The following is a 71,265-nucleotide window of genomic DNA, read 5'->3' as shown; positions in this document are numbered from 1 at the left end:
GTTCATAGTTCCAATGTCGTAATGGAGGTTAAATGCTTGTCCCCGACGGTGGATCTGTTCAAAATACGTCCACCTAATTGATGGTGATGGCCCACTTGGCACTTGGTACCTGGGACGATCGGTTTCAAGTTCCTGGATTGCTGTGGGGGGTGCTTCACAATCACAAACATTTTCCCGAACTTCTCCCACGGGTCCGGTTTGGCTGGCCATCGCTTCGCACAGTAATGAATTGCACAATTTCCCTAATGAGTCCTCCACCTCGCTCTCCGAGATGACATCGATCGTCATCGATTTGTCATCCCGGAAGCCGCCCGGTGGCCCGTAAATGAGTGCGGTCCCAGCGGGGAAGCGGTTTGAAACGAGACCGATTGGTCAACCCGAAATGGGGACACGAGCGCGCACACAGTCCAATTCCAAATTGATCTCCCCTCGGAACGACACGGTGTTGAAGAGCTAAAATCAACAACGAAGATTTAATTAATCGTCGAGACCGGTGTTTGACAGGATCGGTTTGTGGTGCCACGGAACGAGGTCAGATCGGGCGGTTCTTTTTCACCCCCAAGCACCCAAGTCAAAGTCCTAACGGAGCGCAATCCGCGTGTGTGAATTTTATGTTCTACTTCCCGAAACTACTTGAAACCGAGTTTTATTGCGAAAAGCAGTTGAATTGAAAACTCATCCTCCCATCGCATTCGGCTTGATCTTCCCTCCTTGTGCCCTGCCCCTAATGAGTCCTGCAACATTTGCGCGAAACCGGAAGTGCTGACACAAGAAATCACGTGCGAGACCCGCTGGTGGCGGTGACAGAGAAGAATCGCTTGAATCGCACAAGGTGCACTCCGTTCTCAGACCGCTCTGTGACGCAAGGAACACACCCGACCCGACGGCAAACGGGCGATTCTGGCAGCGAATCTAATTCCTTGTTTTTTTTGCTTCTTTTGCTCAATCCAACATTCCACCATACCGTACCACAAGAAAGGGCGCCCTCAGCTTCGGTGCACTCGGTGACGGGGCTGCTGCACGGTTTGTGGGGTTCACAGTGTGAGCACAAATGCACCGCGCGAGTGAGCTTATTGGGACACTGCGCCCGGACGACGCGGATGAGTTAGCGTCTGAAGTGGATGGTTCAGCGCCGAATGAAGTTGTTGTGTGTGCAATTGTACCGAGTTGCTGCGAGAGGCCAAATCGAGGTTAAGATGCTGAATGAATGGGCAGAATGGGGCGCCGTTAGAAAGCGGCACAAACGCTCTCCGGAGGTGAAGTGGGCCCGACGCGGAAAGCAGAGCACTCTAAGGACCCAAACGGGCTGGGCGGGCTAAGGCCATTTCCGCTCGTCAGTAGTAAAGCTTTGTCACCAGTTTGTGTTTTCTGGTTTAGTAACTAAAATTTGCTTACGTTTTTTGTATCCATTCCGGCGTTCCGTTTGTCCGTGACGGTGAACGGATCACGGAAGGATTCGCGGGTTCCACACCGGATTGTCATCGTCCATTTCGGCGGTGTCACACAAATGTTACCGGCCGGATACGCGTCAACTGGCCAGGTACAACTGACACATGATTTATTACCGACCCGGCTCGGTGTCCCGGGCCGGGAGAGCCAATTCGCGTTGTGGTGTTCCCGTTTCGCTAGGCAAAGTAATAACGTCGTGATGGACGAAAAGAATGAAACTTTGCACTGGATGAATGGAGAACTAGAACGGAATTTATAACTGAGAATATAAATCCATGCATCTGGTTTAGGTTCAGGATTCGGATTACAGATTTTGTAGCTCGTGATAGACCGTTCTTTGGGCATCGGATGTGGCGTGTTCTTTGCTTTCGACTGGGTTCTTCTGCACAATTAATGCACCGGGTTGGCTTATCATCAAATTTTGGCCACAAACAAAAGTCTGTGAATCATTTGTCGTATGCGCCAAATTAAAGCGGATGTGACTCGTCGGAAGCCCTCCAATCGACGGGTACTCGAAACTCACCGTGATCGAATCAAACTAAATGTAATGGAATGTGATGAAGTGAATTTGATGTCCGAACGAATTATAACATTCTATACTATGAAATCTATCTCCTTTCTCCATTAAGTCCATAGCGCGTCCGTCTGTCCACCGAACATCGGCTCAAAATACTAATCAAATATGCGGATAGTTGTTTTGGGTTTAAAGCTCTCAAAAGAGTTCAATTTCTCAAAAATTAAACAAAAGTGCACGTTAGAATGAGAAGAAATAGGTAACGTTCTTGCACTTGTTAATGGACATGTCGAGGTTTAGTAATGACGACGAGTAACGACATCGTGATTATTTGCTCTGGCAATATTGCATAGTGGGTCCAGACTGGGACATCATTAATTATAGTAGACTCAGGCATAAGATGCTTTCTTATGACCCGCTCAGGATCCGGGATACTAAGCGCTAATGTGACAGCCAGTTAATGCAAAGTACATTCTAATATGACAGTTATGTTGGAACCAGCCAATCCTCAAGGATCCCATCTAAGTTCTACGTGCTTGTAATCAGCCTTAAATGTCTCGAGAAAGAATCTAACCTAACCGTCACGAACGGCATCAACATAATTGAACCTTGAAACCTGAAGGTCCCCACAGTCAAACCGATTGGTAAAAACAGTTTCAGGTCAGATGACAGTCAGGGAGAGAGGAAGGACTCGGACCACATTACAAAAGTCGGACAAACGCCAAAAGTTTTGTTTTTGACAAGACCACATGCGGTCAAAAGCGGCACTAAAGTCATTTTAAACTGTTGGCGTTAACCGACCGCATCGTGTTCTTAGATCCCGAGAGGGATGTTACCTGAAACCAGTCCGTTTATGGTTCGTTAAAAAAGTTTAACCGGTCCAATCGTTCTTACAATACTGTCGTTCAACGGTATGCATAATGAATACTGTAGAGGCTAGCGATTGCGCTTCCCTGACACACGATGGACTTGGAAGCCATCGCACTCCCAGCTCCCGGAACGGCGCACTGAATGCTGAACCAAAGGTGATGCTCTCTGTCGGAGCACAAACGACGCTTTCCGCCATGCCGATGCTGCTGCCTGCGGTATTTGTGGCCAAAGCTCTATGTGAGTCGCTCTGCCCGGGGCAGCAAATTCCCCACAGGAAACGGGGCCCGACAGCGGCCGGAAGTAAACCGGAAGCTGTCCCACACAAACGGCAGACAAATCGTAACAATCGGCGGCAGTAGCTGGCTGGCCGGTCATGGTGGGATGATCCAGGTCGTACACGAAGCCGGGAGCTCGCGTTCGGTCCCGGGCGATGGATGAGCACATGAGTCTCTCCCGTCCCGTCACTCATTCGTCACGCGGCGTGTGAACCTCAAAAAATCAATTTCTGTCACAAATGCCGGGCCTGCGCCCGGGCCCCGGGTCCGGGCCCGGGCATTGCATCGATTGCGCTCCGGTCGCCACCGAAACCACCGAAACGGGGCGTTCGCCGAGCGTTCGGATTATTGGCCACCGTGAATGCGATTGCAAATCCCACTGAAAACAGGAATTTGGTTATGCTTTATTGGTTCCGTAAATTGTCGCCGCCTGGATCGTGGCCACGCGGGGACCTTAATCCTGGCCCAGGGTCCGGGGTTCTTTTTTACCGACCGAACCGGTCCGGGGGAATGCACGCTAATGGAAGCATAATTGTTTAGGCTATTTGCAGCGATTATATCAAATATTCAACCAGACACGAAATGGGTTTCCGTAATCCGCCGATCCGCCGATCCGGTTCGGTACGGTGTCCATTTGTTTTCGGCGGAACCACTTTGCATTTAGGATGGGCATAAATTAACGAAACAACTGCACTTCTCTGGGTACAAGAAGAGGCCAATCGATAGGAAATCGCTGACGTAACGGAGGCTCCACTATTAGTTGGTCCAAAAACAGCGCAAAGCAGGATTGCCATTGCAATGCACACGAATCCTGTTCCGCTGGGTTGCATCCCAGAGGGTAGAAGAAAAAGCTTTGACCACCGTTTAATGAATTTATTGATTCAATGGAAGCCAAAAACAGCTGCGCACGGAACTTTTACGGATCTTTAGACACACAAAAAAAAACCAAGCCTTTCGATCTTTCTTATCGAACCCCGTTGCTTGATTCCGGTTCCGGACTTCCACATCCGGAAACCATCTGGACTGCGTTTTTTTTTCTTGTTCCCCCCCGTACGGCCATTGTGTAAGGCTACGGTGAGGGAATTCAATTAGTTTTCAAATTAAAAATCACCGGATCTTTCCTAAAAGTCCGCATCGAAGCGCCAAGGAAGGAAGAAACAAAATCGCTGCCACTGGCCAGCAGTCCGGGGTCCGGTGCTCCGGTGGTCGGAATGGATTTTCTCGAAGCGGTTCGGTTCGGTGACCGGTTGGCCACCGGCCAAAACTGATTAAATGCCACATGTCCGTGTGTTCGGTGTGGCAATTCCTGTCACTCGCCCAGTCCCACGCGCTGACCGATGACGGGGGCCCTGTGGAAAAGACCCTGCTGCCGGAATCGATGGCTCGATTCCAAAAATGTGATCGGTAATGAAAGTCTAAATAATTGAGCGCTTTTAAATCCGAGGCCCGACCCGACGACCGCAACCAGTTGCGGAAAGGATCCGGGGTGCCCGGTCACAAAAAGCCCGGAAAAGCCTCCGATCGAAGCCGGTGTCATGATGGGCCCCGGGATGACCCGAAAGGCTGCGGCTGCTCGGCCAGGAGTACCCGGCACACGGAATGAGGGCGCTTGTTGGACGTCAATTTGCAGATGGAAATATGATACACAATACGGCACTGTGGCTCGCGCACGGCGACACCTATCCCCTCCGGTGGGTTCCGGTGGTCCATCGGAAATATTGATGAGCCGCGTCGTCCGGGGGCCATCTCAACACTCAGTCGGACGGACGGACGGACGAAACCAACCTGTCACCGGCACCGTCGGGCAACATCATTATGGAAATGGGCGCTGGGGCTTGGTGATGATACTGATCGAATTCGAAAAGTGTTTCTTCCTCCTAATGCTGGCAACTAGTGTGTGGACGTGAGTGGGCCACAGATCCGCGTTTTGCTGGGGAAGCAAAACAAAGGTTCTCGTTGCAGAGCATCATAGAAATTCATGAACTTCCCACGTCACACGTTCTCAAACGACAACCCGGTTCCTTTACGTGGTTCCCTTGAATATTCCATTTCCAGAGCACAGAGTAAGGATGGGCGCCGATGCGAAATGCAATTAATTGCACTAATCGTGCTCACGGCCGCAAAACTAATAGCCTACGGCAATTAACCAAACGCTGGGTGCGATGCATCATTTCGGTCGATCATCATCAATCATCAACTCTCGGCCGACTGGGCCATGCTTTTGGGTAGCAAATTTATCGCCCAAATAACGTTGTGGCCATCCATCGGTTCGGTTCGATGTCGATTGGACCAAATCGGATACTTCACTCCCTGGGTCACTGCTCCGACCAGATCGCCGGGGCTGGCAGGACTCGCACCTCACCAGCACACACGCGTGTGTGCAACAAGCGAAGCAATGCATCATGGTTTTGTAATAATAATCCATTGTTTCACTGGCTGATCGGTTTTGTTGCACCTTGGTTGTTGCGCCGGTCAGGATCAACCCGAGGTCCCGTACGGGTCCGTTGGTCCGTTTTATTGCCTACCAGCCAGCCAGCCGGCCCGGTTTGCCTTCCTGGTTTCTAGTGCTCGCGGCACCGATGGAGGAAATGCAATCTAATTTCCTATCATTGGAAGTTGAATTATTGCATCGAAATTCAATAAAGGGGGTCCTTTGTGGCCGGCGAAAGGATCCGACGGAGTCACCACGTGTGCTCGTTGGCCAAAATCTCATGCCTGTTGGTAGCTTAATCTTGGTCGTTGGCCACCCGTGTACCGTACGGACCGTAACGGACGGTCCCTCCTCTCTCTCTCTCTCTCTCTCTCTCTCCGCACGTATCAATAACGGCCTCGAACGGCCAAACTCAATTATAAATTTCCCCGAGCCAGCGAGGCCGCCCCGAGGTGGGTAAAATTGCGAAAATCTTCGATGCACAACTTTCCCGTGCACACGTGGCCGGCGGTGGTGACCGTTGCCAGGAGCCAATCAGCAGACAAGGACTCTAATCCTTTCTGGAAGGCCTCCAATGGAACGGCAGAGCAGCGGGCCGATAGTTTTTGGGACGCATGTCACCTGCCTCGGTGGCGCTCCGGTGTTGGGGCCACCTCGCGTATTAGTTTCGTGTCCGGTGGAATTAGTGTCCATTTTCGTTAACACACTCTTGCGGATCCTCCTGCGTATCAAAATGATTGCAAAAAATCTGAAATCTTTAAAATAATCTTCAAAAAGAAGAAATTAGACATTTGTCAACGCAACGAGGGTTTTTCCCTTCGATTTGCAACCCGAAACGGGGTTGATTGACGTGATACGAGTGGCGTCGAGATGCGCGGCCAAATATCTCGAGCGAATGAAAGGACGGATATTGGAAAATCCGTCCCATCCCATTCATGGACTGACGACGCGGAGCAAACCTGTGGCAACCTTAATCGCGCAAACCCTTCTTTAATCAACCACGCCTCAGCGAGCCAGTATCGGTATCGATTTCTTATCGTACGCGAGGGCTCCATAAAAAGGATACGATATTATTTACATATTATTAGATTCGATCAATTTCTTCGCGGTGGCCGCGGTTCATTCACGCACTCAATCTTCGCCTAACCATTGGCCATAAACGTACACCGTGGCTCGTACACCGTTGTCCATTCATTCATCAAGTTCTGTTTTGTTGGCTTCTTTTAATGGGAAAAACTCGCCCGGAAGGGCCCAGAGGGGCCCTAACGTGGGGAGGGTACGGCTGAGGTTTACGCAAATATTGACGGCTCAAGGTTTCGTGAGGCTTGAGCATCGCTTCGGCGTCGTTGCCAGCAGTTTCAGGGAAATGTAACGTTATTATTAACCTTAAGTCTTCTATTTTGTGTTCGGGCCAGGGAAAGGTAGCGATGAATCTTTTGGGCGTCCCTTTGCCGAGGTCTTTGGTGGCATGTGCCGTCGGGGACAATAAATAGGCTTTGTGCGGTTCGCACTAAATGCCGAAGGAAGCCCTTAGACCGTAGTGCTTAATATTAAAAGTAATAGCTTTTTTTCTTCGTTTTCTGAAAAAAGTCTTTTAAATTAGAAAGCAATGAGTATTTATCCAAAAAGGCAGATATTGATACAGACCATAGCGTAGCTATAGACCAAACTACGCACAGCTTTGATAGCTGCAATGAGCCTTAACTGGGAAGTTATGCCTTTGCTTATTGGCTTAAGTTCGGACAAGTCACCAAAAATAGTAAATACTTTTTGCGAGGTGTACAAAACTTGACTAGGCCACGTTACGGCCATTGTAGCGTTGTGAAGCCTTGATGACAATGGAATTAGAAAACAAATATTTATTTCTTTACCCTCGCATCATTGTTTATCAGTTAACCCGGCAAGTGACGCAGCATACTGAATTATTCACCATTAGTTCTCTAAATTGCCTATTAGTGACCTAAGCGACCTTGTGTTAATATTTATTAATATGATTTAATTGAAAATAAAATATGATTGACCAAGCATTATAATCCTTACTGCTTCCAGATCTCTTCGCTGTCGGTCCAATCTCCACACGGTAAGTGGTTTCCTCTATCAGCTTTCTATCTTTAAGCGCCCAATATTTGTGCAAGTTTCTTTAAAAGGTCCCCAAAGCTGAAAATAAATACACCTTTGTGTATCGATCGTTCGATCGGATGAGCCAAACTAATGCTAATCTTCCGAACAACGTGATATTCTCTATTCAGAAAGTTATTTACGAATTACGGAACTTTTCGCTCGAGGCACGCTTCCGGTCCGAGAACGGCGAAGCTTTTCACTCGCTACCGGTGTCGTAACGTAATTTTAGAGAATTACACCCTTTCATCCCGGTGCGCCCGGGGGCTGCTGTGCTGCAAAAATTCGGCCAACTTTCGCCGCGTGCGGAATAAATTGTAGTTCGTGGAGCGAGTGAGCCCCCGAGTGACGGCAGCAGCATTCCCAGGGAGACCCACCATTTTAAACAATACTGTGGTAATTTCCATCACTATCATCACACTCTTTTTTTTTTGCGTACATTCCAAAGGCTTTGGGACCCCGGCTCGAGATCGGACAACAGAAGCGAGTTGTTAGAGCAGAATGCTACTGTACTTGTAATGTGGTGGACCGTGTGGTCCTGGCCGGAGAAGGTCCCTAAAAGGGTTAGAGAACGAAGCGCAGAAGCAGAGCGAGCGAGAGAGAGAGAGAGAGAGCGGTAGTCAGAGTGAGGGAAACTTTTTGCGCCATCGTTCGCAGCGTCGGAGTCTGCCTGCCATATAGCTTGGTGTGGCTTCGAGCGACCCGCAGCAACCTTTTCCCATTATCCGACCGGGAAGCCGGGAGTGCCGGGACGGGGTGTGTTGAGTTGAAAGTTTGCCAGAGTAAATTGCACAACTTTTCCCCGGAGAGCCGGTGCCGCGAAGCCAAGCCGCTAGTCGGGTCCCGGCCCGAGAAAAGGCGTGGCACAGTTCCGAGCCCGGTCCGAGAGTCGATGAAAATCGATGCCAACAGCAGCAGCATTTGCAGCTGGCTCGTTAGCTCGCTTTGGTTGTTGCTTGGCTCCTGCTGCTGCTGCAATTGCATTTTATTTCTTTACGTTCGTCTCGGTGCAATCAGTACGGCACCAGCGTCCAGCGTTTTTCATCATGCCCCAAGACCTTTCGCTGGGGGCCTACTCTTAGAGGGCACGGCCGTGTGCACCGAGCAGTGTGCTGGCAGCGTGCCAGGACCTTTCTGGGCTCTTCCAGGACGCCGGCGTATGTGGACGCGTTCTTTGCGATCCCCCCTATCCCCTACGCCTTCGGCAGGAGATGACATTCTGTCGGACATTGTCGTCGACAAAAGGCTCTGGCGGCCTTCGACAAATCGGGGTAAACTCAGGGAACGGAACGTGACCCCGGGGTCCGGGGGACCTTTACTAGGGCGGTCGGTTGGCCAGCCTTCATCGGTGGAACTGTCGGAGTCTGTTCACGACGATTATATTCGCATTCGACAGGACCCCACCTTCGGCTTGCAGTAGCGGGGGATAGCAGAAGGTCCCCGAGGCGAATCCGGTTATTTCCGGCAACATTACTACTCCGCCGCTGGATGGTTCGATTGCCGTTCAACGTCGATCGCCGTGTTGCACCCAAAAGACGTGGTTGGGGCCTTCGACTTTTTTTTCCTATTCCAAATGCCATTAAGTTGACGAAAAACGGTTCCATTCGTGTGCTGTTCCGGTCGATGGCCATTACTTAGAATTTATTCTTTGCGTTCACTAGTTCGGCTTTCGAATGGTTTGTGAGTTGCACTCAGGTTAGCCAAAGACCTATTGTGGATCTCTATCTATTGTGGTTCCTTTTTGGGCATTTGAGACCCCAAACAAGGGTCAAGTTTCACAGCGTCCATTCCAGTATGTATTTATTCTTTATTTAAACTCAGGCAAGTCACAGGCTCTGAAGTTCTACTTATTCAAAGAGAATTAAGAGAGCTTGGAACAATACGCCTAATACGTACGACGTTCCAGATACAAGCATAACAAACACGTACTCTGTCCTTTGTTCGTCTATTTGCCCTTTTGTGGATTCCACACCGAGGCCCATAAATTCTAAACCATTGACGATAAAAAGGACACCCCGATTCGACTCCAGGATGGGCAATGGACTTTTATTGTCGTTTCGGGTTTAATTTCGAGTCTCCCGGACCGGTGTAAAATTGCCGTCCAGCTACCCTGCAAAAGGGGGCCCCCATTAGTCCGTGGTGTCCGTTGGTCCCCTGCGTAACCGAAGGCTATCGAATGCACCTGGATGCAGTGGATTCGGTCATGAATCCGATTCCGAAACGCTTGTAAATACTCCATTGAACTCAGTGCGGTGGACCCTCGATGGTTCTGATTCCCTCGACCATCGTAAAGCCCCATCCGTAAACCATTTGGAATCTGGGGCTGGATCGGAACAATCCCTTCCCATGTCATTCCTCATGGTTGACCACTGTCCAGTTCCATCGATCGATCAATAAAGAGCCATTTCGACCGCTCGATGCGTCGTGTCAATTTTAAATCCCTTGAACCTACGTCAACACCCGGACGACGACAACGACTCCATTTGTAGCTCTGCTCAGCAAAATTGCTAGGGTTTCGTCGCCTGCTACAATAACGTCATAATTATGTGTTCTTCTGGTGGTCGGCACCGCGTCACGGCTTAAGGGTCAGTCAACACCCGCCGAGGTCATTAACCGCGAGCCGTTGTTATCGGCCAGGTTTCTGGGTCGCTCGCCTTACAGCCGTTAATTAGCATTACGTACACAATGTGTAAGTTGCTCATTTTTAGCTCTGCTGAAGTCTGACTAATTGAACGCTGCGTACGCAATGTATTTGTATTTGGTCACGTATAAGTCGGCCATAAGCAATCGATAACGGGCCGCCGTTACATTGTGCCTACTTCCGGAGTTTTGGATCCAGCAAAATTGGATTAGAAAGGGGAGCAGGATTAGGCTTAGGGAGGCGCATACTCCGTGGCCAGTCCGGCGAGTATTGAGAAATCCAGGCATATTATATTATTATATTCAGCTAATCAGCTAATTGGCTAATGTTTCACTGAAATTGAAAAAAAAACTAAATGCAGAACTTTCTTTGCGCTGCTGCGTGCTAAATTCACCACCCTAGGCCACCGTTTTCACCACGGGTCGGGTGATAATTTCACCACACAACCACCGTACGCAACTTGCCTATCGGTCTTCCCATTCTTTCCCTGCTCCGGTGCATTAATATGCTCACGATGTGGGGGGGACCGGGGACACCGGCCCCCCGCTGGCGGCTCAGTTGTGGTCGTGAGCACCACACGCGGGCCCTGGGTTTTGTGTGCGTGCACTACCTTGGTGGGCCTGGGCGGTTGGCTTCCCTGTCGGATTAGTGTGGCCGGCTGGCCGGCCAGCCGGCCGGTTTGGGGTTCCGTCGGTTGGTCGGCCCGTGGCCACCGCTCAGTTGTACGTTAACCGCCAACGGGTGTGTGAGCACGCGCGTCTCTCCTTTTCTCTTTGCGTTGCGAGGATCTTTTTTTTTGGTTTGGTTTCACCCAACCGGACCACACCGGACCGGCTGGTTTTCCGTTCGTTGCTTTCTCGTTCGTTCCGTTTAGTTTCCGTTTCCGTTTCCGTGTGTGCGCGTTCGTGTTTATTTCGGTAGGTCCTTAAAAGGTCGTTCCTTAAAAGCCACTCCCGTCCCGTCCTTTAGCTACCCGCTTTGCACTCGCTCGACCACCCGCTCTTGATCGTTGGTGGTCCTTGTGCGTAAGCAGAGCGGCTATTTCCTGGAAGTGATCACACTTCGAAGTGCCCTCGTGTGCGTGTCTGTGTGCGCGTTTTCTTTCTTTTCTCACAAAGTGTGGCCGCGCGGCCAACACGCTCGCTGGACGCTTGACGTCACTGCACGTGGTGGTGCGTGCGGCGATGCTGAGGACTGCTGTTTTCGACCGTCGATTCCGCTGAAGTGTAGCCGCTGGAGAATGCAATGTGTAAAATCCGTACAAAATCGGCCAATTGGTTGCGAGAATCAATCCGCGTAATGATGGTGATTTGGAGTGCTGCAATCGAGAAGAAGTAGACGGTCGTCGAAGTTTCGTCGGTGACGGTGAAGATTGCGAAAGAAATTCGGCAAAACGGTTACATAATAAAAGGAAAATTCATACCCACCGACCGCCACGTGGCGGTGCTAGGGATCCGAAGTGAATTAACGGCCGCGGGTGACATAATGGTGGTGGAATTTTCCGGCACCAAATAAACAGAACGACGCCCGTTCATTGTCATCGCATTTTCCACCCCATTTTCCACCAAGTTTTCTCCACGCGCGCACAGACACATGAGGGCGCGCGTACGCAGACAGACACAAAACGTCACACACTTTTGGGTTCTCCTCAGATTGCGGTGCTCTCTTTCGCGCCGATGAAATGCTCCGATTGAACGGTCGTTACATTTACCGCTAAATATAGGCTCGTAGTGTCCCTGTCTGCCCCGTGCCCCCCATGTCGGTCGGTTGTTGTATTTATTCAATTATTATTAATACCCAAACCCGGTGGTGGTGGTAGCGCGGTGCTGTGTGCCGAAGACCCACGTCTCTAAGGAGGTTCCCCGCCCGAGACGACACCGAGTAATGTTCCTGCGTTCCCTCGCGCCCGCGCTCGATCTCTTCTGCACCGTCCTCTCGTCTCGGTGCTTATTATTATAGGTGAGTTTGTGCTTTATTTTTATCTTTTTCCTTCCGCTTTTACGACGCAGCAGAAGCCACAGTTCGGAGTGCGGGTCCTCGTGGGTCCGGAGTTCCGCCCGATTCGAGCGATTCGATCGTTCGCACGGACGGTGGTTCCCTCGCACTCCCTAAGTGATCTGTTTATACAAACTCGCGTTAAAATGCGTTGAGTGGGCCGATGAGGTAAAGAAGGTCGATTGGAAACCGTGTTCCGTGTTGCGGGAGGCCCACTTTATTCACCCAACTTTGGGCCGCCCATCCTTACGCCTGAAGAAAGGGCGGGCCATTTCGGCCATAATTTACTGTTATTATACGCTCGGCCCGAAACGATTTTAAACGATTTGACCCGCGCTCGATGCATTTCATCGCCTTGCCCCGAAATGGACCGTCGGTCGAATCTAAGGGTTCGCTAATCATCTTCGATAACGACAGCCGGCCACATGATCAGCATGCCCATCCGCGCTGGCATCGGTCGGCCCAATCGGTCGATCGGGATTCATTAGTGTTTTGGCCGACAATTTATTGGGGGCGATAAAATTAGCCACGACACGACGGTGGCCGTCTGGCTGTGTGGTGTGCCACCATTATTGCCACCATCCATTTCCCACATCCGGCGGCATTCCAGCGGGGGCGAGATTAAATGACCATTAGAGGCTGGGCTGAAGATTATGGATGCAACGGACGGTTGCAGTTTCCGGATAGGGCGGGCGAATTTGGAGCCCGAAAATAAAAAAACTCGGCCTCGGGATCCCCCCCGATCAAAGGATTACGCGGCTGCTTCCGGGCGTTTGGGATTAGTTTTAATTGTCATTCTAGGCCGGAAGCAGCTGTGGCGGAGGGTGTTTGAAAAGGACCGGCCTGAAATGGATTGTTAATGACCCGCAAATGATGGACACGGACTTTGAGTTGATCCCCGGAAATGTTAAAAAATGGATTCCTTCCGGTTTAGGGTTAGGCTGGAAACTTATCGTTTCAAAACAAAACTAAATAGGACCTAAAAGGCGCTGCTTGGTATGTGATCTATTAAAAATTCCGTTCCCGGTTTTGTTTCGACCACATCATCAGCTGACCGCCCTCTCGATAAACGTATTCATTTCGCTGTCAGAGCATATTCATTGTAGAGGCGCCATTTTAAAAACAAAAGACCAAAGAACAAAAGATATCATTTAATCAATTCCGACATGCAGCCTGCCGAGCACAGGGACGCCATGAAATGGCGAAATGGTCAAAACATACTTCGAACGGGGCGTTACGACCACACTCCTGCTCCGTGATTCAATCGGAGTGGCCAAAGATTCATTCCCAAAAACTAAACACCAAACGCGCCACGTCCCGATCCCTTTCCCGATGATGATCGCGCGATGACGAGACCGCCGCGGCGGTCGCATCCATCCGATCCTCGGCCGCCGAGTTGGGAGTTCAGAAATTTTACGAAAATAGAATTCGTGAACAACCGTGGGTGTCTATTTTTGGGGTCCTCCTCAAAATTCGGCCGTAAACACTCGGCCGACTCGGTTCCGACTTTTGCGCTATTTTCCTTCTGTCCGCCATTTTCCTGTATCACGGAACACGGAAAACTAACGGGCTGGCTGGCGATGGGAGGCTTTCTGTTTCGCTCTCCCTCCGGCTGCCTGGAAAAGGGTCCGGGTCGGATAGTGGCGTTTCGAATTTTCTTTGCCGTCGTACTCATCCCCAGGATTGCCGCAAAGCACTGAGCCGGGCGCGGGTTTGAAACTCCCACCGTTAAGCGGACCGAAAGAGGGCGTGCGGGCGCAGGATGTTATGGAAAACTATAAAAGAAACACCCGAGACAAAATACACATTCGAAGGACTTCATCTCCAACGCCGGTGGCGAGGATTTGATGGATGGATTGGGAAACTTGTCCCCAGAACCGAACCGAATCGGATTACCACCGGGGAGAGAGAGAGAGCGAGAGAGTGATGGGAGCTTCTAAGCCCTTAATCAAATCCCCGGTTCGGTCGCGGAGGGGACAGAGGGAACGAAACTGGTGCTCTCTTGCTTCGCGTCCGCGATGAAGTGTTGGTCTTGGTTTGAAAAATCCAGCCATTTTTCCTGCTCTTGGCGCATCACTCAGCACGCCGGATCGGGTCTCGGCGGCGGGTCCTCAGTCGGTCGTCGTCAGCCGCAGTTTCCCCGTGGTGTCCCGGACCCCGGACGAAAGACGCCAACGCCCACAGTCGTCGGCCAACTTCAATGCCTCCTTTCGGCAAACAGCAGCAAATGGCCAAAAACGGAAGTGGCACACAAATTGGAACCGAATCAACTCAAAGGACAAACTTTGGCACCCGAAAGAAGGGCCCGTAAACTTTCTTCTCGGTACTACGGTTGTGAGGCCTTATGGACCACCGGCGAAAGGAGGCTTCTTTCTTACGAAAAGCGACCAGAACGCCACAGTCCACGAGTTCTGCCGAAGCCGAGGGCTCCAGATGTGGCAAATTAATCATGCAAAAAACGGGGAACAAAAAATACTTCTTTGTCTATGTCGGGCCAAAAAAGGCCTTCGTCTGTGGGGGGCGCCTTTGTTTGGTGTGTCTGCGTTGTGTGTGCTTTCCAAGAACGCAGGAGGAGCCCAGGATCGGGAAGCAGTCGGCCCAATTGGACTACTGTCATCGTGTCGCCCCGTATGACGACTGGCTCTCTTGATGGCCTGGATTTTGAATTGAAATCCACGGGCCTGGGCGTGTTCAAAGTGGCACCGTCTGCTGCACGGACCACCCCGGGGGAAGAACTCGAAGATGAGGCCCCCGCTGGTTGTTTATTTTCGTAATTTAAAATTAAGATGCACTTTCGGGTGCGATTCCGTTGCACTTCTCCGGTGGCACTTTGCCGGTTCGCTGTCTGTTCAAAGCCCAGCCCAAGGCCCCGGTGCTCTTGGTTCCGAGGTTCCAGTTTCTGTGTCTCTCATATCGGTGCCGTCCCGAATTTATGCATTCACCAACCCCAGCCGGGATGTGCCAGCGGAATATTTGAACATTACCGCTCCGGCCCGGGCTATGCGCCCGTGTGTCCCGAAGTCTGGAGAGGCTGACGCGCATATTATGGAACACCGGAAACACTTTGCCTATCCCGACGCCACCGCCGCCGCCAACGCCCGGTCGAGCATCGAATATGCATAAATGATGCATTCGATGGCGTACACCACGCTCCGGGGGCCGCTGGTCCCACGTGTGCCATTTGGGAAAAAGGTGGCCACCGACTAGAGGCCGTCCTATGGTGCCGTTCGGATAAAAAGTGATGAATTGTGTGCTTAATGTTTTATGGTTGTCCGTCGCACCAGCACCCCCGCACACCCGTTCCGTCGTCGGGAGGAACCTTGACCGGGTCCCGGGTTCCGGGTGACATCCTGTTCCTGTTTCGGGGGGTTTATTTTTTTACTCGCGCCCCCCGTAGATAGGGAAAGCAATTTATTGCCACTGTAAATAGGCGCACCGCTCCCGTGGCGTGGCGAGTTTTGCAAAAAACTTAGATAACCACTTGGTGGTGGTGCCCTAGTTTCCGGAGTTTTTTTTGCTGTTGCCGAACCCCGTTTTTTGGGCGAGATCCGTCGAGGGCCGAGTTTTATGAGATTTTACGTTAGAATTTTGAGCTCATGTTGCTAACCTAACGCGTAACAGTTTGCCGGCCATCGGGGTTTATGGGTTTGAATAAATTTGAATTCAAAATTTACGCACACACGGAGAGTCTATCCGGGGGGAGGAATGGTGGAGTAATAAAGCTGTAAACCTTTAACAAATTTGGCATTTGTCCCTTTTTCAAACCGGGCTTTTCTCGGTTTCCAACGAACGAGCAGAGGGAACGGAATGTTCCCGGAACCAGAACTGGCTTAAGCCACACAAAACTGTGACCCCCACCCCAGTAAGCCCGAATTGGTCAAATTCGACGAACGAGCTAACGAGATGCTATTTGAAGGCACCTTTTTGGGCCATTGTTTGATATTTTTACATCGGTATTTAAGACCACAGGTCCTTCTGGGAAAGTTATAGGATTTTATCGGTCCTCATAAAGTTTATCACTGCTGCGGTCTTTATTTCCTGCTGGTCTTCATTCCCCACTATTGATGGGCAATTAATATTGACAATCGACAACAAAGGCCCCCCCCGCATTCTGTAGCAAGTGTTAATTTCGAAACCATCAGTGAGTGTGAGTTCTTCCAACCCGTGAACGCCCGGAAAGCGAACTTCACCTTCTGTGGTCTGTCCTGGCGTTGTTGTAAAAATATCCAATTACATTAACTGTGCGTGCACACCATTCCATTCACCGAACGGAGGCGCTATCGATCGCCTGATACGCCTGACGGCGTGTAGCGTCCGTTAACACTGGCGTGCGGCTATGCGCCTGTATGTTTAAGTCGAGGGTGAAAACGGTGTGACATGACACTCTGACACCCCCAGCAAGGGCCGTAGGGGATCTCTCGGTTGTGTCTGCACGGCTTCCGATACGCGCACAGCACGTGTCTCCCCTGGAATCATGTTCGGTGTCACTTCCGCGAAACAGACTCGGGTCCTTAGGCCGCTCGTTGCGCAGTTGATGGCGCGAATTTCGAACCCAAAAAGTTCACTGACCCGCGGATTGGGCAGGCCGTTTGTTCCCCGAACACAAAGCTATGCTGCGTAAATGATGCGTGCGTCTGCGTAAGATAGAATGTGACCGAAAACCGTGCTAAATATAAATCTGAACGGCACGGCGCGATGCTGTTTGCGTCGTGTGCCCGCTGTGGTGAGTCGTTATTAATCCTTGGCCTGGCAAGACGCGGGACGGATCCTTCATCGGAATGGGAGCGGAATTTTCGACGTATCCGACACCTGACGACGTGCAGCTTAAAGGGAGCTAATTTTCCGCATCACCAGGCCCGTTCGATCGATTATCGATCCGCGGGAGCCCGAAACCATCCAGGCGGGGGTCCTACTTTTGATTTTGCTTATCACTACCGGGTGTCGGGCCGGTGGATGGTCCGTGTTTGATGGGGGGGGTAATTACGAGGGCCCCATATGGCCCATATCCTGTGCGCTCTCGGATAACGCAGGCGATAGTTTGGCCACACGCGCGGACCCTTTGCGGAAATGGTAGGAGAAACTGGAACTATGCCTTCCTTATCGCAGGACGATGGTGGTGTGTTGTGATAAACTAGAAATTCATTAATGATATGCTGTGCTGTGTTGGGGGTGAACCCAAACCAAATAATTACCCCAATCCACCGAGGGGTAGCGATACTCGTTATCTTGTGGATAAAATTTCACCGAATCTTATTATCTTGGGTATAATTTAATTCCCAATAACCATTTTGAAGCCTAGCCATCATAACCGATATGAAATCTAAAATCTCATTGGTTTAAACTTCAATCTTACTTCAATTCAATATTGATGCTGCAACTGTGGGCAGTTTTAGCATTTAAAGATAGAGATTGCTCATTGAGTTTTAATCAGTAATCGTACAGTAGGTGGAGTTTCCCCATTCATGATTCCGTTACGTCACATCAATGAATAATCCGAAACAAAAGAGAATAGAACTCAAAACGGTATAGAAGTAAGCGCTTTTCACCAACTAAGCACTATAAACGCTCCACCTGGCTCCATTAAATGACAGTTCACAGAAACGAATAATTCACAAATTAAACAAATGGGTAAAGCAAATTATAACAGTAAGGGGGCAGCTTTTGCTAATTCAAAATCGATTGAGCGATCCGTAAGGGCGTAAAAGTTTCAATTATTAAACAACCTTTTTCGGTGAGGAACGATACGGTTAATCATGCTGAGATTTCCTCCTTTTTTCCTGCCATCCCAACGACCGATTTACCATGTTTTCATTTAATTCCGAATCGACATATCCCGCGGAACGGAACGACGCGGCCAAATAATTAAAACGCCCCCAGGCTTTTGGCCATGTTATTTCATGCAAATCAGGCCGCGACGCACCGAGGGAAATCTTTCGGATTTAATTATACAAAATTTTGTGTTTTTCCTCTTTCTGTATGTTCTCTCTTCTGAACCGTGTGTGGCACCGTTTTTGAGGCTCCGGATCAGAATCTTTCGCCGAACAGCGAAGCCGCGAGCGGAGTCAGCAAGTTAAGTTTGTTGATAGACCGGCATCATCCCCGGCGCTTTCCCGGGTTTCTCGGTTTTGTCCGCAGCCGGGCGTTGTCTTCTGATGAAAGTTTTCGCTTCCGGCGCTGGTCGCGTGAAGCGCAAAGCGCGCGTTAAAAGCCGTTCATAAATCACTTCGTAGCAGCAGCAGCAGCAGCGGATCCACCTTCTGCCTGTTTGCTGTGTACGTGTGCGTGTTTGTGTAACTGTTGCCAACCAGTGGCGGATTATGACGCGTCCTTAAAACTCCACTTCCGTGGGAGCTGCCGTGGCTGAGGCTGTTTTCCGTGTGAGCGAACACTACTCCAGCCCCGGCGCTCTCCGATTTAGACCCATTTAGCCGGGAAGCTTTTGCGCGGAACGTTTTGTCCACATTTCCACGCCTCGAATTGCGTCACTCACATCCGTGGGAGTGTGTGGGTGTTTGTGGGACGCACTATTTTGCTGCCTCGCGTTATCGATCGCGATAACGCGCGACACTCGTCCGCGCAAAGCGCGCAAATCACACGCCGCTCTGCCTGCTTCGAGGGATAAGGGACCCCGGAATTAGCAGCCAGCGCCCTAATATTTATGCAACACTATCGCCCCGATGTGCGATGCATTCGCGATGATGATGATGATGATGATGATGATGATGATGATGCAAATGCAACCTCGGCCCAGGAATTTACAGGACTCGGGCTTGGTGGGCCCTTCGGTCGAATCGAATCTCACCAATCGATGCCGAGCACGGCTCTCTGGTGGTCTTATCAATAATTTATCATCACCACATCGCATCGGTGTGGCCACACGGGTCCTGCCGTCTCGATAAGTGAGAAACATATGCACCACAGCCACACAGGCACGGGATCTTGTGGCTGGGAAGGAGCTAAAAGTGTGGAACTGTTGATGGTATCCTTGAGCTCCCCGGTCCGGCATGGCCCAGCCCGGCCCGGACTCATTCATTTGTTAGTTATTTGTACAAATCCCGCATAATTCCGGAGCTAAATCCATATTTGGACACACAGACCGACACACCGATACACACGAGGCGGTGGTCGTTGGTACAATATTTGTGCAAATGGAGTGCACGGGAAAACACATTGGAAACTGTGTGTCCGGCGGCGGCGGCCCAGAACCGGAATCGCCTCGGTTCGGTTTTCGTGTCAGGCTCGAGAGCCACCGTTTTCTATTTGTATTTGTTTGTAAATGAATTATGCACGAAGCCCCGGCGGGGGTCGCTCGGCGGGCTTTTGGCGTCGGTGGGGCAGATTTTCTTTTCGAATTGGCATTGATCCACGAACCGAGAAAACACATGCGGTCGCCGTGCCCGATGAACTGGAGAAGAGGAAAAACTCAACCATAAGGTTCTGAGCCCCGCTGAGCCCGTTCGGCCCTGCTCGGCGTACACCGGATTCCGGAAATCAGTGTTCCCGGTCAGCAGCAGTGTTCCTGTTGCGTAAAAGATGGCCGTCCGCTGGCCTCTCGTATTCAAATCGCAATTGTTTGGCAAACGCGGCGGTGGCGGCGGATTAGGCTGGGGTGGCGGACATTTTGTGTGGGATTATTTTCGTAGAATTTTCATCTGATTTCAGCCGAAGCCGATTCACGAGTTCTTCTTAGCCCTCGGTGATGATTTGTGCGATGAAAGAACGCCTCTTCGGAGCGTTAATGAGTTGCCGGAGCGGAGAACCGTTTCCGGTTTGCGTACAAAAATCACGCCAGCGCCAGTGAAAACTCATTTCCCGTTCGCCACCGATGGCCACAAACTTACAAACGGGAAGGACTCATTTCCCGGCGTTGTGTGCCTGGACTCATCATTCATTTTTATGCTGCCCTCCAAAAGTGGCTTTAAATTTGGCCGCACATCATTATAATAAAATTGTACGGTGAGCCCCCGGGAGGTAGAAAGAGAGAGCGAGCGAAGAGAGGGAGTGTTTGTGGCAAAATGGCCACTCTGGGCTATAAAACTGTCCAGTTTGCGTTACCAAAGGGTGATCACATTAAACAGGGCGTGTGTTGATCTCAATAGAGTTGAAGGTGCCCGCGAAGCAGATTGACTTAATAATTACAACTGAATTACATTTGAAAACAGTGCAAAAATCGTTTCCAGTGACCCATTATTCCTCGTAAGGTCGGTGGACGCTTTGAGGTGAGGCATAAAACCCATCAAACCTCGTCGGAGCTGCATTCCATCGGTGTCTGATTGGCAAATGATTAATTGAGACGTCGGCAAGCATTTTGGAGCCCTGGCGGGTCTGGGCTCCGGCATGACCGGGCGCAATAGATCAATCGAGATTTGAGTGATGCATTTTATGCATCGCGACCTTTTCGGCGCCGACCAGGATCATTTGTTCCACTTCTGTCACTCAGGGCAGCCATCCGTCCGTCCATCGTCCAACTCATCATCCCGAGATGGCTGATTTGTGATGCCATTTTTCAACGGCAAACGTCGGTCCATCCATTACCCCGAGCCATATCCTGCATCGCCTGACTGTGGTTGGTTGTTTGGTGGTGCGCCACCAACGGGCGCTTTCCTATTCAATTCCAACCGCTAACTGCAAGAGGATGCACCCTCTGCGTACGGTTACGGGACGAGAATTTGTGGCCCTTCATTCCTGTGGTTTTCCGGTGCCGTTCTCGGTGGCTTAGCTGTGGACGAAATTGCAATTTACTGGCCCAACGCCTGCGAGCTTCGCCCTTCGCCCTTCGCCTTTCTGAAACGGACCGGTTGCCGTTAGGCACAATCCTTGAAGCAGATCATTCTACGTGATCTTGGCCTCTTCCACCAGACGGCCACCGAACGATAATGATATGGAATCGAGATTTCATGTTTGCTTCCCCCGGCAGTCGGTGGTCTGCGCTCCTCGGCTTCAGCAATGAGATGCACATCTGTTACACATCTTCGTCCGAGGTGGCTTCCTAGAACTTTCCAACCACCGTCCTCCGGGTGAAGCTCCGGAGGAAAATGTTACTTACAATGAGTTCACTCGAGACACGACGGAGCTTTTACGCATCAACTGGAACGAAGCCCGGACACAGAGGTTCATGTGAAAAACTCACAACAGCTCGCTCGTGGTTGGGTACGTTTTATCGGGCCACCAGCGGTGGTTGGGCTACTAACCGAGACTCTGGGCTGCTGGGTTCGCCGGATGTGCCGGATAATAATGGGTCAATATTGACCACCAGCGCGCAGGGCACGTTCGTAACGAGCGTTTCCTGTACAGACCAGGACATCAGGCAACGGGTTTTAAATACACACAGGACACAGAGCGCGGCACAGCTGTGTAAGCAAACAGTTGGTACGGGTACAGTTGGGTCCTGTTCTAGGTGCAGCAAATGCAATGCTTTCTGTAATTTATCTATGTGTTTTCGGTGTTTTATTAGCGCACCAACAGCTTTGGGGTTTAGTTTTATTGTGAGCAGTTATCGAATTTGTTTGCCAATTGCGTTACCGGGACCACATGATTCATGATTCCGGTTTTGCGTGGCAAACCGTTCAACCGAAACCCGTGAGTACTATTTTGTAATTGGTAGTTTCATTAAATATGTATTTTTTGTCCCTATTGTGACTTTCGATCGACCAAACCTTTTATGGTTTTAACGAAAAATTATGCAATTTTAGATCATACATTGGGAATAGAAAAAAATTTTAAATTCAACTTCGGCTCATCGGCTTCGGATATAACTATTTTAATTTATTTTTGTTGGTGTCATTTTCGATTATTTTTATATCCTTCCATTTTTTTAAGAGACGGTACATCGCTCATTGTAAGTGGCTCATATTTCTGCGAAAACATTACAAGAATCGTGCCTTCGTTGCTGAAAATTCACACGAACTACTTACTCAGCCCCGAAGGGCAAAGTTCCAACCCGGGGCGGGGCGTGATTGTGCATTCATTTCACTCCCAATTCCCCCATTTGCCGGCCGTGTCACGTTTGGGCCGTCGACGCCAGCTCACAACTCTTGCGGCGCGCTGACGTCGGCGACGACGACGCGATGATTGCTCAAATTCAATTAAACTTGCACACGGTGTCGAAAGCGACGGGTCAGCGACGCAAGTTCCCAGGCGTCTGCCAAGATGACGTGATTTTTCATCGCTCGGCATCTCGGCATCATCTGCTAACAAAAACTGCTCCCATTTCGAAGGAGCGCTTTCTTTGGGCAACTCTTTTCGGGGCGAAGGTTGCGGGCAACCTTTGCCGCAGGAGGTGGAACTTTAGTTTGCCAAACGGGGGGGAACGTTCGAAATGTGCCGAGAAAGTGCATAAAAGCAACTTCATCAACGGTTCCGTCCCTCAGCTAAGAGACGGCTGGTCGTTTGAACTTCGCTTGCCAAACAGCTGCCGACAGAGGATCTGACCGAGCAAAAACTGGTGGGGGGGAGGTCCATAAATTCATCGGTGGCAACATCGGCGCCGGTAGCACGAACGTCGTGGACAAACATTTGCCCCAGGCGCACAAAGATCAGCTCATCAAGACAATCGCTTTTATGTCCGTGGCGGCTCTGCCGGGTATGCGGGTCCAATCGTGGCCGGGTACCGGGCCGGAATTGATTCGAAAGGACCAACTTCTTACCTCGGTGACCGATTTCGGTTTTCGTATGCATTCGGGGCGACGGTTGATTGTGTAGATTAATTAGCCCCACCGTCGCCTCTCACCGCTCGTTTGCCAAACCGATCATTTCAACGGCTCCAATTTACGTTCCGTTTCATTCGCAGATTGTGAGTGACCACTTGAGGGAAGCCTCAGCCACCGCCATTTCTTTTTTCGACTAGAATCATTGATTTGCGAGCGAGGGAGAGAGAGACCCAAAAGCGGGCTGTGGCCGATCGAGAACTGAAGCTCCGGATCACCGGAGGAAGGAAACATAAAACGGGTGGTAAGTGTTTCGATGCGTTTGGAGTTGCGTTCACAAACATTACGTGAGTGGAGAATGATTGATGGTTTGTATTATAATTTTATTCCTAGTCCCCGTCCCGATAGGAACCGAACCGAGGGGGACCCACGTTCTGTTTTCGGGTCGGATAAGGTAGAGGGAAGCAATTTGTTCCAACTGAACGATATTCGAATTTTGGGCCCAGATTCCTATCAAACTTGTCCACTTATTGGCCACCTGAAGTTGCGCTTTTAAAGCGACAAAAATGACACCCGATGAAGGTCCACCCAGGTTGTGTATATATTAATTCTAAGAACCCTTCTGTTTGGATTCGTTCTCGTTTTACTTCAACCAACCGCGCGATAAGTTAACCCAAAAACCGAAATTGACAAGCGAAGAAAGAATCCCCGGGTGTGATGTTGTCACTTCTCGAGAACCTCTAATCCAATAAGTCCGTTCCCCGTTCTCTGCCTCACTCCCTGTGCGGGTTGCGGAGCGTCAGGTTGACTTTATGCTCAAGACACACATCTTCCGCAAGTGAAAAGGAAGAAAATAAAAACCTTTCCGAGTCTGTTGAGTGAGGCGCTTCAAAAGCAATCGGGTCCCTCGTCAATAAGTGGATATTTTTCTTACCCACACGACACGGCTGCTGTTAATGGGTTTGAAGCGATGGGCGCCGCACTCCGCGCAGCTGACCACGGATGCGCGTGGGACCTCCGGGATGCTTTGGAATGAAATCATAACAAAACGGTGAAATCGATCGGGGCCCCCGACATCCGTCGCACCCGGGTGTATGTTGTTGTAGGGTCGATTATCAGCTTTTCGGGCGACGAGTGTCCGTGTTTTATTTTTGCCGGATACACAGTATCAACCGGAGAAGGAAAACAAAGAAATCGAGCCGCAAGCGATGGAGATGCCCGGTGACCGACGACCGATGGAGGCGCCTGGTGAGTTTCGGCAGCCGATCAAAGGGCCAAAGCTTGCGGGACGCTCCAATCAGCTCGAGGTTTGTGGTCGTGCGTCCCTGGGCATTACTTTGCGTAAACTTTCTGGCCACGCTTTCGTGTAGCCCAAAAATTTCGAAAAGTTTGCGAAAATAACCATTAACTCCCCGTCCTCGGGCAATTTCATCCCGAACCGGGTCCATCTATCGCTCGGTACCACCTTCATTGCGCCACGCGGATCTGTCTCTGTGCGTGTCTCGATAAGTAAATTTAATTTCCCACGCTGCTGTCGCCTTTGTGAGGCGCTGCTCGTACTTTCGGCCGATAACGAACTCGATTACACATGTGTCCCCCTTTCGCCGCACACGCCACTGTCGATGCTTGATGCGCGTAAATGTTTCGATCCCAGCACTGGCCTCGTTCACCATCGGAGAGGAGTTTTTGGGGTATGGGACGCTGATATCGTTAGGGAGTGTCTGTGAATCTCATTTCTTGGTACGAACGGGAAATGGATTTTTATCCATTCACCCTCCACCCTTGGACGCCTTGTCCCCCGCCGGCGCGTTGTCCAAATCTCGATAAACGCTCGACCACGCTCGATATAGGGAAACGCTCTCCGTGCGGTAGGGTTGAGCATATAAAAAGGCGTTGAAATAAACTATTCGAAATCGCGCATCGCGCCCGTGGATTAATGGGGATAATATATTTTTTCTTCCTTTCTCTCTCTCTCGCATTTCTTCCATGTCGTGTGCCGTCACTTAAAGAAGATAAACAGCCAGACACCATCCGGGTTTAGCCAGTGATGCATTAAGTCAATGCAGCGCACAGCGCCACGGTGAATGGTGAAGAAGCAAAACGGATAAAAAACGGACCGGAGAAAAAGCTACCACACGACGAGAAAATTTGTGGCGACGGTGAATCGTTTTACGATCCTGTGCAACCCGGAATATCATCAGTATTACTAGAGCTCTACAGACACACACACCTAGATACGTAGATACACACTGAAGGCTGAAGGCTCACGGCGAGACAAGGCTGGCAACGACGACGACGGTGACGGTGAAGGTGTAGCTCGGCAAAATACGACATCCAATAAATTTCATGTCCCAACTGTAAGGCTGTGGCCCGTGTACGCGACGAGGCAGTAAGTGAGTGAAGTGACAGCGCGCCACAAGCTCGCTCCGACCGCAGGCAGCCCACCCAACCAAAGAGCCAAAGCTTCCGCCGCACCCGAAAACCCGACGTATCCCCCCCCTGCGCGCGCTCCTTCACTGTGTCATGATGACGAACGGAATCGCTGATGCGCAACAAAATGGCGGTGGCCAGGAGGACTCGAAGACCAATCTTATCGTCAATTATTTACCACAGCAGATGACCCAGGAGGAGATCCGGTCGCTCTTCTCCAGCATCGGCGAGGTGGAGAGCTGCAAGCTGATTCGTGACAAGGTTACTGGTACGTGCCCCGATGCCCGGAGGGTTTGTCCCTCCCCCCATACACATTGTGGCTGATTGATTGATTTGTTTTTCCCTCCAACAGGACAAAGCCTAGGCTACGGTTTCGTCAACTACCAGCGGGCGGAAGATGCGAGCAAAGCGATCAACACACTGAACGGTCTGCGATTGCAGAATAAGCAAATTAAGGTACGGCGGCGGGACCGGTTGGTGCGACCGCGGCAGGAAGGAAACGATTAGAAGGGCGGCGACACATTGGGAACATCCGGTGGCCCGCGTGATACCTTCGGAACCGGAAGGGATCGCCCCGGGGGTCTGGTCGATTGATTTGTTTACGCGTTTGTGTTTCTTTCGCCCCGTCCCGTTCCGGACACAGGTATCGTTCGCCCGGCCCAGCTCCGAAGCAATCAAGGGTGCGAACCTGTACGTGTCCGGCTTGCCGAAGAACATGCTCCAGGCGGACCTGGAGGCGTTGTTCAGCCCGTTCGGAAGGATCATTACGTCCCGCATATTGTGTGACAATATTACAGGTGAGCTTCTGTTCTCGTCGACGGCGGTTCGGTATCCGATTAATAGCGAGGAAGCTTCCTTTCAACCGTCGTGCGTTTGGCTTTTATGTGCCATCGCTTTAGGTTTTTTGTTCCACAGTTTTGTTTGCCGAACTCAACCGTTTCTTATCATCGTTTAGTTTTAAATCAAAATATTATTGTTTGATTATGATTAATGTTTACCTTTTGTGTTTGTTGCTCCTTTTTTCTCTTTCGGTTCCTTTCCATCCGTTTGATATTATTTCGTCCTCCGAAGCACGACAGTACAGCTCTCCGACGGGAGAGAATGGTAATGGTAAGTGTCTGGCAGCGCACGGCACGGCGTATTCTCTAAATCACTGTAGCCGGTGGGGTGGTCATACGTGCTTTTGGTCGCTTCTAATTTGTTTTAACCGTTCTGAATTCGTACTTGTTCCGCTTCTTCTTCTTTTTTCTGTTTCCGATGGCACCGTGCCGAAAAGGTCTTTCCAAGGGAGTTGGCTTCATTCGGTTCGATCAGCGCATGGAGGCGGAAAAAGCAATCAAGGAGCTGAACGGCACCGTACCGAAAGGTTCGACCGAACCGATCACCGTCAAGTTTGCCAACAATCCGAGCAGCACGAAAACCGTACCGCCACTGGCGGCCTACCTTGGGCCGCAAGCCGCCCGCCGGTTCCCCGGTCCGATGCATCATCCGACCGGACGATTTAGGTACGCCGCATGGCATGACGGGTTTGCGTTAACACAAGCCCCGCCCGGGGGCCGGACATGCTTACTTACATATCGTTTCACTCGTTTGTTGTTCTTTTTTCATTTTTCTCCAACTGTGCCACTCCAGCAGTGCCATTCCAAACTATCGATACTCGCCACTGGCCGGCGATTTACTGGCGAACTCGATGATTCCTACCAACGCCATCGCCAACGGGTCCGGTTGGTGCATTTTCGTCTACAACCTCGCCCCGGAAACGGAGGAGAACGTCCTGTGGCAGCTGTTCGGTCCATTCGGTGCCGTCCAATCCGTTAAGGTAGAGTGGTGCTTGCACTTGACGCTTTGATAGATTTACTGCAAGACGCTCGGACGGTTCAGATTTATTAGCCAAGATGTTTGCTTCGGAAAGATTCAGAAAAAGATTCTGTCTTCCTTACAAGAGATGCGCGAGAAAGTGTTACGTCCACGAGAGGGCTTTCGGTTAGTCGTTGCTTTACAACCTCTATGTTTGCACTCCAATGGTTGCTCTGATTCAGTTTGAGAAATAGGATTGAAATTGCTGTCAGCTAACTCGAAGCCTTCTCAGTGCCTAACTGAAAAGATACTTGAACGTCTGTCATTAGCGTCTTTGACTTTTGTCAAAACAAACACTGTAAAAGAATTATGTTTGGCCTTCCACTCCTCAGGTCATTAAGGATTTGCAGACCAACAAGTGCAAAGGATTCGGCTTCGTGACGATGACCAACTATGATGAGGCCGTGGTCGCGATCCAGTCCCTGAACGGCTACACGCTCGGCAACCGCGTGCTGCAGGTCAGCTTCAAGACGAACAAGTCTAAAAATGCGTAAAATCAACCGAACGCACCACCGGGCGAACTGCTGCTCGCCCACCGCTTGGCCCAGCTCTCGATCTTGCTGGCGCAGCGCAACGGTGACGCAGTCCGGGGGCGGAAAGGTGACGACGGTGGAGGAACCCAGCGACGACGGCGGCGGAATCAGCATCCACAGCACGAGCAGCACCAGCAGCACCAGCAGCAGCAGCAGCAGCAGCAGCAGCAAACACTTGAGTTGGATGTTGTTAGCCACAGCAGGGGGGCGATCCAGCAACAGCAACGGGCTACCAGCGGTTGGTTGCGCGACCTCAGCGAGATGATCACGAACGCCCGATAAGCCGCTCCCGCGACGATGGAACAGCTGCTTCTTCCTCTTTCTTTACTTTACCCTCCGTTACGCCTTGGTTCGGATGATCAGCAGTAAACAGCAACAAACCAAAAACTAAACCAGGAACGGGCAGCAGACAGACCGAAAGAGAGAGAAAGAGAGAGATTGAAGGATGATTATGCAACAACAACTATGCTATGAGAAACAATAGGCAGGAAGGCAGAAGCGCGCAGTGCGCGAAGTACGGGACGGGACAAAATGATTCCACAATGTTTGTGTTTCTGTCTTTTTGATGGAAATGGGACCGTTTTGCTATTCGGTTATTTTGGATGTTTTAATTATGTTTGGTAACGCATTTTGAATTTAGAAAAAGGGCGAACATCCATCTACACGCAAAAGAGGAAGCATAACGATTAGCAAGATAGGGAGAGAGTGCGAGAGTGTATTGATCGGGAAGAAACAAGAACAAAAGTGGAACGCAGAAAAGGATGGCATACGAGAACCGTGCAATATAATAGAAGGCAACAACCTGTCACGCGGCCGCGGTCCACTTAACCCCCGACAGCCATTTAGTCAGGCTGGCGGGGAAAGTGCGGCGAGCCGGCACCGTCGGGCTGTCGCTGTTGGCCGGTGACGGTACACCGCGCCCCCCTTTTTTGAAGGCCACCAGCGTACGCGCGTGTGTATCCCATCATCATCCATCGGCCCCTGCCGGAGCCTGGAGGGGCCGAACTTTGGCTGTGTTTTACATGGTACTTGCTGGACACCATCACCAACCGCCTGCTGCCCGTGGGCCGAAGTGACGAATGGCGAAGGGAGTAGTGAAGGCGCGCAGAGTAAACAGCGAGAAGGGAGTAAGGACATCGCGTAAGAAGAGAGCGTTAAGAAAAAATCACACTTTTTAGACGAATTTTACACGAAGTTTTACACACCAGGGAAAAGCGGAACACGACTTCGCCAAAGAAGAACGAGAGAACGAACGGAGGCAAAGCAAAGCGCGACGCCCCGCGACACAGCGCCCGAGGGGCACACGGAATGACAGAAAATGAAGCCCCATGGGGGGCGACAGCGGTGCGCTAGAGGAACACAACAGTGAAAGATGTGTTTGGGGGAGACACAGGATTCCCGGGTCTCCGGATCAGTCGTGCCGGAGGTGAACGAACGATCGATGCGGAAAGTACGATGCGCTATGAAGCTTGGGTTTGAATTTGTCTACATTTCGTTCGGGACCGGGGGTCCGATCAGCCGGTCGGTCGGTCAGCTAAATCAGGCTCGTCGTCGGAGCACCAACCGAATCATGGTCGGTTGATCCCACGGCCGCGGTGATCGCGCGGTCGCGGTTCCGTGCGATCGATTACTTTATTTAAGTTAGTTTAATTTACTATCCCTTTCACGTTAAATGTTTGCGTTACGATGTTCGTTTTTCTTGACACCATAAATTTAGTTCACCCGTTTGGGATTCGCGGTTTGGTTGTCGCTTCAGCCTTTAGTTGTGCAGTTCCTTCACTGTGTGCACCGCAAAGGGAAATGTTTCCTCCTAGCAGAAAATCAGTAAGTGCAAGTCAGACACACGTTATACGTTCCGTTGTATCGGTTCTTTCTGTGAACAGAAACTCTTTTCAAGCAGCAGTTTAGTTAACTTTCTTTACTATCGCTTCGCTCTGCACACATTTCTTTATGATAGCTCTAGTTTTGTGTATCGTTTGGATTAACGAATGAATATTTATTACCAGTTATTTAGATACGTGTATTGAATTGCTTTGTGGAGTATGTGGAACAGAAGCCACCCTAGTGAATTATGGCACCGCCGTGGTCAGGAGGCACGCGTTTCGTTTTTCTTTTTCCGTACTTTATGCAATAAGTTTATAAGTTTTCCATTTCACTACTGATTTACTATTTTTCGAATTGTGTTTTTCTCCCCCCTTTTGTGTTACGACAGTTTGCGCTGACAACGAAGAACGCAAAAAAGTCTTTACGTGCAGAAGTCGGTGTAAAGTGAAGATAAGAGAAGACAGAAAACAATGGATATACACTTCAAACCATATACCACTTTGTGTTGTTTTATTGTTTATTTGCTTCATTCATTTGGTTTGCATGTTTGGTCGTCATTGGTTTCGTTTTTGTTTCCCCCCAAAAATAAACTGCGCAAGAGGCTCGTTGGGCGGGGAACGATTCATATTCTGGAATGTTGTTCAACTCCCAGGCCGCAGCTGAAGGAAAAATGGTTTTACTCAGTGTCATCTGTTAGAATAGTGCGGCAGTTCCTGGTTTGTCCCTTGCATTCCGACCTTCTGAAAGCCCTCTATGGTTGCGTAGAAACCGAACGCAAATATTGGGACCATTGCCAGTCGTAGTGTGTGAAGTGCGTAGCGCGTTCGACAAAACCCCAAACCCCAAAGAAAGCAGCGGTAGGTCACTCTACGTAGTGGCAGAAGAGAGACTCTTGTGTTGCTGCTAAGTTGCTCCTCCGACGATACAGGGCTCAACGTTTTTGTGACGGACTTTGCGGGATTCCGGCGGTCTTACGTGCTTCGCTACCCGGGTTATCGAAACGTCCTTTTACTTTCCTATAACGATACTCACTCTACACGGGCCCGCAAGCTCCGTTTTCAAGGATATACAGTATAAATAATCGAACAGACTTACCGAACACTTTGAATTAATTACCGTTACCGATATGTGGCAAAGGGGGCGTGAAGCGGAAAAGGGCGCCCAAATATGTGTTACCGATCGGCGGAAGGAATAACTTTGTACGCATATATGTTTCTATACGTAGTTTTCGCCACACATTACATTGATAGCAGCATTTAATCTTTCTACCTTCTTTTCTTTCGCTAGCTCTGAAACATACAGTAGTAGACAAGACCGTAGACCGATCATTATTACTACTATTACTACTACTACTACTACTATTACTACTACTACTACTAGTGCACCACCAGTTCGTGGTTTTATTGGGCGGGGGGTGGAGGACAGCAGAAGGTGACCGCACTGTGGGTGCGTCGCCTTTTTGAGGCAAAATCGAATCGAAGGAGAGCCCTAGCAAACTCCAAAAGCGTCACCGGTACGCACGTCAAACAGTAATAAATAGTGGTTGTGCTAGTCGATACGAGTTGAACGGGAGTTGAAATCCGAGATAGCTAGCAACAGCAACAGTGGCCGTGCGGCCGACCACTCGCACGAACTCCAAACTAAGGAAGTCGCCAGTGGATTGCCACCCACTTGGGAGTTGATCTCCAGCGGAAATAGCCATTTTACGAGGCGCAAACTGATCTGACCTGATCGACGACACCTGGAAGACACCATCATAAGAGGGAGAAGACGAGGAGGGAGAAGAAGCAGAAGAAGCAGAAAATATTACGATCATTAGAGCAAAGAAACACGAATAAGGTCGCTGATATTTATATATCTATACAGAGTAAAGAAGAAAAAAATAGCGAATACTTTATTACAGTGTATAAGGGAAGTAAGTAATTATATTTATAGCTCACATCATCCACGATGAGAAACAAACCGAAAAGAAAACAGCAACTATTAACTACTAACTACCGTTTATTGGATTTAAAGAAAATGTAAAAGAAGCAAAAAAGACACACACACACACGCAACCCAGAAAGCAAAAGTAATAATTATTGAATTAAAAAATAGTCTAATAGAACTATATTATTGAATATTTACATTCTCAGATAGGAAAAATTAATCGAAGCAAAGCAAAACATAATCCAGGCGCAGCGCGAGCGAGGGTACACTTTAAATTGATTGTCCATCTTCATCGTATTCACTGTATTCATTTGATGTTGTTTCCAGCTATATACATATATATATATATATATAGTTATATTACGCAGATTTTACCGTCTAGTTAAACAAATCAGAAGCGCGAGCGATGAAAATAGAAAAGCATCCCCCAAAAAAAATGGAAACAAAATGGGAAGTAATAGTAACCGAGCGGAGGCCAGCGGCTAGTTCTAGTGTGTTCACGGACCGCACGGTTGAATGTGCGCTGGAACCGAAACGAACCGAACCGAATCAGTATTATGGCTGCGCGGTTTAGCTGAAACCAATAGTTCGCACCCGCACCCAACAGCATGAGGCGTCTCCGAGGCGTCAATAGTGGCCGAATAGTTATCGCGGATTATTATGCCCCGCTCGAGGATCGTCCGCCGTTTCCGATTACCACCTTTTTCCTTCATAATCTCTCGTTCGATTTACGATATCTCTATCTTGTTTACATGATAATCAAGCTGCAGCTGCCAGGGTGCAAACAAACCGCGAAAGAGAGAGAGAGGATACACACTACCAACTGCACCATCAGTTAAACGGTCAAGCTGGGCACACAGGACAGTGGCGTTGCAACCCCAATCGCTTTCGCTAACGATGGACTTTGGTGTGCTTTTTTGTGTCACCTGTAGCTTGCTTTTTTCTTCCGGGAAGTTTGTGTAACGATGTTTAGGACAAAATGCCGCTGCGGCCGGGCTGGCCAGTGCCAGCACAAGTGATAGAAGAAACTGCTCAAAATAGGTCAAGGCAGAAGAGGGAGGTCGAGAGATAGGGCCGGAAAAGCAAACACGAAAGACAGCGAGACATAGACAGAGAGAATAATAATATTATTAATAATAATGCAAAGGGATAGATAAATGAAAGAGGCAGAACGAGGAGTAGCAAATACGGCATAGGGGGCATAGGAAATGTTTTCCGGAAAAACCAAAAATTAAAGAAAAAAAACAACCACCATTATGACGAATATTATTATTATAAATGTTTAGCAAATACATTGCTAGGAATATGGCACAAAAAGGGGATGGAAAGAAAGGAAAGAAAGAAAAAACACCCAACAAACACTACAACACACACAAACACTCGGACAGTGGTTGGTAGCTTACCCAAGCCGGCGGCCATTGCCGACAAAATCGAAGGCGTCCCGAAGGCGGACGCCGAAAAACCAAAACAAATCAAATCAAGTATTAAATCGAGAATGTCGATAGAAAAAAAATGTGATCCCACCAATATAAAACCAAGAAAAGTAAAGCAACTGCGTAACGAGAGCAACAAAACAACAAACAAGCAAACAATCTCTATAGGACAAACTATAATGTATGTAAGGAACGTAAAAGAAAACCCATTTTAGTAACTGATCCAGAGCCAGAGTCCAACCCGAAACAGGGGGCAAGAAGCGCGAGGCAGGAATACTACGGATGGGATATGCGAAGCGACTGACTTTACGAAGCTCTCGCGTGGTTAGCTCACGCGCGTCGCAACACGTGCTCAGCGCGTCCGCGTCTAACGCAAGTGCGCCGCGAAGGTCTGACTGAGGGGCGGGCAGGACCTCTTCGATAGGAAAAATTTAAGAAAAAATTTAAACCGAGAGGCAATAAACATCAACAGCAACTATTGAATGGAGCAAAAAAGTGTAAGGAATCCACAAAAATGTTAACATTTTTGATATTAAACTGTAAGCAGATTGTAATGGCGAGCGTTCCGCGACAAAAACGTTTACAAAGTACACTATATGCGATGTGCTGAAACAGAGCAAAGAAACAAAGAAGAAAAAAAAACAAACACACACGCAAGAATAAACATCAAGTATATCTAATAGGTAAGAGAGACGATTTTTAACAAATACGAGAGAAAACAAAAAACACAAAACAAAGGCGAATGCGGTGCAAGCAACTTGCCACCGGGAACTTACCCGGCAGTGGCACGGGCTGGAGGACACTTTGCATTTCGCGAGTCGGGAGCCACATACAAAAACGCACACGTACATGAGGTGGTGCACGGGGCACCCGGGTACGGGTATGACATGAACGATAACGAATATTATAAATGGTATGTTATTACACATTATGTCATAATCTTTCCAAGTTTAGTCATTTTTGGTGTGTGTGTTTGTGTGTTTGTAGTAGAAGTTTTAACGATGGATAAAACTTACAAACAGCAACAGAAAAATGGGAAGAAAACGATGAAAACGTTACAGCAGTTACCAGGCTTACCGCGCACACAAGAGACACACCGTTCGCAGGCGATTAATGAACCCTATAAATGCACCATTTTTACTGTATCAATGTTTTGCATCCGTTTAGTGTTTGGTAAATAGGTTAACCCTGATGTTCGTAGGTTCCAAGCGGGCAGAACTATATTATATACGATCGTAATGTAATGTGGGAGAAGAAACAAAACACAATGGGAGAGTCTCTCTGTATTCGTTCGTTCTTGAAGTTTGCTTGAATAAAATGTCGAAGAAAACCCTTTAAAAAACATTCTACGCTCGTTTCGAATAAAAACAACCAACCCAAACACGAGACGAATATTTAGTACAGTGCAAAAGCAATAGAGCAACAGAACAGACACACACGGTCACGGATGGTTATCAGTTTGGCAGGCAGACAATGGACGGAAACCCATCCATTCCAACCCGATTCCCCGAGTTCGCAGTCCCTCACTTCCTTCCAAACACAAAAACACAGAGAAAACGTACAAGCTAAAGCCCTCCTCCCTGTGTACAACACGCAACATCGTCGTAACGAAACAATCCCAACAGTAAGCAATAAATATCACAAAATGCAGGCGACCGAGAGCGTTAGACAGGCCGTGGTGTAATATTTTTAATCCAAAGGAAATGAAATGTACTAAAAAAACAAAATAAAGAAGCAAATGAAAAAAAAAAACGAAAATAACTAAATCGATGTCACGTGTTCAGTAACGCCACCTAGTTACTCGTGGAGCCGGTAAAAAAAATGCGAGGAAACAATGGAGAGGACTTTTATCGAACAGCGCGCTCATAAGTTACAACCGAGTAGTGTGGCCGTGGCCGACGCCGCCGAGCTAATTTCATCTCGTCCGATTAGGATTCGTTTCCTCGACCGTATCTCAATATTAGCTTTAGTTAATCACTAGCCGTAAGACATATCGTAATGTATTGAATTCGTGTATTCTTGTCCCTGTTTATCTTGAAACATAAAAAAAACAACAAAAACCAAAAAAATCGTTCGCAGCCGCTGCCGTCTATGGGTTTTTGGGAGGCCATCTTTCCCTCTCAAGCCAAACGAAACTTATTCCAGCAAAACCAAATGGAAAGCGCAAACACAAAACTCTACGCCACGAAGGAAAACGAAAAAAAACACTCCGAAACACTCCAATACTAACCGAATACTTCCCCGTTGTGCTCCCCGCGGCAACTGGCGTAATAATAAAAGGAACCCAGCAAAAACCAACCAAACTAGACAAAGAGCGAAGATAGAAAAGAGGAAAGAGATAGAGAGGGAGAGAGAGAAGAGAGGAAAAGGAATCGGAAAAACAACGACATAAACAACATGAACAAAGTTTTATATTGCGTCACAATCTTTCGCACATGACTTACACCCGTGACCCGTGGGAGGCGAGAATTGGATTTGATTGAAAGAGTATTGATATAAATAAATCCGGATAAATGATGCAAAAAAACCCATTAACCTGAGTTTCAACTGATTCACGTCCGAAAGAAAACCGAACGCGCGCATTCCTCTCATTCCAGAAGAAAACAGTCGTCCACTGAACATTGCCATGCACGTGTTAGTTTGGTATTCAAAAAACGACTGCCTACAAAAGTATTAAAATATGCCAAAGATTTTTTTGGTGTACCGTGTATTGTTTGGGAATTATTGACTGTGTAGCAAATGAAGATGAAGCCACCAACTATCCAATAGAATTTTCAAACTCATTCGATGTACTCCTTCGGCTTACCACAGCACAATTAAAGGTTGGCTCCATAGTAATCATGCTTCGAAACTTAAACCAACGAAAACTGTGCAACGGTACGCGTAAGAAAATTGATGAACAAAGTGATTATACGACGATACTTACGGGAAAATTCGATGGTGAGGAAGGGCACATTCCGAGGATCCCGATGCTCCTAATCGATATGCCTCCAAGACTTCAATTTCCGATCCTTCTTGCATTCGCTATGACCATAAACAAATCACAAGGCCAATCCTTGAAAGTTTGTGGTGCGAATTTGGAAAATCAATGTTTTTCCCATGGTCAATTAGATGTGGCATGTTCACGGGTTGGATGACCATCTGCGTTTGTTTGCGCCTTGCGCCTGATAATAGAACAGAAAAAGGAGTGTATTTCAAGGGGATCAACTGAAGAAAAAAGAAAGCCTAAAAAGCCTAGTCTGGTAGTATTTCATAAAATTAAAAACCTTTCTATGGCTCTTTTTCTAGAAACAAATCAATTAATCCTAGATCAATAAATTAATAGGAAACAAAAACCGATGGCGATCGATTTTCGGCGGAACTATGGCTTCGGCGCCTTCAGGTGCTCTCAGCGACTCCGCGGTGGTTTCGGTGTCCGCTCTGCACGCTCGTTGTAGCTTATTTAGGCCCGATTTTTCGGGCTACCTTGGGACAGATTATGCGGTCGTCCCGAGGAAACCGCACAAGTGACACTTTTTCTAGCGTGTAATTCAATTATGCCCAAGCACCGCCACCGGTGGGGGCCCTTTCGTGTGTGGCACCGACGAACAGCTCAACTCATCATAAACCACCCTCAGCCGCCACGGACGGGAACGCTCGGAGGGTGCCTCCAACGGACATAGGCCTGATACGGCCAGAATGCACTTTACCCGGGTGGCCTGGGACTAGGAATGCCGCTGCAGCGGCAACGAGCGGTGCTGAAGGGCTCTCCGCCCAGACCTTGTTGCACATTCCCTGGGGGGATGGCACCGTTCGTGGTGGTTTCGGTACATTTTCACGACTAATTCAATAGAGAAAATCGAATTTCCCGGCTCACTTAGCTTCACAGAGCAGGGCCGCTGACAGTGTTTGTACTACAATTAGTGCACTTCACTAACCAGAACGGGGTTCTCGCTCGCTTGGACGCTCGACAAAAAATGTAACGGTGAAGAACCCGGGACAAAGAGGAGGACCGGTGCAAACTGGTGCTCGCTTTATGTGTCGGTTAAATCACTGTCCGCTACGAAACAAACCCCATAAAAATTACTGATAAAATTTTATCTTAAGATTGACATTAACACAAAATTATTTTACTAAAACAAAGCCCCTTGCTAACCTGAATAGCTCCCGTATCCCGCAACTGAGCTACAACTCGCGTCACGTACCAGGGTCGCATATGGTAGCATCGTCGATGCTTCCTACCGAACGGCGAAGGACCGTTCCGATGAAACGGGTTACAAGCAAATTACTCTCCGTTAGTCGACAACTGATTTCTAAATTAAAAAAAAAACAAGTAAAACCTTTCACTTTTAAGTATATTATGCGAAAATTTCCTTAAAAGCGCCTTTTAGTTGTATGTTTTGTATCGAAAACGTTTTACGTTTAGTTCCAGTGCCTCATGCAGTCGGAACTTTACGATCAACCTTATGAGTAGTCGAGTTGGTCAACAGCTCCTGCTCACGCCGTATGCGAAGAGGCTGTGTGGCTCGGACTCGGCCACCGTCAAGACACCCGACCGGAGTTGCCTGATGCATGTGTTGCTGGTCAAAAATGTGTCTTTTTGAAAAATCGAAAGCCACTTTTTATGAGACTTCCACGGCGCTAACGTAGCAATGGTTTGTTCTTGGTCCGAAGACTAGAAATTGGCCCGTGTTCTTTGGGGCCGACCATAAACGAAAGAATTAAATAGCGGCCCGATAGCATGTGTGTAAAGTGGCGTGTGGCAGATAGAAGCATATATTAGAATTGTTTGCTTAGAGCGCACCAGGCTCGCAGCCGTCCGTGCAGGATGTCCTGGCCAGAGGACGAGCTGGCCCAGCAGCAGAGCGAAGGAGAGCCACTTGCCGAGAGCTCGAGATGCAGCACTCCAAGCGGTCTCGCTCACGGTCTCCTTCTGGGGCGCGTGGTCGGGGCCCACATGTGCATGCGTTTCTCTCGGACACACGAAGAGGATGTTTGACGCTTTTTTTCCGCGCCGACCAGCGGGAAAAAAGTCGTCCAAGTCCAAGTGCAAGTGCAGAACTGGCGGGTGCCCAGAATTCTCCGTCCGAAGGACTGCCAGCCTTCGAGAGAGTGTGCCGGCACTCCGAGCACGGGAAGCCACAGAAGTGCGGCACAATCGGCCGGAAACGCTCATGTAGGCCGGGCCCGACCCCTCCGAATGGCTTCATACATTCATGCGCTTTTGGTGATGCAACTCCCGCGGGTTTCGCGGTCGGCGGTTCACCGTTTACGTATCGCGGTAAAAAGCGCCACAGAAAAACACGTAAGAGATTATTAGGGTATCTTTTACACTAAGCCGTATAAATAATTCCGATTATAAATATCCGAGAAAAATACGGTTTAGATTGAACGGTTTCTTACGTTTTTCTTGCTTAATTAAGCTAAGTTAAGATTAGGTGGACAGATAATTGTCATAAAATATGTATAAGAAACTCTCATTTGCAGGGATAATTACCACGTCGTACAACGTTTTAATATTGAACTAAGTTTAAAATTAGAAACAAATAGGGGAAAATTATTTAGATAGATGCCCAATGTATTTTGTAGTACAGTGTTAGTCAATTAAATCGTTTTCAGTTTGATTTTATAACTAAGTCATTCTGTAATAGACCAACAGACCAACTACTTTCTGTAACGCAACTGCTAATAATTTAAATGTTTAATGGAAACTCTGTTCCAATCCCCCAGTTTTATGTAACGCTCAATCATTTTATTAAAATCACCATCGTCGGGTGCACTTCGGGTGCGATTGTTAATTGGTTAAGCAACAATCGATGAATGAGAAAAGGAAAGAGGAAACAGAAACAATAGATCGAAAATAGCCTTACATCACCCGCTGGCCAGCAGTCGCTCGTTCGTCCCTGCGCGATCCGAGTGCGAATTTTTATTCATTTACCAGAGCATGTTACAGAGCCACGTGTTACACGTCCTAAGCGGGCGCCCTTCATTGACCAGCGACCGAAAGCGGAAATACGTCCTGCCGCCGGTGACAGCAGCCGGAGGCCTAGGCTGGGCCGACAGGGACCGAACACACCTGGGGCTGATAAAGTGCTGCCAGTGGACACCGGGAACAGTCACTAAACGGTGCCCGACGCGAACGGTTCCCTCCCCGAAGGGCTTCCACAGTATCGGACCAGAAACTGCCCACGGAAGTGTAAGTTAAGCTGTAAGTGTCATTCCGAACGGGCCCGCTGGCCGATAAGATTGTGTTTTCTCCAAAACGGACGTGGTGCGGTGTTGGCGTGCGATAAGAAAGTGAGGATTGCGATATTCGTTGGCCCGAAAGGTGAGGGACCCGGATGGAGAGCCGTTATCAACGCTTGACAGTTGATAAGCAGTGCGCCGGTGGTCGTAAAGAGAAAAGGTCACAGCGCTCGGCGCACACGATCAGTGGATCGGTTATTAGACGCACACCAGTTTGAGGGTCGCCCCGTCGGTTTGTGCGAAGAATTTATTTTTAACAATCAATTAGCGCTGCAGGTGATACGTGGCGAGCAGCGCTAAAAAGCGAGTAGTGTGACTTCCATTCCTGGCTCGGCCGATCGTGATCTCGTGTGTCACGCGGCAAATTGTGGTTTATGCAGATCGCATCGTAAATGCCAAAGGCTGGCATATGCGATCACGTTAGGCGCTCAGCGGTCGAACCGCACTTAACCCTGCGGTTTGATGAACCGCATTACCTAATTGGTGTCATCCGCCAGCTCTAGTTCCATCTCTTTCGTTCGCTCGCACCACAGCGAACGATCTTTCGCTTTCCGACCGACGGAGGCTGCGTGCCCTTTGCTTGTTTTACTGTTCTTCTCATGGCAAATTGAGATCGTGTAGCGAGTGATGAAGATCCAGCGTGATCGATGGTGTGTGGCGCGCGCCTGTGTCTGTGTGGGAAGATGCTCTCGTTAGTGCCGAAAGATCCACAAACTGCGGATGCTGCGAATAGCGAGCGGGACAGAAGGAAAGAGAGAGAGAGAGAGCACCAAGCAATGCGTCTATTTCGCGTGACTGCCCTTGAGGGGGGCCCTTCATTACCCGAGTGCTTGTTCCACCTGTCTGCCTATCGATTTTGCCTTGACATGATCGCTCTATCTTTCTTTCTCGCTCGCTCTCAGCCAACGTTGCGCTGCGCTTAGCCCATTTTTCGATACACGATCGCTACGATTCTCCGTCGCGATCACTCGCGACTGCATCTCCCTTACACCCGTCTTTACTGTTATCGCTTAACACCTCGACTCGAGATTCGCTTAGAAAAATGCGATAAAATGTAACGCATTTGCCAACAACTGGGAACCCCCGCAAGGCACGATCGTGTGGTGTTTCACAATATTTACTGCATTCCGTTTTTTTTAAATTACGTGCTTATCGGTGTGCTTAGTATCGGGCACACGGCCCGGTTATCACCATGCTGTTTACAGTTTGCCAACAGTATCGAATTGTATCGAAATCCAGCCGATATCGCGATGAGAAACTTAGGGGTCTCAACGGTGACGTAACATTTAATTGTTTGACAAGGTTTTTCAAATTTTCAAATTAATCATTCAAAGCATTAGCAAGGCTTGCGTGTAACGGTTACTTTTCAAACATCATCGTTGAAGTAGTGGAACAACTATCGTCGACGACACCGGTACACCGGAGCATCCGTTCGTCGATTCTCTATTGCGCATGTTTTCCAAGGGGAAAAACGCTGCCAAGGAGAGTGGCCAAGTCTAGGTTGTGTATGTATCGCGCGGGTTACATGTGCCACTTGAACCTCAGCGGGGTGAAGCGGCTCGAACCGGTGGGCATGCGCGGAATTTCCATGTTTTTCCAGCTCCACTCACCCATGGGAACGTGGGGCGACCGTTGACTCAGCTCTAATTTTGAGTTTTGAATGTTGTCTTCCAAATGTAAACATTTGCAGCGCCTGCAAGGTTTCGCAAGATTTCTTTCCCTGGGATTGACCCCCGTCCCGTTGGCAGGCTTGTTGTTGGTATCGACAATTTCCCACCAACCAACGGATGATTCAAACCACTTGGTGTCCTTCCACTAACGATGGATCGGCTCTCATCTGGCAACACCGTTTTCCCGTACAGCAACAGTGGTTGGGCTGCTGATTATCCTCAATTTTTCACCTCACTTTCCCCCCGGAAAACGAAAGGCACCCTTCGGGGGCCAATCGCACACGCACACAGCCAGCGGGCGGCAAATGAGACGCGCGTGATAAATTCCATCCCCCCAACGGGGTGAATGCGGGTGGCGACACGCACACAGCGACGGATGCACCACCCCTCCGAATCTAACTGTCTGTCTGTGCTTCCAGGCACCACCATGGATCCCAGTATTCTAGCAACCATGGACCGTGACGCACTGAAAAAGCAGATCGAAAACATGAAGTACCAGGCCTCGATGGAGCGATGGCCGTTGTCGAAGAGTATCGCAGCGTAAGTACCCACCAGCGGAGAGCCCCCCGTGCGTTCCACTCCACCCCCGGCCTACTGTGTGCCAAAGTAGGATTTTATGATTTGCCCAAATTAGAAGTAGCGATTTTTGCCCTCCATCCGATCCTGTGTAAGTGCCAACTAGGATTGCAAGCACCGTCGCTGTCATCGACGACTTCTTCGCTGACCTGATCAAAGTTACCGTCGCCTGTCGTCGCCTGTCGTCGCTGCCACCGTCGATAATAGAAGTCGATAATTTTGGGGTGTGTATGCTCTGCAGTCAGCATCGGTTGCCATCGGAAAGTGACAAGTGACTCGCCTGCGACCGCCGACACGAAGAACTCGAGCGTGTGTTAGTCAGTGTTGTGCGTGCGTGTGCATGTGTTCGAAGGATACACCGTGTGGCCGGAAGTGAAGCAATGGTTCACGGCTCTCCAGCACGGGAATCGCCCCAAGCACCGTCTACCCAGCGGACGACGGTGCGGAAAAATCGATACCCCCAGTTGTTTGCTGGTGTTGGTGTGCCCCGACGGTAGGGTTGGGAAAAGTCGCAAGGAATCGACCGCAAGGAGCGGATGACGCGGTGAACAAAGACTCACAGCTCACGGCACCGCCTCACGGGGTTGAGCAGGGTGTTGCACAATGAATGCGCGCGGACGGCACAGCATGCGCTGTGTATTGGTGTGTAGTGCCTTTGCCTACTGTGATGAAGCGTCACGCGTGTGTCACGCTATCGGTTCTTATCTGCGGTTTCTTGCCGTCTCTGAATTGCCGCCCTGTGCTGTCGGTGGTGGTGGTGGTGAGCTCACCGCTCGAATAGGGGTTGCAATACAAAGGGGGTTGGAGAGAAAAACAGTGCCAAGGTAGAACACCCCAGTCAGCGGCCTATATTCTTGGCGGGGCGTGAGAAAAACGCCAAGACAAAGAGCGCAGGAAGCGGCAAGTGTGGGGCCCACCGCCATAATTACGGCTCTTATCGCCATTATCGCCGGACCGGCGGTCATTAGTGTGATGGCGATCGAACGTAGTAACCGTTGCCGAATGGTTTGAATAAACCGTTTTTTAGGTTGCAAAAAAGTTTGGTTATGTATTGCTGGGCACCGAATCGAATGGGCACCAGCTTTCGACAAACAGTGTAGTCGATAGCCGATCGGTTCCATCGGTGGAGGTACTGGCTGTAGTTGTTTTTTCGAATTTAGAACACTGTGTTCACACCAGATCACCGGCTCTGGTGCAGGTGTTACTTCATTTACACCTCCATGTTTTCGCTTGCGATCGGCATGAAACGGGATCGTTTGTTTTATTTCGTAACACTGCCCGGCACGATCAGCTAGCTCGCACGATCTCGTGGGACTCTGAGTAAACAGCTATTGATCACTGGTGCTCTAGGGCCAGTCAGAAGGGGTTTGTGAACGCGATTGATGATTATTGCTCCGGTCCTGCGCCGAATTGCATGAAAGGGGATGCCCCAACGAAACAGTATTTATTGTTTCTAGATATGTTACTAAACATTGCGACTTTCCCTTTGCTGTTCCTACTTTTCGTTTATTATTTTTAAAGACACTAGCATCACTTCACTTCATTAATCGGGCGTCCCCGAGCGTAATTGCATGTCGTTTACCGGTCGGGACGGACATCACACCCGAATACGCCCGTCGTAATGGCCTCCTCCATTTAGTACAGAAAAACGGCTGGAGATTGCCGTGCCACGAGCAGAAATTGATTGCGAAATTCATTACTCTTTTCGTACTTGTGGCACCCGGGGGCCCCGGCTCTGTGCCGGTGCCCTTCGCTGTGAGCAACTTAATTGAATCGCGTGGGATTATCATGATTTAGCGGCATACCGAGCCCGCCTGGAGGTCGGGAGGCCGGGGCCGATCCTACGACGGCCACAAATTGGCCACGGGGGTGGCGAATGTCAGTATCGAGATTACAACACGCGAATAAACCACGAAGATCCATCGTTGCACGCGCCATCATTATCCTTCGTCCTGTGCCCCTAAAAGCAACTGGTCGAGCAGTAGATGATGGCCGGTAATGCCCGGTGGGCTTTATAATTGAGCGTGGCGCATCCGGGCGAACCACAACCACTGGTTGTCGTTGCCAAAAGTCTAGCCCTCTGACGGAACGATTTTTGGCCACTGGTCAGAGTGTGTGGTTATGTTTTGTGACCGAAAGTGAACCATAATTGCGATGCGATGACAGGTCCTTTTTGGCGCCGGACGACCAGATTGGCTATCGATCATGTGGTTTTTGAAAGCGTGTCGGGTTTTGTTGTTGACCAGCTTGTACTGCATGATGCTTACAGCAGGACCGAACCGCCACCATGAAGGGAGATGAGTTTCTGGTAAAGCCCACCTTTGAAAATCAATCAACCTCAAGACACGTCCAATGGGCAGGTTGAAAGCACAAGCAAAAGTTGTGCTTAGGCTGGCCTGTCTGTGCCTTGTTCAACACTCTGCAACAGGCTCACGGACGACGTTCATTAGAAACGGACGGTGAAGAGGACAGCACTTAGCACTAACGATGCACTGATGAGGCACCTGCAGCCAGTCACGCGTTGGTGGTTGCTGAAGAGCACCCCGTCAGTCCGATGAGACTTATGCAGACATGGTTTTGCTCGAGGATATCTCGAGCGAAATAACGGTTATGTGGACATACGTAGGTTGACCCAGCTGGGGGTTCCAGCGAATGTGCTTGGTAACAGGAAGCCACCTGGAAGAACATTATTCTCGCCGTCGAGCCAAGGTGGGCCAGTCTAAGGGTCATTGCTGGGGCTTTATAATCCCCTCCCATCTAACAGTGAGTTATCAAAGCACAAATTTAATCTCTTTCAAGGACACTCGGTAAGACTTTTAACCGTTGGAAACCATCGACTTGGCGAGCCAACTTCTCCTTAAGTGAAACATTCTTTGTTCAAGAAATGCGTTGAATCTCCGTCGTCTTTGAACAGATTAGGCGAAACGACCCCGCATCGAAAAGTTATTCTCCAGCGTAGGGCCAAGAATTCCACTCGAACACTTCTACTTCGGATTGTTAAGAAACTTCGAAACGCGAAAGGCTCCCGAGTGTTGAATGTAAGAAAACGAATACTAAACTAACTAAAACTACTAACCGTTCACTAACCGGTCTAACAAGTGCATGCAACACCGCTAACAGTAGGTTAAGAAAAAGTGTTTTAGGTTAAGAGAAGAAACCCCACTCTAATATGCCTGACATGCCACTAAACTTCTAAAACCAAAAACTTTAACCCAGCTAACCCCAAATGGAGTCGGCCAGGGGCCTGGCGAGCAAATCACGTTTTCACCGCGGCACGGTGTCGCCATCCGTCCATCCGGAGGACGGGTCCGGACAATATCCGCAGCATCAACAGACGGTGATTGAATTTTTAATGAAAAGTAATCAAACCGAAGCTACTTAGCGGAATAAACAGCGGCGGTGGGACACGCGAACTCCTATGCCAGGTGGGTAGACTCATTAATTCTTGGCCGGGTGCATCCCCACGATCGCGAAGAGATGAAGTGAGATGTCGGAAAAGGATTTCAATTCTCAAGGCAGACGCGGCACGTGATGGCGGGATTGGGATGCAGTGGTGCCTACTGCTTCTGATGATGGTGAAATGACACTGGAGCCGATCGAAAATGGAACGCAAAGTCGCGATGGGGAAGAAACGTGGCGGAAGCAATTTGTGATCGAATGCGCCATCCCTCCGGAGCCTATAGCGCACCTTAATTGGATCGCAATTAAAAGCTTTTCCCTTGTCCACCTTACGAGATGCGCCGAGGGCGTGAGACACGCGTTCCAGCATCTTTTAGCGAACTAACGAAGTTTAACGGGATTGCGAATGGTGGGTTTACAAGCGCTCACTTCAACCACTAAGATGGGTACCACGCCATTGATCGATGCTCTTGGATGTGACTACAACAAACTACCCTTCATTAGCCTAATACGATAAGGCCCGGCGAAGGAGGATGGTTTCGAGTGATACGTGACATCATTTCGCACGGCCCAACGCTTGTGGGGGCCCTTGTGGAGTCGATCGCATCGGTTCAATTCGGTTGATTGATGGAGAGCAATTTGCCGTCGCCGTCCCTTGACGTCCTCACGCGACGTAGCTAACCTGTGCGAGGGGTTGTGCATTCTCATGCTCATCCTCGTCCGGACCACGTCTCTGTATTAACGGGTCGAAATGTTTCCCTGGATACCGGACTCAGGGACCGTATTTAATTACATTCGACCCGCAAGAAGACGTGGGCCAGGATTCCCGGGCCGGTTTCTCAAGAATGAGGTGTGGCCCGGGTACAGCCGAGTGCGCAGCTATACGTCCTTTGATGTTACTACCTGAATTTGTTATGAAATTGGAGAAATCTTGTTTAGAGAATTTGAAAGGTATTAAGTAACATTTTTCCCCCATTGTCCCAACCCAAGTTTCCTCGTTAATTTAGTATTTTTCAACCCAATTAAGACCACTCAGTAATTGGACACAAAATTTTGGTAATTTTGTGTCCGTATCCATCTTCTGTCTGTCCGTATCCTTAAGAGCTCGAATCCGTTGTCTATAAGAGCAAACCCAATGGCTCTTTTCATGACCGTACAACATGACGTCGTTATGGTGGCATTTTATGTCCCGGTACCCGGTGTCGTATTTCACCAAGCATCCCGGGATGTTGCCAGTAGCCTCTCTGTCAGATCCTGGTTTTGGTGTTAAACATCAAAGCCCGAGTCTCAACATTCCTCGGACCTCTTGGTAATGCAATTGCGCGGGCACTGAGCCGCGAAAGAATCATGTTTATTAGCACCGGTTTGGCTCGCTCCGAAACCATTTTCCCGGTGATTACGGGACCATTGCAAGCAACGAACGACTGTCATTCGACACAAAAGCATGATTGGAAATACGTGAAAGGTGCGTGAAACATGTTCACGCATGGTCGCACACGATCACGGTTCGAGCTCAAATTTTGACGCCGGTCCCCGGTCGGTTCGATGTCCTTTTCGTGCCCGGGACTCCTGCTGAAAAACTTTTGAAACACGCAGCCATCACGCGGAATCGTTTTTTTTGCGGCAAAACCTTTCTGTCAAAACTCCTTGAAAGTTGATTATGTTTCTGTAATGCTTCACCGCGATCGATCGAGTTTAGTAGCGCCATACTCCTGCAAAGCCGCCACCGGGGACGGTCGTTGAAGTTGAATTGAAAGACGCCCGAATGAATAACCATTATCTTAGCTTTTTTCCGCCACCTTTCGTTCACCTCGATTTGCATTCCGTGTTTTACAACTCTCTCAAAGGGCCGCAGAAAATTGGACGGAAGCTCGCGCTGTTCCTGAGCCGAGGTCCGCAGCTGTCATCATCGTTGGTCCCGGTGCCCCGGAGGCCGGTGGGTTTTCCATAATTTAATTTGCCTGCATCCCGCGTCTGGCCACGGCCAGCGCCACCGAACCGAGTTGGAGGCGCAACTGTTGATAAACTTCCGGTGGTGTGCCACCGCGGTCCGGTGCCATACACTTTGGTGGCTTTCCATAAATCAATTTTTCATCGCGCAAACCAATGGGCAACGATGGTTCAGGTGCCTGCAGTCCGAATGCGAAAGAAACGTGGCGTGCGAAAAACAAGAATCCATCGAAGCCCGCCACGTGAAGCGGGAATTTGATTTCTGCGGTCCTTTTAGCAGCTTCCAATGTTTATCGCACGAATCGAAAGTTTAATGTAATTTGGTGTGATGAAATGGTTCGGTGCTAATTTGCTGGCACGTGGGCAACTTTGCAGCAGAAATTTACAACAAACTGTGGGATTCATAACATGCGTCTGACGTCGGCACATACTCGTTAATTACTTTTTGGAGTTCCGCCCACCGACGGCAATGAGGCAATGTGTACCAAAATTAATTATCACCGAGGCCACCCCCCCACCGAGTTCGTTAGTGTGTGGGCCAAAGTTGTGTGAAACAGGAAAATAAGCGCACCACATACCCAATCTGGCAGCCGACCGGTTTAAAGAATTTCAAAAATGTGAGGTGTAAATTCACTTTCGCTTGATGATGGTGTCCTCGGCACCGTTTGTATTCGTGCGCAGGCTGGATCCATTTTTTCCCATCGCTAAGGACCTTCTGGTGTTCGGTGATATGTGTTTGCTTGCGGAAAGTCAAGCCTCTAACGATGGGAGGAAGGCACCGGAAGCCTGACTGGAGTTTTATTGCACGCCCAGGCATCAAGGTGTTGTGCCTCTTCCTGTGCGGTGTGGTCCCGTATCAAAACCGTCACCATAAAGCACGCATCCCACGGAAGAAAGCATAATAATGGCGTAAGGGAAGCGAGCACGCAAAAAAAAACATTGCAGTCGAGCCATACTAATGCTCCAGGCACCCCCCATCGGCCGGATTCGGCTTGATTCGATTATGAGCCCCTTTCTGGGCTAAAGTGGAGCCTCCGGCCAGATCTGCCCGAAGTGTGGTCCTAAAGCGTTCGGAATTATATCTTCGTCCGAAATGATTTTAATTTAATTCATCTCGTGGAAGCGTCATTCAGTTTTTCTTGCGTGAACTCATAGATGCCAATCGATTCTCGAAACCCTATTTATCGACCTCTGTCAAACTTGACTCGCGGTACGTGTTTTCTTGCTGATTGCTGAGCTAATGTTCTGGGAAGAAATCGTTTGCAATCGCGATCCCCGGGAAAAAAGGAACCGTTGGGCTTTGATGTTTCCACTCCGGTGGAGCCGAAGATTGAAGAAATGGCCCCACGAGCGGTGAACCAATTCGTGGCATCCTGTGGAAAAAGGGGGGTTCAATCTTTTCGGAAACCTACCAGCGAACCGTGGCTCGTTACGTGGCGCTTCTCCGGAAGCGTGTCCATCTGGGCAGCGTGTTCGCCATCTGGCCGCTACTGTTTAATAAAACATCTAATTGTAATTGACAGAAACGGTGCGAAACTGCCACGTTTGTTGGCTGCCGGTTGGTTGGGTGCTTATTATTTATTTACCCGCGCCGCCTACCGGCCCCATCCGCCGAATATGAAGGAAGGCTGTGTTGGTTGACGGCAGAGTGCTTCTCCGGAAGACGTGTTTGCGTTTGGAGTGAAAGTTTTCGCAAGAATCTGATAATAAATTCAGCATAGACGAGAAAGGGGAGGGCAGATCGGCCACCAAACCGCAGTGGGTTATTACGACAAGGACATGTAACTGGAAATTGGGACCGCAAAAAGACAGCTCGTTACATTCCGTTTTTTTTTTTTGCAGGAACGCAAGAGTAATCGTGGGGAAATTTTTAGCGACAGATTATCTGCACTCAGGAACCCTCATGGCGTTCGAACGAATGGTGATGCTTTAATCTACAAGTTGAAAAAGGAAAGATACCGCCGGGCCGATACTTTTTCGAAGGACAATCCTTGGAAGCAAAAATCACCCCAGCATAATGTGTGGCGCAGGTGATGATTTTTAACAATCCTCAGCCCCAAAAGCTTAAAAGGGATCAAACGTACACCCTTAAAAAGCCCACAAAAGGATGCCCAGGGCTCACTCACAATGAAACCCTTCACCGAAACGCTAATCTAGCGCTGTTTTTCAGCGGCATTCGGGACCGGACTTGGGCCTCTCCCAGATGCGCTTCCCAAAAGAGTTCAAAGAGTGATGCTTTGCAAGAGATTTAGATGGTTTCACCTGAACCCCTGTCGGTTGCAGGGCTGTCGCTGTGCGAAAGAATGTCAGATGTTGCTCCGGTGATCATGGGAATGGACCGCAAGGTATTGGCTCGGAAGCTGATTCGAAGATCATGCGATATGAAAAGGATGAAAGGGCGACGAGTTTGATACAAAATTCCCAAATCCCAGGTACCTCAATCCGTGCATCTTCCCGATCCGTTTTATAGCCTTTTTTGTTTTGTGGTAAGAATTATCGTTTGAATCCGCTTTTCACTGGTTGCTACGAAGGACGTTGCTAGCCCTTGCTCTCCAGCCTGCAGCCCGTTTGTCTTCTGACCAATCTACACTCTATTTCTCTCTCTCTCTCTCTCTTCCAGCATGCGAGAGTACGTGGAGGAGAACGAAAAGAACGATCCACTGATTCACGCACCGGACAAGAAGAACAATCCGTGGGCCGAAAAGGGCAAATGTGTCATCATGTAAATAGTGTTCCCTCTTCTACCAAACTACTACTACCTACTACTACTGCTACTACCACTACTACTAGTACTTCTTCTACTACTACTACTACTACTCACCGCTACTACCACCATCTCGACAGCGACAGCATCCAATTGTAATATTACTCACCTCTGGTTCAGTTCCGCGCGGCAGCGATCGGCCACCAGGCCGGAACACTATCAGCCAAAGGCCAACAATTGCCGGGGCTAGTTCTGCACTCGCAATCACATCAACACACACCACAGAAGCAAAACAATCAAACAAACTCTACCTCCTCTTCTCTGTGTGGTGGCCATTTTCCGTCAGTCCATTTTGGGGCCGATTAAACGCGGAACAGAAAATAGCTCCTTTGGATAGGACTTAGTGGTTCAAAACTGAACGCAAAAACCACCTCAGAAATGGCCACGAAAGGATTTTCTGACAAGCAGCTTACGAGCGCAAGGATTTCAAAGTCACTGTCAAAGGTTACGCTGATTGAGAAAGAAATTTTATTTTTTTGGCTCGAACGTGGCATACAATTTTCACCGGGCGAAGCTATGAATCCGAAAACAAGGCGCACTGCATAATGGTACAATGCAAAATGCAAATTTTGCCAACATCCCGGCCATTGTTAGGCTGCGAACAATGTTTTTCGCTTCGATTCACTACCCTTTTTTTTTAACTCACTCCGAACACGGTTTCCGTCGAACGGGAGCTGGCAGAGAAGAGTTGTACAGGGTTGTAGCGCCCAGAGAAGCACAGAGAAGAGGAACAATAGCAAGGGACCTCCCGCTAGCGTGTGGTGTGCGTTGTGTTTTGCGATGGCAAGGAACTGCCACCGCGTAAAGGATTGAGGCAATCTCCATCCAAGATCTGCTATTGTTTAACGTCGTCTCAGATCGACGACCAGTCCCGAATCTCAGAGGCCATCAGAGCGGGTGAGAGAGAATCAACGAAATGGAAGCCGCAAGCAGTCTTTCAATGTGCAAAATGGATCGTACGATAAATTAATGTAAATCAATTGAAAACATTGGAAAAGAAGAAGAAGATGCAACTACACAACTTGGGCCACGTTTTCTTTTCGACGTTTTCTTTCCGTTTCTCGTAACCAATCCGCCAGTCGATCGCCAAATTAATCCCTTTCCGTGCTGCGCTGTACAGATGGACACCTGTATAAAACTCGTACACAAACAAAGGCTAAAAGGGCAGAAAACAATAAAACCCACCCCGCATGCATGTCTCGTTCCATGTTGTTTCATGTTGTTTGTAGTGCTGCGCCCCTCTTTGCATCGTTTCGTGTTTGTTCGTTCATCGATTCTGTTCCGGCTTCCGGGTTTTTCTGTTGTTTTTCGTTATGTTTGCCCATGTTTCTACGTTCGCTTCCGTTCTGTTTGATGTTCGATCGTTGTTTTGGGTTTTTTTTCATTTGGTGCATTTGTTTGATACTGTTACGTCCGCCATTGTTTTGTATCTATTGTCTGTTCGGCGGCTGTATAAAATGAAGCGGGTCTGCCTGTGTAGAAACACTGTTTCGGTTCCAATGTGACTGTGGCTCTGTGAAGGTGGCGCTAATCGTGGTTCTTGGCATGATGGTAGTTGTGTTTTCTCTCTGTTTCTGTTCCCGCTATCCTTCCCAGCGGAGTCCTCGGACAAGTTCAGGGGGTCAACGTTCACCGGTGTGTGTATCTCTTGTTGTTGGTTTCTTCTCTTCTCGACAGATAAAACCGCGGACCGTTCGATTCACCAGTTAGCTATGCTGCCTCGTAACATCAACGCAAGACAGATCGTTGAGGCCACCGGTGTTCGAAAAGGACTCGCTCGGTCCGTTACGATCCTGCAGTCCCCGGCAGCGTACCGAGAAACGAGTGAATGAGGCAGTCGGAATGAGTGAGAGAGTGACAGGGTTAGAGTGGCAAGCGGAATACGCGAGGGTATGGAGCAGAGCACAGATCCATGGCCATGTTTCTTGTCACGCGGAGATGGATGAAAATGAACCAAACGGAAAAAAAACAGAGTGAAGTTGGTTTCAACCCGATCCCTCGGCGCCCTCGAACCCAAGTCCCCGAGATCGAACTTCACCTATACGAACACACAATCAAACACACACAGACACATCTGCACACAACTATTTTGCATTTCGCAAACACACGAAAAGCGCAACAGCAGCAGCCATAGCGGCGTCACCCATCCCAGCCACGGACCATAAGACCTTCCGGGCGTCGAAAGGTATCAGCGAGCGTGTTCAACAAGTTTTGCCCATCCCCCCCATGGCCCACGTGGCAGTGCGGAGCGGTGGTGGCCAGGAGGAAAAGCGTAAAGTAAAACAAGGATCTAGTCATAGTTTTCGGCAGCGTGCAGAACTCGAACGAGCCCGAGCTCCGGGAGCGGTGGATAAGTTAACAGGCAGCAGAAGTTTTCTCTTTTAGTTCGTTCCGTTCCCGAACATAAGAAGAATGCCGTGTTGATGGCGATGATGATGATGATGTAGCCAGTGTCAAGAGTTCTCGACGAAGGCGACGGAAGTATGCTCCTGTCAGCCGGCTATCACTCAGTGGGCAGATCGGGAGCACCTTCATCATCCATGGTAGCCTGTTTCATGTAATTGATCACTTCTTTTTCGGTTCATCGCGGGTGCCGTTTCCGGTTCGGTAAACAACTTGAAACGACCTCCAGTGTGCTTGTTTGGCTCCGCACTTCGGGAATAGTTTAACAATTGTTTTTCTCACACAAAGCATTATACGGGGCCATGAGTTTTGATCTCCACGTTTTCTTTTTCCACCAACTTCGTCAAACGTCAAACAATCACACAAGCTAGCACCGGTCCACCTCGGTCAAGGGGTCAAGCGATTCAGGGAACATCCTAATCAAGTGTCACCAACACCTATCGCAATCGCACGGGGAGTGTTTCGGTATGTTGTTTCGATGTCATTCTACTTGTAGCTAAAATCAGTAAAAAAAGGCGACCCGCCAGCAGCAGTCGCTGTAGCAGCGGCGGAATCGTTTTTAGCGACGCCAGTTTAAATTCCATGATGATAGTAACCATTTAAAAGTAAATTATTAATACATTAAACGACCACTAATCGTCGAACAAAACACAAACACACACATACAACACGGAATGCCGCGTTGGAAAGTACAGAATAAAGAAAGCTGGAAAACCACAACCAAATCGCTCACACTTTCGTTCGCTTTCGCAAGGTCCACCAAAGAGGTGTGTTTTAAAAAGAAACACAGTTACACTTCACACATTTTGGTTCCAGCATTTAAGGTTTCTCTCCGTATGCGAGTTCCATTTTTTTCTTGTCCACTGTGCAGTTGTGGACTTTTAATTTTTCACTCATATCCGCGACAGCACTTTTGCTTGGCCCCATTCTGGACCTCTAATACTAACTATGACCAAAAAGTACCAGCGGCACCACTCGTTACGGTGCGTTTCCATTACGTCGTATAGCAGCGAGCGATAGGATGTTAGCCTGCTCCACATTACATCAATCATTGATAACTTTCATGAACTTGTAACGAAACTACTTTAAAAAATACTAATTAAAATAGATACATTTTAAAAACCGAAACCCCCGTTTGTCCTGTGACTGTTGCGTGTTGCGATTAACGACCATGATGTTTATTAACGACCATCCTGTCTTGTGAATATCCTTATTATCCTTATTATCCTTAGCCACAGCTTTAAGGATTCGCATAGTTGGTTTATGTCTCCGCTAAAAGCTTAACCCAGACTTTTCGGGAAGCTCCCAATAATGGTTTGGGGCTAGGATAGTATCTTTCGTACAAAGCTCCGTTGGTAAATCAACTTCCGGTTAGAGGACAAGCCATCGTTATTCAATTCTTTTTGATTTGCGATTGTAGGGTGTTCAAAAATTCTTAAATATGTTTTAGTATGAAGTGTTTGTTCCTATTTCACACCTTCTCTGAACTTCTTTCTCCCATCTCATTTGAACAGCAAAGATGAGTTCAGAATCACCCTGTGCGATTTCCCCTCGTAACATAACGCCTAACGCTCGTCGTGAAGAAAAGCGCTGCCAGCGTGTGGCAATCAGTTGGGAAATGTAGACCGAATCGGCCACTACTTCAGGACCATCGCCACCCAAGGCGCTGGGTGTGGGCTTCTCCTGGGGCGCAGTGTGAAAAACGACGTGAGAGTGTTTCTCGTTGCAGCGAAGAAGATTTTTTTTCCATTTTCCCGGGTTTCTAATTTATTCGCCAACTTCCGGCCAAGGGTGTCCTCATTACGTTCTGTCTCTCTCCCTCTCTCTCTTTCTTTCTCCCGGTGCTGTGCCTTGAAAGGCTCGATGGCTGCGTGTATGTGTTTTGTTGCTACGTTCGGTTGTCCCCCTGGATGGTCGTTTTTTTTCTTCGTTCGGGCCGTTGTTTCCTTCGTCCGGGGGAACTTGTTTTTCATTACAGTTTTTTATGGATTTGGCGCGCGTGTCCCGGTGCACCCCTCATTTAGTTCGTGGCTCCGAAGGGACGTGTCTGAAAACTCTGCTCCCAGGGGGTGGCTGATGAGCTGATGATTCCGTCGAACGGTGAAGAAACGGCTCTGAAAAATCGTCAAAAGACGTTTCCTTTGCCCCTAGTGTCGGCCCGCTGGAGGGTGCGTGCCGCCGTCCGTAGGCAGCGAGAAAAAGACAAATGACGGAAGCATAAACCCAGCTACTTGGGACCGAAACTTAATCACACGGTCCACGGTACGGTTTTCCCCGCGTCCGTGTTCGCTTTTTAGACATCCACCGCGACCCGTTTTTGTCTTATTTTTCTATTGCATTATGCGGACGCTGAATCATGGGCAGAGGGCATCATTTTTTTCCCTCCCGAATGAGGGGTGACTTTTTTACGGTGCTCCGTTCTTCAGTTGCTTGGATCGTTCCGGGGATTTTTTTTTCGTTTCCTTCGAGTGTTCTTTGTCCTCAAAGGCAGCAGCAAAGAAGGAGATTTTAGCAAGCAGCCGACGAGGATAAAGATTTTTAATTTCATTTGATTTTGTGAGTGACATTTTCGGTTTGGTTTCGGCTTTCTTCATTACGGTCGGCTTGAAAAAAAAGGACACTCCGTCTGAGATTTCACTCCGGTCGTTGCCATGGAAGGGCATTGTAATGAGCATGCTGCGTCGACGACGTCGGGCCCATTAGCATATTTTTAGTTGCGCTTCAGAGATTGATGAACTTCGGCCATCCGGTTGCTATAGGCAATGGGCGTAGGTAGCTTCAATCAAGGAGAACGCGTGCTATGAGGCGTGCAGCGTGTGATTCGAGCCGCTGACAATGTAGCCCGAAGGTAATGAAATTAAAAGTTATTTTCAACACGGGATTATAATTTAAATTACTTCGGGGCCGCTGTCGGATTTTGGTATCGAGAATAATAAAGCAAAGTAAAAAAAACACTAAAAAGTTGTGGGTTTTGATTCATTAAAAAAGGCCCAGAAAGAATGTTAAACTATGCAAAACTGGAAACTTTCAATAAATCATTCTTTCACTCAACAAAAAAGATCATCATGATGCGCCAACTATCATTTTTAACAAAATTCTCCAATGAAGTATGCAAAGGTGACGATTGGCCTGTGTTGGAAAAATTACTTAACATTTGATGACTTGGAACACTTGTTAGCAGAGGCAGGTAAGTTAAGGGTATCCTTGTATCGTGTGTACACCCAGCACACGTCACCGGGTGTCAGTTTGGCACATTTTCGGAGGGTTCAGAAAAAAAGGACACCCCTCGTTTGGGCAGCTCTCACGAAAGGGTGAATCGTCTGGTGTACGTTTAAAATCACATGACAACGATTCCCACAAGGCACCGAAAAGCACTTGCGCCCTTCGACAAAGTCAACGTACGGGTGACGGTTGTGTTTGTTCAACAGTAAATCGCTTCGTCCTTTCGTAACGCCGTAACGCTGTAACGCGAGTGTAACGTGCGTTAGAGAAAAACCCTCTCCCAGAAGGGGAAGTTAGTAACGCTCACCAGCCGACCTTTCCGGTGCCTTCGCAAGGGGCGGCAAGATAAGCGAAATGGCGGAAATTAATTGTGTTCCTTCGGCTGGCGCTAAAGACCGCAGCATCCGGTGCCGGCGTGGAAGACCGCCGAGAGCCCGAGACCGCGAGAGTCGGGCTCGCCGCGAAGGAGGAGCATACCGAACCCGAATCCCGGAGCGCGCGAGAGACAGAGACCGAATGGCATTAATTAAGCTCATTATCATTAGCCCGTTCTCGGACACACCTCGGCGATGTGTCGCCCCGGACGACACCGCTCGGTCGGCCGGGCCACATCCTTTTATGTAATGAGCCCCGAACGGTGTGGCGAACGCGCGAGAGCTGCTAAATGGTTACTGGCGAGGCTGCGCAAAAGATTTTATGCCACCTCCCAAGACAAAACGAACCAACGTCTGGCCCGAGAGAGGGCACCGCGGGCGGGCGGCGGGAAAAAAGGGAAACTAAGAAACAGTCATTGGCTTATACATATTTGCAATTTTTCGCACTCGGTAACACCCACAAATCAGCGTCTCCCGCGCCCGGGCCAATTTTCCCCGGGAGCGGTAAAGATTTTCCGACCACCCCCCCCACCCTCCGGCACGGGATGCTTCGACATCACACCGGTGTGGGCGCAACAAGGACGAGCATCCGTCTCACTCACGGTGAGCGCGCGAGAAAAATTAAATAATTATTCCCATTGTTTCCGAGGCCGCGCTCTCGGGTTCGGGGCCGAATGCGTATAATTACGGCCAGCAGCGGGCGGCCAAGGACTTCGGCCACACACGCGGTCGTATGTATTTAACACGGATCCCCAGGATCCCCCGGTGAGACAACCCGAACACTCGCCACCGACCGATTCCGTGCTTGCGCGAGTGAGACAGACTGATGCCAGTACATACTCCAGTGCGAGAGGGGAAAACACCACCACCATCGGGAAAGTGTCGCTGCGCAGGTCACGCGCACCGCCGCTGGGGAAATGTCCTTACAGCTCGCGTGTTATGTACAGACGGGCCACGCACACACGGCCGAACGGCTCGGGCCTTCTCATTAGCCAATGAACAAACGCGCTTCTAATTTTACACAAATGAGAAAAATCAGCTCGCGGCCTGCTCGGTTCGCGGGGCAGACGGCGGCGGTGAGACGGTCGTTGCGGGATAGAGCGAGAAGAAAGCGCGAGCAATGTACAATAAACAACCCACCCATACACGTGCGCACGTCCGGCGGATCGCTGTTTTAAGTAGCTGTCAGGACTTTTCTCGGCGTTTTTTTTTTGGCTTTCTTCGCCCGTCACCCGATGGTCGGAAAATGTGTGGGGAAAATGCGGGGCTGGTAGGTGTCTCTGTGTGGGTCCGCGTGGCGTGTGCCGTCTCATTGAGTGTGCTGCTCATCAGCATAGTATTCGCGCGTTCATTTCGTAAGATCCTTGCCGCGTTGCCAATTTTGGGAACCGATTTTATAAAACATTCAAATAAAAATAATTTTAAAAACGTTAAATCCGTCAACCGTTGTTCAAATAGTAATGGTTTGATTTTACATTAATTAGTGTAATTGGTTAGGCACTACTTTTCCATTCATTTGCAAGCTGCTTTCTGATTCTGATCTCTTGAAGAAAGTTGAAAAAAAAACTTTCCTTTCCAACAAATTATTGAACTCGCATTTTAATCAGCCACACTACTTTGTGCCACCGGAAAACTCCCCCGGATAATGTGGCCCCCGTGATGCAAAAGAAGCCGGCGGCAAGAAGGACCCTCTCTCGTGTGTGTGCGAAAATCGCGAGGATAAAAATTGCAAAGCAGTGCCCGAAGCGCCCGAAGGACACGAAACTGAAACTGGTCGTTCGTTTGTTTACCTTTTTGCCGCTGCCGCTTCCGTCTCGCTCGCACGCGCCACACATTCACGACTACAATTAAAAGCAAACCCCCTCCCCGACAGTGGGCACAGGACACAGCATGGCACACTGCGAGCGAGAGAGAGAGAGAGAGGGCAACAAATGAGTACGAGAGAAAAAAAAGGTGCTAGGTGCCACCAAAAGTAAAGTTGTGTGGAACGGAAAAACTCGGCGAGCGAGTGAATGAGAAGGATTGGAAATTTCCCCTCACGCACCCACACACGGGCAAGTGTCATCCTTGCGAGGGGTGAGACGAAATCAAGTGCACCACCACCACCAGAGCAAATGGCCGCAGTAGCCGAGTGTTGGCGCGCGCGGAGCTAACTGCACGCTCGCGGTCGAGTATTTAATCGGGCCCCTCGGTCTCGCTCTAGCCCTTGGCACGGCACGCGTTTGTATGTATTCACGAGAAGCCTTTGCCACCCCCGGCTCGCGTTGGTGTGCGTGCGGCGCGAGGACACACACTAGTGTGTCGGTGTCGGCCGCGCCGCTTGGCGCGTGCGGGCGCGAGCGAGACGGCTCGAGCGAGGGCTCGCTTAATTTGCATATATTTGCTATATATGAAATAATTTTTCCCTTTTTAATATTTCACTCGGTGATAACTTCATTCTGGTGTGAAATAATTGCTCCGCGCGGTAACCGTTTTTACATCATTAGGGCGAGCCGCACTTTGTTTATGCATGCATACGCGTAGCAGGCGGCGTCGGCAGCAGACGCGGCTCCCGGCAGCGCAGCTGCTGCTGCTGCTGCGGCAACATTAGCGGCGGCGGCCAGCAACTAGCAACGGCCACCGCGAGCAGCAACGCCCCAGCCACGGGTGACGGCAACATTGTCGGTTGATGCTGCCGCGCTGCTGCTTGCCGGTGGCCGTCGCCTAGTGTGCCTGGCTGCCCAACCAACCGACCAGTGGTCAAGCTTCTCTCGGTGGTGGCGTGGAAAATCGCACGGTGAAAATCGGGCATCGGCTGAGTGCAAGTGTTGCGTCCGTTGATCGTTTGGATCCGCGGCCGAGTTCGATCGGTCGTGGCAGCGGCAGTGCGTGATCCTGGTTTGTTATTGTTTGTTTGTTGTGCAATAGTGTGTCCGGTGGTCGATTAAAACCTTCCCGAGTCCGGCCTGAGTCAGTGTCAGCCCTTCAGTTTTGATCGCTTGTGGTGTGCTTTGTCGTGTGGCTAAAAAGGCTTAACAATTTAAAACGGCATTCCAGTTGACTCGTGAAATTCGTTCGTCCTGGTCCGTGTTTTGGGCGCGTGAAAAGTGTAAACAAACGCGTATAGGTCGGACCCGCACGTGGACTCGCTAGATGTCCTGGCCACGTTTTCCACCCAAACTGGACTGTGTGCTCGGTAAACAACTCTATCGGAAGTGATTTCAATAACACTCCGGTCCCTGGACGGTGGATCGATCGCATCATCACGTTCCGGACGCGGGTTACACTGGAAAAAACCTCCTTCAACCCTGAGCGGTAAGTTAATCGAGTCTCTGGATGGATACCAACGCCTGGGCCGGAACCCACTGACGATAATTACCTATTGGTCCTCGCGCCTCACGGCCCGGTCGCGGGCTATTGATTAAACAATAGTTTGCAACAAACCGAGCAACCGAGCAGCGGAGTGCATAAAGTGTGCTGGTCCCCCCCATGAACGAAAAGGGCCAACAGCCACAACATCGCCTGCACGTGGTTCATTGAACCGGCGTGCGTTCGGGGCACAAAATCCGGCCCCGGGGAAAGTTGTGCACCACCGACAGTGCGGTGGGTGGTGGTCATGGGTTGCGTAGAGTGAAACTTGCGTAGCGTCGCGTGTGTCACGCTGCGTGTGCCTGTGTGCGCGTTTCCGCTCTGCCGGCGAAGGTCCTTCAACGGTGCGCTGCCTGCCGAGTGCCGGGTGACGTGTTGCGTCAAAACCTGTTGGCGGAAGTTGGCCGTCCGAGGGTTGCGAAGGGGCGGCGGCAGCAGGCAGTGGGTGCAATTGTGAATGGACAGTCGGCCTGGGCTGTGACCGGGTGCTGGGAATCGAAGGCGAGTGTGGCAACAGGCAGATAGCTGGCAGACCCGATGCAAATGTGGAGTCTACTCCAGACCTTCTACTGGAATACATGATTTTGTGTCCAAAGTCACTCTAAATTGTTACAGACAGTTAAGAGGCATCGGGAGGGCAAGCTTCGCGAAGGTTTGCATTCAGCAAATCAAATATCAAATCATAAAATATTTGAAAACAATAGATGATTGGACAATGAATTACGTTATTTGTAAAAAACCTGAAGTAAATTGTGTAAAGTAAAAGAGATACTCGAAGGATAAAGCCAGTATACTCATTATACTTTTAAATGAGTGTTCCAATTAACGCTACACTGGCCAATGACGCAGACAGCACTTTCATGCTTGTCGATCCCTTTTCTATCACTCCATTGGTTTTGGTCCATTTGTTTTGTACCATTAGTCCATTGGTTCATTGTTTTAATCTTGAAGAAACGAACTGGGCCGTTGGTGCATTAGGTTGGATGTTGTGATATTGTTGTTGTTTGGTTTTGATTGCTGATTATTGCCAATTATTGCCAATGTGGAGATCGCTTTTTTATTGCCAATAGCAGGTGTCATTAGTCCATTTGTTTTGTACCATTATCTTGTTTAATGTTGTCCTTTGTGTTTATTATAGACTAATTGCGTAGTTTAAAAAAAAATGTGTGTCCATTTGTTTTGTTTGCCGCGGCAATGTTAGCTTGACCTGGTTGACTTTGATTGATTTTCTTTCGATCTATTATTTATTACTAATCGATTATCAATTTATTATTAATCGATAAATCGAACACTCTTTCGCGAACGAAAGCTTTACATAGCCAGTTCTGTATTTCTGTTATTGCATTCTATGGCTAACATTCTGCATTGTTTTCATTTTAGCACCCCTCCCGATTCACGATGCGACGTATCGACGACTCGTTTTTGGAGCGCATCCTTAAAGTGGCGGAATCCTCGGCCCAGGACTTGGATGGCCGCTTCGGCGGACTCTCGGCGAGGTAGCTGAGAAAGAGTACACAATTTGAAGGTGAGTAACGGAAGCCGACCATCCTGGAAAACCGCTCATCCTAAACAGCGTTTCACAATTGTTTAAGCCATCAAAAAATTCCTTTCGCACCGTTTGACGTCGATAGGGACGAACATGTCAAACCAAAAAAAACCACGGAATCGTGAACCACCCCGAATCGTGTGGCCCACTTTCGAGTGTTGTTCCTGGCGGTGTTCAACACTGACAGCCCCTAAAACCTGCTTTATGGCCATTCAACGGAAACGGTTTAAATCCTTCCGTTAGGGTTCGGTCCTTGCCACCGCCCTTTTGCACCTGCCGATGACCAACACTCTGAAGGGGGGGCACTTTTTGGCCAAAACCGCCTCGTCGTCGTCTTGGTGGTCGTCGACGGTGTCTGCGTGAGCGATACCGAAGGTCAAGGTTTGCCGGCCATGTTGGGCTCTGAGGTTTTCTTTTTTCCACCGTCCGTGGCACCGCGTCATCGCCGCGCCATCGTCATCGTCATCATGCTCACGATGATCTGTAACGGGCGAATTGAAGCAAACATAAAAATAGAACACATTCCGTCCGGCTGGCCGGCCGCCGAACCGGAACGGTTTTTGGGTCCGTCCGTCCGTCCGGTGCTCGCAGTCCTTGTTATGCTATTGCGAGGTTTTTTTTTTCGCCGTGGTCCCCGTGGAGTGCGGGTCCTAACAACCCTCCGGTTTAGGGTTCCCATCGAGTGGTAATTAAATAAGCGGCACCGGAGCGATAAATCAAGGCATGCAAAATCGTGTGTCATTAACGGAATTGCGCATCGGAACCCTGGACCTGGCTCCGGAAACGCCCCAAAAAAAGGTCTTCCGTTTCGGAAAAACGCTAGGCACTTCCGTCGGTGTAGAAAGAGTCCTGTGGGTTGAGTTGGGGACATAATTTCATTTCGATTTTCTTCCTCTACGACCGAACGGGCTTGGCCGGGGCCGCTTCTTTTCACACGCTGGCGTACACTAATCTTTTTCGTATCCCACACAACCACCCCCGCGGGCGGTGGAGTGTGGCCACCCTTCGGCAAACGCATCTCACGGGATGTACCATCCTCGGAAGCCATCGGAATCCACTCATTTTCCAGCCAGCCAGCGATGTGTGTTCTCTCTCTCTCGCCCTCTCTCTGGTACGTTCGGCGGATCCTGCTCCTGCCGCTGCTCATCATTAACATTTTCCAATTCCAATTCTCTCACCCGACACCTTCCCTCGGGCCGGGTGGGGGCCGGAGACAATATACATAAATTCATATATTCCGCCATTCTGTAAGCGCGCGCGCGAAATCGGTCCACAATCGTGTCCTCGTATGCTAATGGCCGGGGAAGGGCGTCGTTGCACCTCTCACTCTTTCTTGCTCTCTCTCTCTCTCTCTCTCTCTCTCTCTCTCTCTCTCTCTCTCTCGCTTCTTCCAATCCTCGCCAGTCAGCGCCTTGGCCCTTGGAAGGAAGGCTTAGCCACCCTCGGGAAGGACTCACATTCCGACGGTTTCTTCTCGGCGAGTTCGCCCGCTGGCACCACCCATTAAGGCACACGTACACAGACACATACACACGCGTACGGAGAAAGCGGCACGCGGTGGACGACGCGCGGGGGTCACATCCTTTCCACCTTCGCTCAAGGAGCTCAAGTTTCGGGCCCGATGTACTTTATTTTCGCTTCGCCATCTCGCCCATTTCTTCTATCACATATGTACGACGGCGGTGGCCACTGTAGTGCCCGTACGGTGTCACCCTTCCCTTCACCCCCAGACTCCCGCGGGGTCCCCGGGCTAATGCGGTTCCTCTCGGTTTCTTATTAATAAATTCAGGGCGAGTAAAAATCTCAAAACAGAAAAGGACCAAAGCCGCCGGTGTAACGCCATCAAGCGGCACCGTGTGCGAGAGAGAGAGAGAGCGCTAGAGGCGAGAGAGAAAAAAGAGAAAGTTCGCGGAGCACATATGAGCACTTTTCCCCACCTCGCGCTCCTTTTTTGCACACTTTTCCAGTGGAGGGAATGGAGGCAGCCAAAAAAAAAACGAGGAAAAACCGTCACCAGCTGGGAACGTCGTTAGAAATATCAAACACCACCCTCTCGGGCCACCCGAAGGCGCGCAGAGAACACGGCAGAGAGAGAGAGAGGGAGCGAACTCGGTGAAAGTGCACGCTCCTCTCTCACTCTCGCTCACTCGCTTGCTCAGCGTCTCAGCGACGCCTTCTTGGTTCATTTTCGCATGGCAAAGCCTCGGCGACGGAGAAGTCGTTCGTTAGTAATATACATTAGCGAGACCGACGGACGGAGGACGGCGGCTGGCGTGGGACGGGACGGCCAGGGAAATTACACATTCGCACACCCACCCACACACATGCATTCGGGTGGGTTCCTGTTTTTTTTTCCCCCACAGCTCCTTCACAGTTTTGACAGCTCCAACACAATTGGTCCAACTGTGAGTCGGCAGGCGCAAAGTAGGCGCGGGCGCTGGGAGCCCTCGGAAAATCAGCATCCCTCGCGTAGGGAGCGCTTTTCCTTCCGAAACGAAATAAAAGAAGCCTTTGGATGGAAGTCGGGCGTTTGATGAGGAAATGGGTGGCTGGTGGTGGAGAAAGGAGAGCACCGAACCGAACGGGCTGCTTGGAAGGAAAATGAGAGTTCGAGTGCGAGGGAGGAAAATTTTCAACCCCCGCGTCCCCACACGCTCCGTGGGCACAGTCTCTCGGCAATCCATCTTGCGGCTCTCGGCATTTGCATCGCTGCCGCGCACTCGACACTTCTGCCCCACTGTGTGTCTGTGTGTTGCGGCTCGAGAACAGGTTTCCCGATTGTTTCCGCAGCGCATGTGACACACACGGGGACACAGGGGGGTGGGTGGCCGGTATGTAAAAGTATGCTGAGAGAGCGCGCGGTATTCGCCGACGACGCCACCGGTTCGGTGCGTATGACAAAATATGTGATTTGCATTTAACTCGATTGAATTTCCACGCAATCTCTCGCTCTCACTCTTTCGTTCTCTCGCTCTCGCTCGTTGGAAATTATGTAGAATGTGAAGGAATTACAAGAAAGATGTCGCATTGAGCGGTACTCTAAGGCGACGATTCGATTCGTTGGTGATGCTTGGGATAAATAGATTTATTGGAATTTTTAAAATCGGTTAAAACCAAACGAAAGAGATTTTCCATAGTGCATGAAGTCACAATAGAATGCACTTTTAATTTGAAAGTTCATATAAAAAACTCTTTCTTTATATTAGTATGTTGTGAAATATTTGCGAATTGAATGTAAAAAAAATCCTTTTTAGTAATACTCAATAAGTACTGTTTTCATTTACACATTGAAAATTTAATTATTACTATTTAGAAATGCTTATTTCCGTATTTTTCTCTAAGTATTTTAGCTTGTGGATTATTTGTTTTAATAAACTGTACGATAATAAATGAATCTCTTTTTAATATTAATACGTTACCCAAACGAACATACTTTGGATATGGACTTTTCTTCGTGTTTCTTTTTTTTTGCACCCCAGTCAAGCAGTGCCTTCGGGTATCTCAAATCACAATTTGGAGTTTCCACTCTGCAAACATCTGCAGAGTGATGCATTATGCATAATTTTCTTATAAGAAGCGAATCTCACGGAGCGAAACTTCAACTGCGCCTCGACGCGACCAATCCGGTGGGCGCAAACTAGTGAGAAGTTAATGCTAAAGAGCTTTCCATTATGGCCGGATCACTGTATGTGTGGGTTTTTCTTTTTTCCACCATCCTCCAGCATTCGCATAAATCCACTGCTCGCTGCATGTTTCGCGCGGCTGCTGCAGCAACACCGGATCGTTCCCGGATTCCTCAGCAGATGGCAAATCGGGGATCGGCATTCGCGAACTAGCGCGGAAGCTGGCTGGGAGTGAAAAGGAAGTAGACTTTTTTGTGTGTTTTCCGTTGCTTGCACATCTTGCCCTGCAAACAGGCACAGACCCCGGCACGGTGTACAATTTCCCGTTCCCGTTTTCAGATCCTTCTCATTTTCTTCACCAACTTCTCGCTTTGAGGGTTCTCGCTTCGCGTTCGGCTTATCCTTCCGCGTTGGCGCTTTCCCGGGGGCGCAGGGAAGCAGGGAAAAAAGCAGCAAAATGAGATGCTGGAAAGCTCTCGACGGGGAAAGGCCACACATCCACACAAACCCCACACTACATCGTTGCGCAACGGGAACGGGAGAGAGAGAGCGCGAGAGAAATCTCGTGTGAGCGTGAGAGGAAAAAGAAAGGGCAACCTGATGTGGGAAAGAGAGAGAGCGAGTGAGCGAGAGAGCGAAGGCAAGGATGTAACCACATCTTCGTCGGCATATCCCGATGCGACAGGTTTTGGTGCTTGCATGGCACAAAAAACATGGAAAAGGAAAAATGAGCATTCCACTCACACAAGCACACCACTGCACTGCGGCCACACGTTAAATACTATCGCGCACGCACACATACCCGCCCGGTGTAATCATAATTACATAAACAATCTTGAGCTTATCATTGGTGTTTATTACGTTCGTGGGCTCCACGCTCCGTGGTGGTGTGCGTGCGTTGAGGACCCCCTACCCCAACTCTACTACCATTTGCGAGTGCACGGCGAAGTAAATGAACGTAAGTGGGGAGCAACTTTCTCTCGCTCGCTCCCTCTTTTTCGCGCACGGACAGTTTTAAGTACATGTCCTGGCGGCGGCCGCTGTTCGGAAAGTTCGGGTTCGCGTTCGCGAACTTTTGATTCCGCAAAATATGAAAATCACAAAGCCAAGAGCCCAACACGCATGCTGGCAGAGGTGGCAGAGTATGGTTAGGTACATACTCCTGTAATTGGGCCGAGGTGCGCAGAGTCACCTTCGCGAATGCGAAATGGCGAATGTTTCGAAAGGGACTCGAAGGAAGGCGATGCAATTTTGCGATGCTTTTGGCCGCCGGGTCGGTTCGGTAATTAAAGTTTTAAGTGAATAGGACGTTTTAGATTTAGAAACATTGCTAATGGTCGTTGAATCGTAACAAGTAGTGGGATTTTTACTGCAACATTGACGTCGGCTTCTCACTGTTTCCGTATCGATCCCGTGCTTATAATTGCCATCCGCCATAACGCGTGGCGTCTGTGTCCGGTTTGTGTGTATTTTATGTTTCTGGCGAAAAAATGACAGCACAAAAAATTCGACTCACAAAACAGTACGCGGATCTTCCTGTACCACATTACGCGGACGATTGCAGAATCCACATTTCCGGGCGCGCTTTATCAACAACAATCAGAGCGTCAGGCGACGGCGGCATTTTTCATCTTCGATTTCATTCGCAAGGAAGTGATCGCATCTCGCTCTCTCTCTCTCTCTTTCTCTGTCCCGCTCTTTATAAAACTCCATTCTTTCATTTTCGGGCGAGGGCCTTCTTGGATTTGAAGATTTCCTCGCTTAGCGGACGCCGCTAAGGAGCTCACCCTCGCAGCTCAGAGGCAGCCCTCGGCACCGGGTCGGTCGGTAATTTATTGCATATATAATGCGCACTGTACGGTGGTAGTGTGTTTAGCTGGCGCGCGAGAAGTGTACGAAAAGTGCAAACAAAAAGAGAAGGAAAAAGTATAAAAAAACACGTCCTTCCACGGGGCGCAGGGATCGGAAAAGGGCGAACAAAAAACTTCGCTCCCGAATCGAGCAACCCAAGATGCTGGGATCAAATGGGATGAAATTAAACGGCCGTGCACCAGACAGAGAGAGAGCGAGAGAGTGAGTGCTGGCGCGCGGGTGACGCAGAGGCAGCATAGAAACCAAGAGGGTGGACACCCCACCCGTCGGTCGCTGTGGATGTAAAACTAAAAAAAGGTCCCAAATTGTACGGTCGAAAATCGATAACTCGAGTCTCACCCTACGACGGGGGGAAAAAAAACAACACAGGACACAGAACCGGGACCGGGATCGGAACCGAGAATGCACCCGGTGGGAACGAGACACACCACCACGTGGTGCGAGTGAGAGAGAGAGTGTTAAAGCTGTGTGAGTGCGATTCGGCACGGCCAACAACGGAGCAAAACAAAAGCAGGCGATGGCGACGAAAGACCGGGCGCAACTCATAAGCCTTGACAGGAGTGAGTGAGTGAGCAAGAAAGAGAGCGGGACAGAGTGTGCTGGAAATTTTGGTCGAAGCTCAGGCTCACCGGGAGTTTTTCTCGAGGAAAACTTTGGCCAAAAGTAGCAACAACCAAAAAAAACTTCATGAGAAAAACTGCGAAGCGGTAAAGTCTAATAAGTCCGGGTGTCCGGGTTGCGTTGGCGGACTGCATCCGTTCCCGGGAAGGAGTATGTGTGCTTTACACACATACACATGACGCGGGGGGCGGGGGGGGGGGCCTGGGTAGCGCCACAGTGTTTTAAAGCAAGTACCACATTCTTGCCCCGACCGCACCGAGCGAGAAGGAAACACGTGAAAAGTGTGGCAGTCCTTGGCGTCGCCCATAAAAAAGGATTTGTTGGTTGTTGGCCTTCTTCTCTCTCGCACTTTTCATCTCCTGTCTCTCTCTCTCTCCTTCGGACTGGTTGGCCCTCGGGGGGTTTGATAAAAAAGCCCCTAACGCTGGGTGGCGTGTGAAATATGAAATGTTTTTTAAATGAAATTTATTTTTAATGAAAATTCTTTCGCCCTGCTCTCTCTCTCTCGCTCTCTCTTTCTCTCTGTGCTAAGAATCGAAGCAGTAAGTGTGATTCAGCACCTTGCTGTCAACGCCTGGGCTGGGCGGAATGAAAATGGGGCGAATGTGTTTCCACGCGCCCGTTGGGGGTTGCTAAGTGAACGCGAGGGTTACTTGGAATCGAACTTTACAGGACACTTCACGTTGGAGGTTTCAATCAATTGCAACACGGTCGGAAGGGATTTTGGTTGACAAGCGGCTTCGGGGATTTTTAAGTGAATGGCTTGCTTAGTTTTCAGCTCAAGCCTTAAGTTTAAGGCTCTTATAGCGTCCCTTATATTAAAAGCACGTTGAATATAGTTGCAACTTCCGGAGTTTGTTAAGTGAGACCGATTTCGAAACGTACGTATCTGATAATGCAATGTAATGAAATTTTTGTAGTGTCATTCTCGATCCCCTCGGTTAATCACCACATCCGAATGGTTACTTGGATCAATTCAAAGTGGTTTGTTTGGGTTTCTGGAAGCGATTACATTCAGGATTTTGGCTTGCTGCGAACACGTGAAGCGACACATGAATAGGACTCAATCCGAGCTTCTTGATGCTCCGTGCGGTGAAAAATGGGAATCTGTTTCAGTTTTCCCTCGGCAAACCGTTCGCCCGCCAAATGGGGCAAAAACAAAACCCGAACACACCCGGGGCTGAGCCGCCCAACCGAGCCGGCCGAGTGTATCGTAAAAATTTACAACAACCAAAAATCCATAACAACGACACGGATGAGCGGCCGATGCGGGCAACGCCGGATGATAAGGACGAACGAAATCGTCTTCGCCGCCGCCACCGTTGCGCACCCGAATGGATGAATGAAATTGCGATGGTCAGGATGGTTGGCGGTCACCGCCTTATGCTACGCCGGTGGGCGGGTTTCCCTTTCTATTTCGGACACGCGGTGCCGGTTGTTTGCTGGAAACGAACTTCACAATGCTTGGAATGCTCGTCGAATGCCCAATGGAATGCACGGCACGATGCCGGACACATGTTTTAATGTAGCACCATGGAGGATATTATCATGGGAACGCTAATCCACGATCCAGTGCCCAGTGTTGCCATTTGCATTCGGTGAGCATTGCCGGAAGTTCACCGTTCTGTTCACACCTTACAATCGTAGCGCACGCCACCGAAAGCCGAGCCCGAGCCGAACGATAAGCGCTGAGTGTCTCGTAATTGCCGTCGACCGCCCGCCCAATCGGCCCGAAAAAAAGGACACCCAGGCCTCGGAGCAGCTGACCGAGAAATGGTTCCGATTGCGGCAATAAAGATAACGAACACGCAAAGTTTGCCGCTGACCAGCTCGGGCCCGGAGGCCGCGACGGGTTTGTTTTGGTTTTCTGTTCCGTGTCCCGTGTGGTGGGTTTTCCTTTCGTTCGCCTGCTCACCCACTTCAAGTCGAGGGCTGGCCTGGTCCGGCTGGTGATAAGTTGTTTTGCCATTGACTTTGCTACTCCTCCGGTGCGTGACGCGACCGGATCGGACCGTACCGCGTGGGTTGCGCCGTGTGGGCCGCCCGAACAGCTGGCACTGGACAAAACGTTCATTTCCGCCCGGTCAGGCGGGTCACCCCAATCGCTGGGAGCGCTTTTCCGTGTTGTAGTTTCGGTGGTTGTTTTCGTGTTTTTTTATGTGTGTATTGCGTTCTTTTCTCTTCGATTGTGCCGACGGAGAAAGTCCGGCCGGAGGAATCCGACGAGTAACGGAACGGATCCCGGGACCAGATAAACATCGAGCATCGGGGGCGAGTGTGTCGGACTGAGAGAGAGAGAGCGAGTTGGACACGTGGAGCACTGCTCCCGGGTTGCCTTTTTTGTAGGTGCCCTTCGGAAGGGAATTTTGTTTGGGTTTCCGAAAGCGGTTTGTGGCCCGAATGGCCACAAAAAAAGAATGGGAAGACACTCCCGGCACTTCGAGTCAAACCGCCGACAACCGACTCGGGGTGAGAGCATGACCACTTTCACCTTCGACCGGCTTCGGCCAGTCAACGGAATTCAGAAGCGTGAATTGTGGAGTCTTGTCCTTTTTTTTGTGTGTGGCGTAAGAGAAGCGATGCGTGTTCCGGTGATGTGCAACATAAGGGACCGTTTCATCGCCTTTTCGCTAGTGGCCACGCAAGGGCGGCTCGCCTTTTCCGTCGGCGTTTGCCGGCGGCACTCCGTTTATGCGCCGTTATGCTTGCACTTTCGACATTCTATCGATTGGATGTCGAACTGGCTATTGCAATAATACTTGGCCAAGTGTTTTTGGGGGAATTATTAAGGTTCATTCCGTAGCATTGTTTTTTGCTTGGCAAGCTTCCCCCCCAGCATGTGATCATCTTTGATCCCTGCGGACATATCGAACACAATCTTGCCGTTATGGCGTGTCCATGTGAAGTGTGAACCAGCGATAAGAGGATTAACGCATCCACCCGGAAAACGCACCCGAGAAGTCGAACGGGGATGAAAACTCGTTCAAGCAACCGAAAACAAATCTTGCCAGGACTTCCGGCCATCCTCCGGCTCGTGCTGACCCTTCGACCCTGGCCCCGTCGGCAGCGTAACGAAGGCGTCACGCATGCATAAATATGATTCTAATTAAAATAATATTCACCGCCCGGAGCCAACAACCGCACTGATCAACCGCCCGGGGCTAAACGCTCATTTGCGCTCCGCTCCGGAAGGACGGAAACTTCCCCGGAGGCCAGCGTCAATCCGACCGACAACGAGGGGATTGCTCGAAGCACTAATCACGCATCTTGTGTATCCGTGTCCGGCACCGGCGTTCTAACGGCAACCCCTTTTTCTCCTATCGCTCAGAGAAAAGGAGAATTAAGCAAATTACACACAATTAATATTCCTGTTGAAATCCAATCCTTTCGCTCCCCCTGACACCGGGTCGGAGTGCTTTAAAACTTCATCATCACCCGCCCGGCCGGCTTCACTCCTTGGCGACCCCTTTTTTAATTCCTTCAAGAAAAAGGGTTACAAACCACAGCCCCGGGTCGGAGCCGGGGCGCCGAGAAGGTTAATAAGGCAAGTGCTTCGCCGGGGCGCCACGGAGGCAGGCGGCGATTAAGCAGCGAAAAGGGCTGCGAATAGTCGAGGTCCATGAATAAATTATCGGCCCATCAACACGTCTTCGGGAAGGCCTGGCGGTGAGTTGGTCGGTGTAATTTGTAAATCTGTTTAACAACCGGTTGGCCGCTTGGCTGGCTACATTGTTCCGGGCTCCCCGTTTTGTGGTTCGTTTTGGTTTGATCCTTTTCAGGGAAGTTCGGCTTCCGGAGGAATGCGTAGGAATGAAATTCACCGACCAGTAGAGGGTGGCGATTGGTTTGGATTCAGACGAGTCAGGATATGTTATCCGATCAAAGGAAAACCCAAGGCATGATCCATTCGAGGAAGCGTCTCATATCGTTGACGCGAGGCCGCGGTTTCTGAACCGTCGTTAATCGAGGTCCATCTGTCTATTGGGCAAAGATTGGAATTAAGGACACGATTTGTTTGATCGCTGGAAATCATTGGAAAACTGACTGTCAATTTTGAGTTAACAACCATCCATGGCTTGACCATTGGCCCAATGCATAGCTCCCAAACAGGATCGCAACCAAGGTTCTACCTCGAGGAGCTACAAAACGGCAGCTTCAATTTAAATATATCTTTTTTTAAATTAAAACATTATTCAATTCGAAGACCAACGCGACACGACGCAACTTTCTGCAGCTCCCAACTCCCGGTCGAAGCCCGGAGTCCTGAACACGGTTCCCATTCCAGGGTTTGCCGGTTCCACCATGCATAAAAACCACTGTAATTTCGTGTCACCACCACCGACGCCGGCCCAGTTAGCTGATGCGGGGTCGGGCTGCAAAACAATGCTGAAACTATCGTTAGTTCCGTCCGCAGCCCAACCCCGCTGGCTGGGCCACAGCCGGAATGCCATTTACACTCCGTTCCGGTTCGCAGCGGATTGGCATTTTCATCAAAGTCGCAAAATCCAATTTCGTTACCATTTCGGTGCTGCCTCGAGGTGGCCACCCCTTCCGTTCCGTTCCGCCACGCCACGGAAAGGAGTTTTTGTGGGTCGAACTTCTAGTTCTGTTTAGTTTAATGGGGTTTTTTTTTTCTTCGCCGGCCCCGTCCGTCCGGATCGGTCGCGCCGGAAGCAAGGCAAAAGTAATAATAAATAGAATCCTGTGGACCCCCGCGTGGGGAGGAA

The 71,265-nt window shown here is 49.6% G+C and overlaps 2 protein-coding genes across 6 annotated transcripts; both read left to right on the top strand.

The window, feature by feature from the left end:
• The first annotated feature begins 24,955 nt into the window (after window positions 1-24,955).
• On the top strand, window positions 24,956-30,066 carry LOC131211254 (ELAV-like protein 3). Of its 2 annotated transcripts, none has more exons than XM_058204658.1 (7): window positions 24,956-25,637; window positions 25,722-25,825; window positions 26,013-26,166; window positions 26,441-26,479; window positions 26,646-26,874; window positions 27,005-27,188; window positions 27,559-30,066. In XM_058204658.1, exons 1-7 carry the CDS (start codon window positions 25,463-25,465, stop codon window positions 27,718-27,720), a joined length of 1,047 nt encoding a protein of 348 aa, XP_058060641.1. In that variant the 5' UTR covers window positions 24,956-25,462; the 3' UTR covers window positions 27,721-30,066. The 2 variants fall into 2 exon arrangements, with proteins under 2 accessions (XP_058060641.1, XP_058060640.1); XM_058204657.1 differs by having other exon boundaries at window positions 27,002-27,188.
• An 8,927-nt stretch (window positions 30,067-38,993) lies between these two features.
• Window positions 38,994-53,049, top strand: LOC131211852 (guanine nucleotide-binding protein subunit gamma-e). 4 transcript variants are annotated; one of them, XM_058205499.1, is made up of 4 exons: window positions 38,994-39,132; window positions 41,260-41,380; window positions 49,386-49,487; window positions 51,207-53,049. In XM_058205499.1, the coding sequence occupies exons 2-4, from the start codon at window positions 41,268-41,270 to the stop codon at window positions 51,208-51,210; spliced, it is 219 nt and encodes a 72-aa protein (XP_058061482.1). In that variant the 5' UTR covers window positions 38,994-39,132; window positions 41,260-41,267; the 3' UTR covers window positions 51,211-53,049. The 4 variants fall into 4 exon arrangements, with proteins under 4 accessions (XP_058061482.1, XP_058061479.1, XP_058061480.1 ...); XM_058205496.1 differs by lacking the exon at window positions 51,207-53,049 and having other exon boundaries at window positions 38,995-39,132; window positions 49,386-50,724; XM_058205497.1 differs by lacking the exon at window positions 51,207-53,049 and having other exon boundaries at window positions 39,005-39,120; window positions 49,386-50,724.
• The last annotated feature ends 18,216 nt before the right edge of the window (window positions 53,050-71,265 follow it).

Source organism: Anopheles bellator, chromosome 2 (genome assembly GCF_943735745.2).
Source record: "Anopheles bellator chromosome 2, idAnoBellAS_SP24_06.2, whole genome shotgun sequence".
Classification (NCBI taxonomy): Eukaryota; Metazoa; Arthropoda; class Insecta; order Diptera; family Culicidae; genus Anopheles; species Anopheles bellator.
Note: the sequence above shows the minus strand (reverse complement) of the source record. Positions and strands in the feature narration are given on the sequence as shown.

Bases quoted from the DNA above. Each gene is read 5' to 3' on its own strand.
- LOC131211254 (XM_058204657.1), top strand. From the start codon at position 25,463: ATGATGACGAACGGAATCGCTGATGCGCAACAAAATGGCGGTGGCCAG. The intron at 26,875-27,001 runs GTACGCCGCATG...GTGCCACTCCAG, and splicing joins CATCCGACCGGACGATTTAG to CAGTGCCATTCCAAACTATC. The intron at 27,189-27,558 runs GTAGAGTGGTGC...TCCACTCCTCAG, and splicing joins GTGCCGTCCAATCCGTTAAG to GTCATTAAGGATTTGCAGAC.
- LOC131211852 (XM_058205499.1), top strand. From the start codon at position 41,268: ATGGATCCCAGTATTCTAGCAACCATGGACCGTGACGCACTGAAAAAG. The intron at 41,381-49,385 runs GTAAGTACCCAC...TCTCTCTTCCAG, and splicing joins TTGTCGAAGAGTATCGCAGC to CATGCGAGAGTACGTGGAGG.